Genomic DNA, 60,948 nt, shown 5'->3' with positions numbered 1-60,948 from the left:
CATTCATGTGGATACTTTACTCTCAAGTCAGTGAAATGAATTTTCATTTTCTCAAAATATGTCAATATCAAAAAACTGAATAAAATTTGAAATCCAATTTGTCATCGAAGGTCATTCGAATCTACAGCAGTTGAAGAATTATTTTATTCTTTTCTGGATGAGTGATAAATTGGGAACAAATTCAAAAACCTCAAAGCTGAATTCACACTACGTATCAAAAGTTACGACTGAATTTCAAGAATAATTTTAATTTGAAAGATTATAATTTGAATTTTTCGCTTTAAGATTCAAAACGTTAAAACATTGATTATGATACGGAACTCACAATTTTCAATAAGAAGATTCAGTTCATATTGTTGTAAAATATTTGTTCGAAGAAGTTTAAACTCACACCAAACGTAACCCAATATGCTATGCTGTGATGCTAAGCTAATATGATGTTGATGAAGATGTTTGGTGATTAACATTAGCATAATAAGCGTTAAAAATGCAAATTAAGTTCATTTTCGGGAATCATTCCTAAAAATATCAAACCACGCTTTCACGCTTTCTTTAAGGCTTAACAAATCTAGCCTCTTCAGATGGTGGGACTAGTTTCACCTATCCCTGTAAAAAAACCGTTCGAATTGGCGATCTGGATAAACTGTTCGATGCGCCACTGATTGGCGACGATCAATTAGTGCCGATGATATATGTTCGCTACCAGCAGCCTGATCATCACCAAGCTGTGGTGTCCGAGTGGTTAAGGAGATGGACTTGAAATCCATTGGGTTCTACCCGCACAGGTTCGAATCCTGTCTACAGCGTTACTTTTTTACAACAAAAAATTGATATTGATACCTACGATTTTGAGATGGAATTGTAAATTGAATATACTTTTATGGGTATTTATATACATCGGACGCCTGAAACAAGTCGGGACACAATCTATTTAAAAAAAAATGGAAATCAAATATTGAATTTTGTGATTTGCTTGTTTTGTTGTATCATTTGGGCCTGTTGGGTTTATTCATCCCATCAACGCCAGCAAATCTTGTGAATGAAAATCGATTTTCTTTTTTTTCTGTCGTCATGTTTTACGATCGATGCATCGATCGATTTGAACCAAGTCCAACTCGTTAGGTAACAGTCAAGTGTAGTCCTTCCCGGCTTAGTTCAAAGGAATCAGTTCGCTGGGATAGTGTTGTTTCGTGATTTCAACAATTTTCCTTGAATATGAGCCTTGAGGAGACAGTGTTTAAACCGATTGGAAAATATCATGTTGGAACGGTGATTTTCTTCCATGCAGCAGGTACGCATTGTGATTTTTGGGAAAGAAAATGGTGTCTCCCAAGCGGAAAATGAAAGCGGATAAATAGAAAAACTAATTTCATTTCAATTGAAAATAAGACGAACGCTTCAAGTGTAATAAAAACTTCACCAAACGAGATTTGTCAGCATATTTTGAAGTGTGTAGAGTACGAAAAGTTAATAGAAGATTGTATGGTTTTCTAATATTTTTTTATTCATTCGAGTGTAAAGGAACCTAATGCGCATCGCAATGTGAGTGTCTTGAATTTTGAAATCGAATGCGATTACCTACGTCAATCTAATACTACGTTTAAAATTCAGCAAATCAAAACTGAAGAAACGCAAAATCTTAAAATAGGATTAAATATAAATTTCAAATTTAAACCATCCATAATTTAAAGTAGATAAGAAAGTTTGGAATTCAAAACACCTTGGTCGAAATCTACCAAACACAAACAAAGATAAGTAGTCAAGATTATGATTAGAGTGTCCATTTCCCGACCATTTTCCTGTTCCAGGGAATCGGGAAATCTGGTGACCTGTGTCCCGGGAAATATTCAAAAACATGTAAAATATATGCACTTCGATTCAAATATACCTAATTTAACGAACCTTTCGTGAATACAAGCCCATAATTTGTTCAAAATGTACTCTTCATTATGTTTTTAACTTATTTTTTATTAAATAAATAAAACTGTTTTCAACAATAATAAATTAAAAACAGTCAAACGGACTGTAAAATAACCTGAATATGTCAAATGAAGAATTCATTCATGCAATTAGGGGTAAATTGAATTAAAAAAAATATCTTTTCATTTGTTCGGTTATTCCAACCTTTTTTCGTTTTTCTGAATATTTTACATATTTGCTCTTCATATGAAAAAAAAAAAAATACGATGTATTCTTCATTTTTAAGTTTTGAAATTCATCTGGCTTCAAAGCCAGAGGAAAACAAGTGCATAAATGTTACTTTCTATAAAACACAATCTGCCTACCTGCTGCGCGATTTTTCATATATTTTTCGAAGTGTTGTGGGGTTTCGTTCAATGAAAACGATGTGGAAACACATATTATCTTTTTTAACTTATCTATTTAAAAAATTGCACCAATTGGCTGCAAAATGTCTACTGCCATAGAAATCGGAATATCCTCAATGAATTATGTATGACTACATTTTCAAAAAGAACAATAAGAATGGTTTCGGAGGCTATCAGGCTTTTCCAGAGAAATAATTTCATACATGTCGGGAATTCCCGGGAATGAAACTAACGTTCCCGGGAATCGGGAATTCCCGAATTTTTCAAATTTCTGGAAATTCCCGCCCGGGACGGAAACTCTAATTATAACACTATAAAATATTTCATAGAACAATATTTAGAACGCAAAATGATGGGAATACTGAATGCACCATTGGGATATAGAAACGAGAATGCATTAGGTTGTTATTAAATTGTACTTTGTCTGGGATTCTGGGGGCTCAACCTTTAAATGATAGCTTCGGATGTGGGAAACAAACTTTTTTATAACGGCATCTCAGAAAAATTACGGACGCACTGGTTCGGTTATTGACAAAAGGGAATTTTTTCGACACTTATCCCTAATAAAATTCTAAAATCTTGAAAATGTATCAAACATGTGTCTATTATATTTTTTAAAATTTTCTGAACATAAGTTTTAAACTAAAAATTTGTTGAGACTGTTTTGAACTTCGAATTTGTAGGTATGACTTTTGAAATTTATAAAAAAATATATATTTTCAATCTACAAAAAAATGTACTTTTAATTGAAGTTTCAACAAAAAACGAACCCAAAAGATGCTTAAAATTCAAGTTTTATTGAGTTAAAAAGTCCACCTTAAAAAGGCGACCTCTAAAAATCATTTTTCTGAGACGCCGCCTTAGAAAAGTTTGTTTTTACACCATAAGCTATTATTTGAAGGCTGAGCCTCCAGAATTCTTGACATAGTGCAATTTTGGAGTGGAGTATGCATGCATATTAGGGTGGCACTACATGGCCGTAGGACTAGCGGTGTTTAAGGGGTTAAACCCCCCAATGAGGTTCCAGGAAAAGAAAGTGAGATATCCTACTCTACACTCAAATTTTTTTAATTCTTAATCTTATATTCATGAATGAGTAAGGTTATTCGAGAGTAACAAACTTGATTCAAAACTGATGCCAAAACGGCAAAAACTAATCCCCGGTTCAGAATTCTACTACTGTAAACATTCCATAATTTGTCTTGCACGTATCTAAGCCCCCAATTTTTTTTTGGAAAAACTTGCCAAATCAATCATTTAAATCCAAAAACAAGGCAATATCCTGAGAAAATTCAAGAATTATTCGGAAGAGAGAACGATAAAGGAAAATCACTTCAAAATTTCATGTATATTTTGAAAAAAAAAAAATTATTTTGATAAAAATCGCTTCTGGACTCGAAAATCAAAACTTATCATTACTAAATTTTTTTGTATGAGAAGATCCACTGCGACCAACTTTTTGTGATCTATTGTGGAATAACCCAATTTATTATTTATCATTACTAAATTAGTATTTCTTGCCCAGTTTTTCATAAAAAAAAACCGTAGATCCAGGCCGTGCCTGAATAGTCTCATTTTTCTACTAAATGATCGGACAAGCCATGATAAAACCGAGCATTCTGGAATGCCTATCCTACAATATTTCAAAAATTTCTCATTTGTTGATTGAAAATCAGTTCTGAATAATAAATTTTTAATGAAATTAAATTCATTCCAGAAATTCTGATACTATACTATCGAAATCGAGATAGTATTTCTGTTTTTATATTTCGGATTCTGTATCTTTCAAAGGATTTTTGGTTTTCAATTGGATTCATCATAATTAATTAAAAATAAAGAGCTGTTTTGAAATTCTGGTTCAAAATTAGTTTTGTAGTTAATTCAAAATTTGGTCCATGAATTTCAAAATGCATATGCTAGTTTAAAATTTGATTTGATTTTGGTCCCAAGTAACTTAAAAATGTATAAAACAACGAAATCTGATGTTATCTCGAAAGTTTTTATGTCAAAAATCTACTTTTAAATTTAAAAAATAACCAAAGGGGTAACCAAAGTAAATTCGGACAATTTAATTTTGATGCTAAATAACTGAGGAATGCATGAAACGAAACGTCGAGAACTGATGTAAACTCAAAAACAAACAAAAAAATGATTAAAAGTCGACTTTCCTGGACCTTGTTTTTCGGAAAACCGGCCATTTTTCGGAAAACCTCGGAAGTCCCGAAAGTTTTGGCAAATTTTAAAATCGATTTTTGTCAAAAATTTTTCTATCGAGATAACACCATATTTCGATTTTCCGAATTTTCTTTGGTGTTTTTTTCAATTTTAAAGTCGATTTTTGACATTTTTTTCAGAACTACACCAGATTTCGATGTTTTAAACATTTTTAAATCATTTGGCATCAAAATTTAAATTCCGTTTTTTTTTTCGATTTCTTTTGGTCCCCCCTCTTGTGATTTTTAAAGGTAAAAACCCGAAACTTTGAGCACTTTGAGACACCTCTGTATCAAGTCCGATTGAGCTTAAATTTTGAACGGGTCTGCTTTTGGGGCCAATCTATAAAATGTTTATGGTCGGTTTTCAAAATTCGATCATGAATTTTTTTCCAAACATCCATTGCCACTCTAATGCATATGTTGACACAGATTATTAAAAAGGTTAAAATTAACAACCTGGGAATCCTGTGATTTTATTCTAGCCTTTTAAATTTATGATGCAACATTTAGTATTTTCTAGATATTAGTAGGCAGGTATGGAACTTAGAGTTTTTATTTCAAGAATGAGCATCAGTTATTAAAGAAACAAAGTTCATAATATTGAATTCGTATTTTCGAAACATATGAAACATGAAGTTGAAACAAAAATATGCAGGTAATCGATGCTGCATAAGAAGAAGAAGAAGAAGAAGAAGAAGAAGAAGAAGAAGAAGAAATTATAAATGGAAATCCGAAATACTGTTTGAAAGTAATTTCTACAGAATAAAAGCTATAAGAAATTTTCGAATAAGATAAATTGAGATTAAGGAAATTAGAATCAATTTTCAAGAGTTTTTCAGATTGATTTTTTTTTTGTTTTCGTAAGCAACGTTTCTAAACTCAGAGTTATTAACAGCGAAATCAGAATATGGTTATTTCGGATAAAATCTCTGGAAACTTTATTTTACAGACCCAACATGAAGGATTCCGAATTCACAAAAACAGGTTTTAATTTGCAGTCATAAAAAACAATATTCAGAATTTCACCTTTATAGTCAGTTAAGCTTTGAATGCTCCTTAAAATAAATTTATTTATAAAGCAATTTATTTCAAAGCAAATTTTCTATTTATTATTAAATTTGAACATGAATTTGGAAATTTGAAATTCCGTTATCAGATCAGACCTACGAAAATTTAGCTAACGTAAATAGGTACAAAAGGTAAAAATTAAGAGATCTGCACTGTCTGTACTTTCATGTTCAAATAAAAAAAACGAAAACAAAATGTTTGGAAGTCTTTAATTGGAGAGTCAGCCTTTAAAATTAAGCTCATCCTATAAAGAATAACGAAGAAAAAAAAGAATTGAGATTTTGGGATTTAAAAATCTAGAATTTAGAAAGCAGTGTTTGGAGTTTCAATACAGCGTTTTGAATAATAAATTTATAATTCTACGTTTTTATTTGAGAACACAGAATTTGAAGATCGGTTGTGCACATATCTAATTATGGGAATTTTTGATTCGATCACAACATTAAAATTTCAAAATTGTGAACTCATAACATAAAATTGAGGGACGAAAACTTAAAATTTTGGACTAAAAAATTATAAATTTGTATACAATACCGAAAAAGGAGATTCAAGTTTTCAGTTACCTGATTCAAATGCAAGAAATTTAAATTATCAAGCCAGAAATTCTAATGAGAATTTTTAGATTCACATGTTTATTTTTAGAATCAGATCAAAAAGTTATAATTTGTAATTTGAACAGCAAAGTTAAAAATTCAGGATTCAGATGTAGATTTCATACTTAGCATTTGAAAATTGAAGACAAAGATCCTTTGAATTTTGATATCTTGATAGCGATTTAAGAATTTAATTCAAACCTTAGAATTTAGCGATCTCAATTTGAATTCTGATTAAGAAACAACTGAAACTTAAACTTCAAGAAAAATGCTAGAAATTGTATTGATGAATAAAGGGCGAACACGAAATTATTGCGACATCAAAAATGTCATGCCAATTTTCTTATAATGTTTAGAGTCAAACCAAAATTTTAGGGTAGTTTTATACATATGTTTACTTCAAAAATCAAAAGAAAAGTTAATCGATGGAGCCTTGAGTGTAAAATTGAACGCATTTTCGCTTGATCCATCAAAGTCTTTACAGTGTCATCTGGTACCAGTTTTTCAGTTTTTTTTTCATTTTCTTAACATGTCTTTCTCGTCTTTGACTGTCTTCTTGGTCTTCCGAAGTTCCCGCTTCATTATTGCCCAGTACTGCTCCACAGAGCGCAGCTCCGGACAGTTTGGCTTGTCCTTTGGAACAAAATGGACAGAATTGGCCTAATACCACTCCTGGACACTTTTTGAATAGTGACATGATGCCAAATCTAGTCAAAATAGCGGAGCTTAATCGTGCTGCTGCGAGAATGGCAAAAGGCGCTTCTCGAGGCACTCAGATTAGTAGATCTTGCCATTTACTGTGCCATTTGTCACGAAAGGTGCCCTCCTCAGTGTGTATGAGTAGATGGCTTGCCAAACGAGATATTCGAAGAAGAATTTCGACATTTTTTTCTTCTTAAATTTATCGTCCACATTGAACTTGCTCTTGCCGGTGAAGAATTCCAACCCCGGAATTTGCTTAAAATTGGCTTTTTTAGACGTTTCGTCGTCCATCACACAGCAGTCATATTTTGTCAGCTTCTTCTCGTAGAACTTCCGTGCCCGAGTTTTAGCCATCGATTGTTGCCGCTCATCGCGTTTTGGGAAGTTCTATATCTTGTATGTATGTAGTCCAGCTTTCTTCTTTGCATTCTGGACGTAGCTCTGCGACATGCCGATCTTTTTAGCCAAATGACGGCTTAAGACGTTGGTGTTTGCTTTAATCATCCGCTTCTCCTTTCGCTCCGTCTTTTTTTTTCTCCGGTCCCGGTTTTCTTCCAGCTCCTTTGCCGTGATCCAACGTCAACTGCTTCAACACTCTGGAGACGATTGAATGGTGAATGTTCAACATTTCTCCCAACTGCCGGTGCAACAGGTCAGGAAATTCCAGGTGTTAGGAAAGAATTTGTTCTCTCGACTCACGTTGGTTTACCTCCATTTTATGACGTCGATTTTGAGAGCATGTAAACAATACAAATCAATGAAAAAGTTTGTAAAATTTTGTTGATTTTTACCCAATGGTAAAAAGTTATTCCATGTTGAATGTGTCGCAATAATGTCGTGTTCGCCCTTTAAACCTTAGAGTTAAAAATTCATAAATTAAAAAATTAGAATGCGGCATTCACGAAACCTCATGAAAAAATTGGGGTTTTGAATGAATGAAATTAAGAATCTTTTATTTTATTTGAGAATATTAGCTCATGGATTGACACATTTTCAACAGCGGAGCTGAACAATTCTGAACTACGAATAATGAAGTTAAGAATTTTGGGATTGAAATCTTTTTAACCCTCATCCGCATTAGAGTGTCATTTTGACACTATTGCAAGTTTGAAGGCTTGTAACTTTTTTCAGAAGCTTCAAAAAACAAAAATTTCTTCGGGTACCCTAAATGAATTCAAAAGTTCTTTAATATTGCATCTTTACTTTATTTATGGACGAACCCTGGAAGCTTGGACAAAAAAAAACTCCCTTTTCCGACTTAGAGTGTCATTTTGATACTCCAAAAGTAAAATCTATTTAAGTCGTTTGGATTTTTATGAATTTCATATAAAACTTATGTCAATAGAAACCTTGTAATGTCAGTAAAATATGTTTAGAACATTATATATAGCTAAAGCTTCTAGTTTTCTCGTTATTCAGCATGAAAGAAAAAAATCCGAAAAAACATGCCTCAGGAAAACTGCTGTAGTTCATATATTCATCATTATTTCAGCTCTCGGCTTCGCTCTCTGCCCAAATCACCACCCACCGTACCTACTCGGAGAGCAAACAAACACGTTTTGCTGGATGCGCTGCTTGTGGTTCTAGAAATTCAGGAATAATTTTGCGTTTATAATTTTCATATTTTTGTGAAATCTCACAAAAAAAAATTTAAAACTATTTCTTGGCTTCATAATGTAGACATTAACTTCAGCTTTCATATGCATAAGGCAAATATTTTTTGGACGTGTAATATATGAACTACAGCAGTTTTCCTGAGGCATGTTTTTTCGGATTTTTTTTCTTTCATGCTGAATAACGAGAAAACAAGAAGCTTTAGCTAAATATAATGTTCTAAACCTATTTTACTGACATTACAAGGTTTATTGTGATATAAGTTTCATTGTAATAGGTTAGATATAAAAAGAGTTATGACGATTTTAGCTTGGAGTGTCAAATTGACACTCCTTGTGCTGATTAGGGTAATGAAATTTAATGCGGATGAGGGTTAAGAAATACAGTAATATGTTCAAAATAAGAACCTAAGAATTGTAGAATTCATATCAGTATACAGAAACCAGCTTTTAAAGTCAGATTGCATTATTAAAAAAAAAGTCAGATATTTAAATTAAACCTTAATCCTGCACCTTCACAGTTTTTCACAAGTTCAGATTAAAGAAAATTTACGGAGAGAAGTAAAAAATATATTGTTTTTTTTTCGTACGCAGAAGACAACGGGGAAGACTTTGCCGAATTCATCCGGTTGCTTTTGGGCCGCAGGATGGAATTCCGGCACATCAAGGTAATATTTCCGACCGCACCTCTTCAAACGTATACACCGAAAGGAGGCCGGGATGCTAACGTTTGGTTCAACTGGAAGCGCATTGAACGCGATTGTCCGGAAATGCTCTCATCGCTGGCATCGATCTACGACCAGGTCGAAGCCATCATTGAGCGGGAAATATCGGAAGGCGTTCCGGCCGGTCGAATTATCGTTGGTTTGGAACTATTGAAGTTCGTTTAACACTGATGAAAATACTAACGTGCATTGTTGTTAAAATTTTAGGTGGTTTTGAAATGGGAGGAACCATGGCCTTACACACAGCGTTTCGAGTAAACAGAGATTTGGGAGGAGTTTTTACTCTTTCTTCATTTCTTAACAGTGGGTCCATCGTTTACGACTCGATGGAATTTGTGACAAGGGATGAGCGACTACCGGAATTGTTAATGATCCATGGCGAGTTGTAAGTATTCCTTACCATTTTAAAACTATTCGGATACTGATAATGTCGATGCTTTCGAACAGAGACAACCTCATTCCGGTGGATTGGGGTCGGGCAACCTTCGAGGAGCTAACTAACTTTGGAGTACAAGGCGAGTTCGTGACGCAGTGGAATATGGCCCATGAAATACGCCTCAAACATCTGCAGCAGATTATCCAGTGGATTCTGATGCTAGTGCCACCACCCCGGGATGACATTCCGACACCTCCGCCTCGGCCGGCCAAGGAGGAATCGGAAAACAAGAAGGACGAATCGGAGATTATGATACGGATGTTCATCAAGATATTCGGGAAAGAATTTTGAAGACGTTAGATACACTTTATATTTGATCAATGAATGTAAGCTTATTTAGCTTGGTTATTTTTGAACAGTGTCAAGTAAAAACAAACTAAATTTTAAAAATTTTAACTTGGTATCTTCGGTACATCAAATTTTTGTCAAAACATAAACCTTTCCTTGTGCAAGTTGATGTTCTTTCACGAAAAAAAACACTAATTTGTTAAGAAAAACGACGCAAAATATTGGTGGCTCTAGAGACTAGAAACGAATTTAAAATATTGAATATTGAAAATATCTGCAAAGTCCTTAAAAATGTGTATTAAATATCAGTTAACAATAAAAATAACAATTAAAAATACCAATGTTGAAATTCTCTCCAATTAAATAGAAAAAAATACATAAGTCCTAAGGATTACGACCATTTCGACAAATCTATTCTTTTGAGGACATATCACTCACCATAAGCACAGACTCATGCATCCAAAAGTTTAAAAAATCTTAGGAAAAACAAAAGTTGAATAAAATTCAGGATCTCATTAACAGCTCACAAGCTCACTTTTGTGGAAAATCAGTACTCTAAAAGACATCACAATGTTCTCATATTGATTTGTAATTTTTCATATGGAGATATTTTTATTATCTGACAGGCTGAATAAGCTATAAAAAGTGTTTAAATTTAATGTCTGTGTCAACAAATATTGAGCTTAAAATACTTTTTTGTAGTCCATGTAAATGATCTTGAGCGGAACTAAATGGCTCAATTCGACACAACTCGGAACAGTTGATCAAGCTGTATGGATAGGTGTTATATCCGAATGATTTTTTTAGTTCAGCGGATAGATCTTGGTTTCTGCTTTCTAATGATGGTTTGTAGGATATTTTAGAGTAAATCCTTATAACTCTACAGCTGTTTTACTGAAGGAAGAAATCTGATCTTGAGCGGGACCAAAATATGATCTAGAGCGGAACCATTTTGTACTGTAAACATCTTTAATAGCCCCATTCCTAATCTTTGTGTAACGGTGAAAACTTCAATTTAATTTCATCTTTATAAAGTTCAAACATTAATGTTTAATGTTAGCCTTTCAAAGTTTCAAATATCCGTTCAAATTTATCTCTTATTCCAAAAAATATATACAATTTTTACTTTGATTCAATGTATCTAATTTTGAAAGAATCGATTCTCTAAACTTAAATTTTAGTTTTTTTTTAATCTGAAAATTAATTACGTTAGAATATTTCATTGATTATTTGAATTCAAGATTTATGTACTTTACCTAATATAAGATGCCATTTTCATCCCTGTTTTGAAATGAAAGGGAGTTGAGAAACTGGTTTTCCTAAAGAAACTATAGGCTCGTTAGGTTTTCCCGATGAAAACCATGAACTTCAAGAAAATGTTTGGTTTTTAGGTGCATACTCGGGAAATTCTTAAAAAATATAAAATTTTACATACCAAGATTGACCAAAGATCCGCAAAAAAGCAACTGATCGCCAAAGAATGCAAGAATAGCTAGAAGCAAGGTGTGTGTGTATATATAGGATCATAGAAGGATCATTCAGATACGATTGGGAAAGAAGAAAAGAAAATGACTTACCATAAGCGAAATCCGGCTTCAGGTACATCATCTGAAACGGTGACAAGACACAGGTCTGACTGTATTCGAACTGGAAGAGTCATCATAACCCGAAAGTCATTCTCTGATGTTCATCCACTATTTCCCACGCGATTAGAATCAATTTGTACCGGAAATCATTCCTGAATTCGAATTCCGATGCTTTGTTCATCGAAAGTAATATCACTGACCGGTTTTTCACGTCACTGAGCCGACAAAAGCACAAAAACACTTCGCGAATTACTCATTTCGAGTAGAAACCGCACTTGTAGAAGAAACGTTACGAAAAACTCGGGTACACGCACTTTTTAACGATTTTTTTCGAACCACAGCGAATTACTTCCACTTCCGGTGAAGTTGTTTTCGATTTTGATTTGAACAACCGCAGTCAGTGTTGTTCCCATGACTTTATTTGCTTTGGTAATCTTTTTAAGAAAAACATCGCATAAAATTGAATAATGTTTTATTGTAAATCATTCATTGTTAGTCCCCCCCCAGACTGTACGTACATTAGAATATTTTTTCACCGTTGTAAACTAATCATTTCATTAAGTTTTATTTTGCAATTGTCTGTAGATTCTATTTGACTCTATAATTCTTTTGCGATGTTCTCCGAATTTTGTTGCGTCATTTATGAATTAAACAAATCGAGCACTTGTTGAATCCAAATTCGAGCAGCATGCTTGAATTTTTATCTCTCGTTTGCTTTGATCGCGTGCTTCTAAACAAATTCAATCCAAAATCGTCCGCGAGCAATGTCCGTTTCGTGTTTTTCTTTTTTCAGATTTTCACTGTTTTTCTAATCTTACCGATAAAGTCAAGAAGTTGGCCTTGTTTTTCGGTTTATTTCGCCAGTTTCTTCAGCAGCAATGAGGCTTATTGAAAAAGTATTCAACCCCACCGGTAAATCCCACATTGGAACGTTGATTTTCTTTCACGGATCTGGTAAGTGCGATTTTCATTTGGACGATAATGGTTCTTCTGGTAGAATTGCTTAAACTGCCACGGAACATTGAACGATTATGTAAATTGAGCTTCACCACAGCTAGAATGAGGTCAGGTGTCAACATTTGGACTTCACAACGGACCAAATGCATTAAGCATTTTTAATTTTGATTAATCCAGTGTGAGAACACAATGAACACGAAAATTCAGTTTTAGTAGGTATTTTAAAAATGTTCTTAGAGCTTTGATTTAAGACTTGAATACAAAATTTGATTTAGAAATAAGGATTCATTTTAGCCTAAAATTATAGGATTAAAAATATAGCCATTTTTTTTAAAGCCTGATGAATTAGCATGCCGTTTTCGATTTTCAGATTTCAAAAACTGTTATTAAATTTATATCATTAATTACTGTTGTGTTATGTCCAATCCACTCTGCATAGATCGAATTTCATCTAGGTACATTCTTTTTTTTTGTCTAAACATCGGATTCAGATTTTGATTCTATCTTATGCTTTGACTTCTTTTAGGTGACACCGGAAGGGGGCTAACCGAATGGATCCGTTTTCTGCTGGGTCGGGATCTGGAGTTTCCGCACATAAAGGTCATCATTCCAACGGCACCGGTCCAGCCGTACACTCCGATGGGTGGAGAGAATTCGAACGTTTGGTTCAACCGGAAGCGCATTGAAATGGACTGTCCGGAGATTCGGACATCACTGGCATCGATCTACGATACGGTCAACGAGATACTGAAGCGTGAAATCGCGCAAGGTGTCCCTGCTGAACGGATCATTGTTGGTAGGAAGAAATTTAATCCTTATAGAGTTTGATGGCATAACTGTTTGTCAATTATTTCAGGTGGATTTTCAATGGGAGGTGCCTTGGCACTACATACAGCTTATCACTTAAATCGAGATTTAGCTGGAGTGTTCGCAATTTCTTCCTTCCTCAACACCGGATCCATTGTGTATGATTCGGTGGGATCGATTACCGAAGGTGAAAAGCTTCCTGATCTGTTGATGTTCCATGGTGAAAGGTGAGTTTTGAAAACTTTAATTTATAAAACAAATAATAATCCATAACATGAAATCCTTGCAGAGACACTTTGGTGCCGTTAGAATGGGGCCAAACGACATTCGACGAGCTGGCCAAGCTCGGCGTTCGGGGTCAGTTTGTACCCCATCGAAATGCGTTGCACGAAATCAAGAAGGATCAGTTGTTAAGGATTGTTGATTGGACACAAAAGCTGATTCCCCTACCCGCAGATGAAGTCAGCAAACAATCTAAAGGAAAATTGTAAAGCAGTTGAACAATAACTGTTTATAATTATAGTCAAGCTAAGCTGTCATCCAATTAGGTATGTACTACCGTCGATCGGTTGAATGAAGAGTATTTGAGCAAACCTCTTTTATCACCAGACACTGCGACGTGAAATAGGTAATTGTGCAACATTGTTAACAGGTGTTATCAGTTTTTTTTATTTTGAGCACGGCATCATCCGGTGGAATGAATATTATCTCGGACAACAAAGCCAATTGCTGAGCAAATATAGTACTGATGATTGTGCTATTTTCTAACAATTTGTCTTTTTTTTTCAATATATTGCTAGTAATGTGAAAACTCCCAAAGCTTCATCAATTCTGCTACAGACATAGCAGATCTTTGACGGATAGTTTATTTCATTCTGGAATTTCGTTAATTTTACTATTATTTTTCTGGTGTCTCATCGCTGCTATCGCAAGTGAAACTCAAATAAACAAATCTGAGTATTACCAAGACAATTCCGATATCCGGGATTTCTTGGACTGCTTTATTGATAGGCAAAAGAATTATTTTGACTTTCTATACAGAGTTTGCTGGCGGAGTCTTCTGTGCTATACGGATTCCTAAATAAGAAGGCGAGCTCATCATGAAAAATGTGAAATAAATCAACTACCAGATACTAGAGGTAAGTTCATATCAATAACACCAACAGTTATTAGGCTACTTGATAATTGTTTAAAAAAAAACCCAGGAAATGAAAATGACAAAAAAATCTTAGCTATACAAAATTCCAGCTCAATCGGAGTGCCCTAATATGCTCAAAGTTTCGATTTTTGACGCTCGAAAAACCCTTTTCAATGTTTATAAAGCATTCCACAGATATCGATATAAAACATTTTACAAAAAGGGGAAAATTTTTATAACGAATAACAAAGAGCTTTGAATAAAAAAATAACATAATTGACAAAAATTATAAAAAAGAACAAAAAAGACAAAAGAAAAAAACAGACAAAAAAGACAAAAAAGGCAAAAAAGATAAAAAAGACACAAAAAAGACAAAAAAGACAAAAAAGACAAAAAAGACAAAAAAGACAAAAAAGACAAAAAAGACAAAAAAGACAAAAAAGACAAAAAAGACAAAAAAGACAAAAAAGACAAAAAAGACAAAAAAGACAAAAAAGACAAAAAAGACAAAAAAGACAAAAAAGACAAAAAAGACAAAAAAGACAAAAAAGACAAAAAAGACAAAAAAGACAAAAAAGACAAAAAAGACAAAAAAGACAAAAAAGACAAAAAAGACAAAAAAGACAAAAAAGACAAAAAAGACAAAAAAGACAAAAAAGACAAAAAAGACAAAAAAGACAAAAAAGACAAAAAAGACAAAAAAGACAAAAAAGACAAAAAAGACAAAAAAGACAAAAAAGACAAAAAAGACAAAAAAGACAAAAAAGACAAAAAAGACAAAAAAGACAAAAAAGACAAAAAAGACAAAAAAGACAAAAAAGACAAAAAAGACAAAAAAGACAAAAAAGACAAAAAAGACAAAAAAGACAAAAAAGACAAAAAAGACAAAAAAGACAAAAAAGACAAATAAGATAAAAAAGACAAAAAAGACAAAAAAGACAAAAAAGACAAAAAAGACAAAAAAGACAAAAAAGACAAAAAAGACAAAAAAGACAAAAAAGACAAAAAAGACAAAAAAGACAAAAAAGACAAAAAAGACAAAAAAGACAAAAAAGACAAAAAAGACAAAAAAGACAAAAAAGACAAAAAAGACAAAAAAGACAAAAAAGACAAAAAAGACAAAAAAGACAAAAAAGACAAAAAAGACAAAAAAGACAAAAAAGACAAAAAAGACAAAAAAGACAAAAAAGACAAAAAAGACAAAAAAAGACAAAAAAAGACAAAAAAGACAAAAAAGACAAAAAAGACAAAAAAGACAGAAAAGACAAAAAAGACAAAAAAGACAGAAAAGACAGAAAAGACAGAAAAGACAGAAAAGACAGAAAAGACAGAAAAGACAAAAAAGACAAAAAAGACAAAAAAAGACAAAAAGGAAACAAAAATACACAAAAAAGACACAAGAAAGACACCCAAAAGTCACAAAAAGATCCAAAAAAGAAACAAAAGACACAAAAAAGGCAAAAAAAGACACAAAAAAGACATAAAAAAGACACAAAAAAGACACAAAAAAGACACAAAAAAGACATAAAAAAGACATAACAAAGACATAAAAAATACATAAAAAATAAACAAAAAAGACACAAAAATGACACAAAAAAGACACATAAAAGAAACAAAAAAGAAACAAAAAAGACACAAAGAGACACAAAAAAGACACCAAAAAGACACAAAAAAGAAACAAAAAAGACATCAAAAAGACACAAAAAAGTTTCAAAAAAGACACAAAAAAGAAACAAAAAACACACAAAAAAGACACAAAAATTACACAAAACGGAACAAAAAAGGCACAAAATAAACACAAAATGGACACAAAAAAGACACAAAAAGACACAAAAAAGACACCAAAAAGACACCAAAAAAAGACACAAAAAGACACAAAAAAGACACCAAAAAGACACAAAAAAGACACAAAATGACCAAAAAGACAAAAAAAAACAGAATAGGCATAAAAGACAAAAAAATACAAGGAAAACTCAAAAATTAAGTTTTTTAATGTCTGAATAGTCTCTGAAATAATCTCTTTTTGGCGGTGCAGGACATGATATCCTTTTTTAATTCCTTGCAAAAAGACTGAGTCGATTTTGGATGATTTTTAAATTTCTCTATCTTAAAGCTTCGTTTTGGTTCAAAACTCATCTATCGTTTTTAAGGAAAATTGAATATCATCTTCTGAAATATCAACATCATTTTTTGTTTTTTCGAGCCTGTTAATTAGTTTTATGTCAATTCATAAATTGATTAGAGAAAATTTTCCGAACTTTGTCAATGATCGTGACTTCGTATTTTACTAGGCAAAAAAGTTATTAGTTCTTCAAGAGGGGTATGTCTTTTGCCATTGAAAAATAAACAATTCAACTGACACAGCTGATGCCTGGTGAAGTATTGCTTGTAAAGCAGACGTAATGCATAGGTCGATAGGCACCAGCAGTGATGTCAGATGAATCGATAGGTTTTCAATGCCAAAAGACATACCTATATTCAACAGCTTATACCTTTTCTGCCTAATAAGATACGTCTTCGACAGAGTTGTTCAGCGGAAAATGTCCTCTAATTGGTTTATAAATTGCAAAAAAACCCATTAGCAGCTTCTCCTCTTCAACGCTCGCACCGGACCACATTCATAGCATTCATTGCACGCCGCTCTAGCCTCTATTGCAGCTCGACGACCGTTCTTCTGGCTCCCGGCTCGACGATCTACAGTTGCTGCAGCCCGTCGATCTTCCATGATTCCTGGCTTGACGACCTCCAGGTACGACGACCTTCCAATTGACTCCTAGTCCGATGACCTCTATCTGGCTCCGATCCGACGACCTTCCAGCTGACTTTTGGTCTCGACTACCCTTACTTACTCCCAGCCCTCCTAGCCCGACGACCTCCATTTAGTTTTCCGGTCTGACGACCTTCCATAGCACCGCCTTGAAGACCTTCCGTGGTACCCTGTTCGCAAGTCCACCAGTGACTCCTGCTTCGAAGACCACCACCTCGTTCCTGACTTATACCGGCCCGCATGACATGATACCGGCCCGCCGACCTTCCATGGCTTTCGATACGACGACCTACCAGTGGCTCTGGCCCGACGATCGCATATGTGATCCAAGCCCGACGACCTTCCATGGCACCGGCCCAACGACCTCCTAGTGGCTCCCAGTCCGACGATCTTTTTTTAATCCGGCTCCACGCTCTTCATCAGGCCCGATGCCTCACCAATGCAATGGCACGACGATCTTCCTCTGGCTCTCGGCTCGCCTACCTACCTATGGCTTCCGGTCCGCTTCCAATGTATCCGACCCAACAACCTTCGTGGCAACTGTCCGATGACCTGGCCAGTCCGTTGACCCTCAAGTTGGCTCCTGGTCCGAAAACCTTCCGAGGTTCTCGGCTCGTTGACCTTGCTTGGCTCCGGCTTGCTGTTCTTCCATCGGCTTCCTGGCTGGGTGACTGTCCATTTTTTTCCACTTCTTCTACTTTCCACTAGTGCTGGGACCATAACCTGTTGGTGGGAGCATTTGGGCAGTGGAACGGAGAGACCTGATCCCCTCTTGACAGAAAAACTTGAAATATGTACTTAATTTCAGATTTCCAACTTGCTTTTAAAGGGTGATACGGTAAAAATTTGGTAAATATCAACTTGACGCATTTCTTTCAATTTTGCATTTAAAAAACCTGAACACCCCTCATTTTGAAGGTGTGTGTGTAGAATGTTGCTCCTATTAAAATTTTGGAATTCACTCTTCAGTTGTCAAAATGCCGTCCAAGGAAGAAGCGTATCAAAATTTTGTTCGCGCATCGCGAAAATCCGAGCTACTCGCACGCAAAGCTGACAAAATCGCTAAAAGTTGCCAAATCAACCGTTACAAATGTAATTAAAGTGTTAGGGGAACGTTTGTCGACAGCCAGGAAGTCTGGATCGGGGGGAAATCGAAAACCGGAAGCCGCTGAGACGACAAAGAGAGTTGCCGGTAGTTTCTAGCGAAACCCTTACCCTTTCTCTCCGAGATGCCGCAAATAAGCTGGGTGTATCGTCTACAACCGTGCATTGAGCCAAAAAACGAGCCGGGCTATCGACTTACAAGAAGGTAGTGACTCCAAATCGCGATGATAAACAAAATACGACGGCCAAAGCTCGATCCCGGAAGCTGTACACGACGATGCTGACGAAGTTTGACTGCGTGATAATGGACGACGAAACCTACGTCAAAGCCGACTACAAGCAGCTTCCGGGACAGGAGTTTTATAAGGCAAAAGGAAGGGGAAAGGTAGCAGATATTTTCAAGCACATGAAACTGTCAAATTCCGGGAAGAAATATCTGGTTTGGCAAGCCATCTGTACCTGTGGCTTGAAAAGCAGCATTTTCATAGCTTCCGGGACTGTCAACCAAGAAATTTACGTGAAAGAGTGTTTGAATAAACGTGTGCTGCCTTTCCTGAAGAAACACGGTTGTTCCGTACTGTTTTGGCCGGATTTGGCATCTTGCCATTACGGTAAAAAGGCCATGGAGTGGTACGCCGCCAACAACGTGCAGGGTGTTCCCAAGGACAAGAACCCTCCCTATACGCCAGAGTTCCGCCCAATTGAGAAATACTGGGCTATTGTCAAGCGGAACCTAAAGAAGACCAAAAAAACTGATAAGGACGAGCAGCTGTTCAAGGCAAACTGGCTTTCTGTCGCGAAGAAGGTGGACAAGGTGGCTGTACAAAATCTGATGAAAGGGGTTAAGCGTAAGGCCCGGCAATTCGGATTTGGAAAAGCGGAAGCCTAACTGAATATTTTTCCTGAATTTTACATTAATTAAACTTGAAAAAGAAATTTAATTTGATTTTTCAAATAAACGATTTCACCGATTTACACGCGTTTTCCCTAAACAATCACCATATTTACATTTACTAGTTGTTTACACATGATAAAAAACATAATGCGTGTGTTGCTATTCATCACATCGATAAAATTGTATACAAGCCAAGACGGATTAGGGATGAATCATCCAATAGGATGAAAATCCAGAAAAAAAAATCATCACATCTGTGCAGGTTCCGAGTTCGGCATCCAGGAATCGCCCAATGGTCTCCAGCTGGCTGTACGTATACTCACCTGATGCGTGTTCTCCATTACGGTCCAATCTACAAAATGGCGCGCAATGCATTTGATTCCTTGCGACTTGCTACAGCCGTATGTGAGATAGTGTGTGTAGGAGTTAGTATAGTGACTGTGTATTCATAATTATACCAGATATTGATCAAGACCAAGTTGTATCTAAATCCTATATCGCACATCCCCCTTGTTCTCCGGAGAAAAAGAAAAGAACGAAAATAATACAAAACTGTAATCCACGTAGGGAAAAAAATGTCAATTAGAAAAAAAGTAAAAAAAAATATATCAAATTCATCCACTGGTAACATTTTTCCCGAAAATTATCCTCAAACCTCTTTCAATTTCGTAAGGAAACATAAACAACATTTTAGACTTTCGCTTTTCTGTAATCTTTCTTAAACATCTTTTAATCACTAGTTCTAATAATGAGTGCATTCGAAGTATGTGGAATCGCAAAATCATAGTTTCAACGGATCTACTCAATTTGTTGAAATACATTCAACAAAGTTCCATGGTTCTTCATTAAGGAATTCGGCTTGCTCAATATGTTACATCAATTATCATAACAAAAATCCTCCCAAACATTTTTCCCATGTGTCTGGATCTGAATAAAAGAGAATTAATTTAAGATCAAAATATTCGTATTATTTCTACTATTCTGGCTGAATTAGTGTTATCTTTAAACGAATACAACTCTTTCCAAAGGAAGTTTTTTTCCCAAAAAGTAAAAAGAACAATACATTGAATTTCTTGTTTGATAACTTTAAATTTTGGGAGGAAATTTTTCTAGTGCCGATTTTATACCACTTTGGGTTAGCTGGAGCTAACGACTACTCACGTTGAACCTGCTAAAAGGAAAAAATGCTTGCTTTTCAGTCCTATTAAATTGAAAGCAATTAGAGTGCAAGACGGAGAAGAGCTATTGGTATCTCATTTTCACACATGAAAAAAAACGTATACTATGAATAGGCGATGGAAGCGAAAAGTTATTCTTTCTCTCCTTAAGAAAAACGCCTTTAGAACTGTCAAAAGTTGGGTGAAATTATAGCTGCATCCCACTTGCACTAATGCAAAACCATCACCCAAATTCGTCAGCGCTTCCATCGCCTATGGGAGAAGTCTATCGCCATAATAGTAGCTTCGTTCAGTCGTAGGTAGAAAATGGTTTCTACTGTTTTCTGTCAACTGGTAGTTGTTCAATGAGTCAATGTTTTGGTCGAAACTAATTAGGCCATTGTTCAATGAAGCAAATCTAAATCGATAGAACCTAGCCCAAACCGTTCCAGCTCAGACTAGACCAGACTTTTCAAAAGCACAGGCCTAAGCGATCTGGGCGTTTTTCGGAAGATCGCAAGATTCGCTCGGTTTTCTGAGTCGTATTTAGAATTAACGACACCACAATTATATTTCCTGATTTGGAATGTCTCCACCACCTCTTCTTTAATTGAGAGTTGGCCAGAACACTGTAAGGTTGTCTTCTTTTATCACGGTTATTATTTACGTGCTATGAGTTAGACGCTCAGTATCGCTGCCACGGATGGTTTCAAAATCAATAAAAATATACTCGAGTAGATCAGTTCAAACGCAATAAGTTAAATCGTTCTGAATAGTTGTTGGGTACAAGATTGCTAGCATTTCTCTTTTTTTCGTTGTAATTCTTATAGAAAAAAAAAATTCCAAAGATGTGTTGTTATCCTCGCCCACCCTAGGGCACTTGATGACATTGCAAGCCGACATCAATGTTGCTGACGATAGATTCTGTTTTACAACTACCTATGTTGTCACTGACAATTCTGTTTGATTTATCTTCTTGTCATTTTGATTATTGCTTGATTATTAACTATCTGCTCTTTCGGCTTTCTCTAAGAAAACTAGGGGGATCATAGGGTAGATTTACAATATCATGAATATTACGTTCCCAATCCATTCCATTCCAGATTTTCGAAGCCTTTAAGAAAAGACACTCTTCGAGAAACTATATCTTAGGTGACTTTAATTCGAGGTTTCTAAACCAATAGGCAGAAGTCATATCTACCGCTATCCGTGTTGATTGTTGTATCTTTGTTGAATGTTTTCATTGATCTTATTTTATCTATTCTCGTATAAGCTTAATAAAGTTATCTTCCCTTTCACTAGTCATCTTCGAAATTTGAGATGTCATTTCAGCAACCAATTCATTGGATTCGACTATGATCAAACACTTATCGTACAAGTACTTAGTGTTCGAATCCAAATACAGCACTGAACCACACCTTCCAGCTTCGGATCTGTCCTTCCAGGTGCCTTCAAACCGAATACAATTCGTCATATTTTTTCTCATTTTTTCCCATGTCAATCAGTTACAAAATCAGTCAAGTCTGCTGCTCATATCTTAACGTTAAATATTATCAATTAGATAATAAAGAAAAAGCTCATTTCAACTACCAACAGTGCTGCACTTGCATTGCAATGCGTTGTGCTATGTCAATTCCAACAACCAGCCATTTTCACCAAGCAGGAAGAGTGCTCATTAATCCATTTATTAAATTCGTCTACATCAATAAATGTTCAAAGATGCTAAAATGTTCTATAGTAAGTATGGCTAGACGCGTTATGTCTCCAACCAGCAATCATCTAAGCCTGGTATCAATATATGTTTCGTTTTATTGCTAACTGTGCTAAGCCGCAGAAAAGAAAACAAAAAAAAACGGCGTTTTCCATTTGCATCTGATCCTAGCCCCGAAAGTTTCAAAACAGTTGCAATCGCATTCTTGCTAGCTGTGCTGAGCCGCAATAGGAAAAACAATCTTCATCTCGGTCTTGCTAGCTGTGCGAAGCCGCAATAGGGAATCATCATGCTTCTTATCGTTCTTGCAAGCTGTGCGAAGCCGCAATGGAAACACATCATTTCTTCTGTCATTCTTGCAAGCTGTGCAAAGCCGCAATAAGGCATCATCAGTTGCCAACGCATTCTTACGAGCTGTGCTAAGCCGTTGGTGAACACTATTTATCATCTCGTTCTAGCAAGCTGTGCTAAGCCGCATTGGAGTAAACGTCATAGGCCATCTCATTTCTGCGAGCTGTGCTAAGCCGCATTGGTCTAGGTGTCATAGGCCATCTCGTATCTGCGAGCTGTGCTAAGCCGCATGACGTAGCAGCAATTTGCTATCTCGTTCCCGCAAGCATCCTCGCATCATTAGACAACAATTCTCTAAAATACTCAAACATTCAATTTTTTTTAGGCAGACACTTTCCCTCTAAAATCACTTTTCCGCTGAAATGAAAATCAGCGTTGGAAATGCATTGGATGAGCTCGAAAAATATAAAAGTTTAAGCAAACCGCGTTTCTGCGGAAAACCTTCGAAATCTGGAAAACGCCATTTTCACTATTTGCACTCACACAGTTTTCTCACCAAAACCACCGGGCGATTCCAAAATTTCTGGCCATAATGGCCAGAACCTAGCAGGATCGCCACTGTGCAGGTTCCGAGTTCGGCATCCAGGAATCGCCCAATGGTCTCCAGCTGGCTGTACGTATACTCACCTGATGCGTGTTCTCCATTACGGTCCAATCTACAAAATGGCGCGCAATGCATTTGATTCCTTGCGACTTGCTACAGCCGTATGTGAGATAGTGTGTGTAGAAGTTAGTATAGTGACTGTGTATTCATAATTATACCAGATATTGATCAAGACCAAGTTGTATCTAAATCCTATATCGCACAACATCGATTGCTTTGATGAGACGAATCTCATCAATTTTCCCACACTAACATAATAGTTCAAATTATCTCATGTAAACGATTACTTAAGAATTCTACAAAAAATCATGGATTAGTTTCGAACCAAAACGAAGCTTTCAAGACCCCAGGGTCAACCCCAGAAATTCAAAAATGTCACATGCTCATTAGAGCACAATGGGGTTTATGAGGGTATGTGGGTTGCACTACTTATTTCCTTTTAACAGCTCTTATAAAACCCATAAGGCTTACGCGAAGATTTTGTTGTTCTTAGTTGTCTTTCATTTCGACAGTTTGTGTTTTTCAAGACATTTGTTAACTACCGAGAGTAAAAAGCGTTGCTTGTGTATGTCGATTATGAGGCCGTCCACCTTTAATGTCAGCTGAGTGAGGCTAGTCTTCTTCTACATTAAAACTGCTGCTGACACTTATCACAAGTAAACAAGCTGAACCACTCGTCGAAATAGTGAACACAACACAACAAAACCAGACCGGCTTAGTGGTAGCGAGAACGTTGTTTGTTATTTATGGCTGTATGATGATTACAGCAATGTCCGCGTGCGCTCAAGTCTCGTTTAGTTGTCAGCTGTTCGTTCGACCAGCTAGTAGCGGGTAGCTAGTACGAGGACCTCAAGAGATACTCGGTAACGATCGGTACGCGTACAAAATTTGTAATGTTCTAGTTCTACGCAGAAGAACAAGTGACCTTCACGCGTGGTTTTTGATCGGTCAAGAAACGGTCGATCTGGTGCGTTCACTTTTGCTTTCGATCGCGAGGTCGTTTTGGTATCGCCCACAGAATTCAGATGTTTCATTCATAAACCGTGTTGAGAAAGAAAGAACCAGGGAACAGAACACAGAAGAGAGAAAAAATGCAGTTCTGCAAATCCAGCTTTGTGAATGTGACACTGATATGAGGGGAAGATTTTGGGATTCTGCGCACAATGCGCAACGTATCATATGATGGATGTGGTAGATTCTTGATATCTAGTCAATAGAATCCAAAAACGAGTTTGTTGTGACCGTCGTTAGTTAGCTGAAGGCTGTGTTTTGTGAATTCATTACAATATTTTGTGGTTGAAAATAAGTTGACATTGGTCGGCAGTAGAACAGCTTTTCAAACGAGTCGGGTGAGATTGATAAGGTGATAAAACCTCAAAACAGAAAAAAATTGTATCTACAAGCAAAAACCATATGAAGTAAGTATACGTTGATGATAAGGAAGGATTTATAACTATCATATAGATGCTAAAAGTTTATTGAAAAACAAATTAAAGCCAGCTCAGAATTTCTAAACAGGATTCAATTAACGAAATCGAAAGTTAATAGAATCAGTCAGTGAATTAAGGAACCAAAAAAGAGGGTGTCATGGGTTTATTGACCTACTTGTGCAACGAATTTTTTTTTTTCATTAGTCCACAGCAAAACGCAGCACGCCTTGAGTGTATGTTCTAAGATGGATGATGGGTTCTAGTATTGGTGTTTTGTTTTGAGTCATATTCGGTCGGCGACCACACCGAATCATTGGTTATCGAAGAGCTGGATGAAAGAGCTGAGAACCGCCACAATAAGTGTATCGTATTGTACACAGTTAAAAAATATTTGAAATCTAACCTGAAAAACCTAGCTTTTGTATCAGATTTATTACTTCATAGTGTATCTAATACAAATGGCATCTTTAAATAAAATTTGCACATTTTACGCTTCAACCCATCTTGAATCTTGACCTGAAGTGCTAAAATCTTGAAGCTGCGTTATTTAATTGCCGTCGGTATTATTATTTAATAAAAAAAATAACCAAAAGATAAGAGTTACTTATTCTTAACTTGAAGGATTCCGTAGAAATATTAAAATCATACAGGTCGTAGAATCATTTATAGACCAAGAACAGAGCTCGCATGCGTTCTTGTTGGTCATAATTGGTTTGCTGGAAGTTGATCTGCAAGAATTCAGAGTTTCGGACGATACAAGTCACTCTTACACTTCTTCTTGCCTTGTTTAGATTTGACTTGAAAGTGAAAGCAACTTGAGCGCAATGATTTTTGAAATCTGGTCGTTATTTTTGATAGTTCATTAATTGACATTTGATGTAATTTCCTTCGAAATGTATTTATTTTAGTGAGCATGCTCAGAATACTTGTTAAATTATTCCTAAGATGCAATCAAAAACTGTCTATCTACCGTGAAAGCACCTATGGTCGCGCACTTTCAACTTCAACCTTTATTTTCTCCGAAATTCAACAACGAAATCATGGGCTTTTTGAAGGCTTAAATGTCAAAATATCTTTATGATGTGTTCTACAATTTTTCACCATTTTAAAATGCGCATATTTTAGTATAAAGTTTTTCTGGTCAATTCATCTATAAGTGAGAAAATTTTTCTATTTTTTGTATTTATCATTTTATAACTATGACGTTTTCCAAAAAGTTGTAGATCATCACAATTTAAAAAACTTTGTTGAAGAAGTCAAAGCTTTACCTTTGGAAACAACATTTTTTAAAGACATTTTTTCAAAAACTATTCTCAAAAACGAAAATTTTGTTTAAATTTTTTCGAAGCGAGTTTTGAGACCAACTTTGTATGAGAGAGAATTGTGACAGTTGTAAAACCACACAATTTCATTGTCTCAAGTCACTACCCAAGTAACCAAAAGTTCCATAAAACAGTCTCTTAAAAGCTTACTCAGCCCTTCTCGAAGGCTGTATAGTATTCTATGCAGCTGAAAATTTAAGTTCTTATCCACACTTTCAATTTCTAAAATCAAAGCTGAGTAGAAGGCTATTCAGCCTTTGCATAAAACTTTCAATAAAGAGAAAAAAGGAAAAAAAAACATAGCGTTCACTTTTTACGTACTTTGAAATCTATCAACTTTCAAATCTGTTGTAGGATAATTTTAACTGTTTTCTAAATTCATTTCATACTTACTCAAAATTATTGGCATGTTTGAAGATTTGAACCTGGACCTACGTAGTGAGAGCTGAACACGCTACCGCTGTACCATGGCCAATGCTTAAATTGATGTTATTAAAAACATTAATTTATAGTTTTCACTTTTTCTAAGCAGGCTAAATTTAAAAATGTAAACATTTGTTTTCATCAAATTATGCATAACATATTTTCAAACAAGACCTGCACGATTCGAAATCAAACTAAGTTTATTTAAGTTTTATTTTTCTTTTAATGATTAGTGTGCCTTACTTTTTCTTTGAAAGAAGGAATAGTCCTTGCGGTTAGTCGGCAAGGTTTTTTTTATATAATCCGACGATAAAGTGCTGCGGAATCCGTTTCGAAAAAAAATAAATGGAATGCCAAATGGAGCTCGTGAAGAAGTACGGTATTTCAAATGAGTATTTTGTTTTGTTTTTTTTACCACTAACGATTATTTTGCAAATTTTAGATTCTTGATTGGAGACTAAAATCGCTGTTTTTCAAAATAGATCTGAAAAAACGCAAAAGATGCATATATTTGATTATTCTCAGCAGTAACAAACCAAGTAAACGGTTGGTATTAATATTCCCAAGTAACCAAAAGTTTCATAGAACGGTCTCTTAGAAGCCTACTCAGCCCTGTTTAAGGGCTGTATAGCCTTCTACTCAGCTTAAAATTTAAGTTCTTATCGATACTTCAAAGTTCCATAATCAAAGCTGAGTAGAAGGCTATTCAGCCATTGCATGAGACTTTGAAAAAAAAGGATTTTTTTTAAAAAGTATTGTAGGTATTTACTTTACCCACTCTCTCATTGAAATTCTGTTCATTTCATTTTTATTATACCTACTATTCCGGTTACTCTTAATGAATTTTATACTTACTTGAACAATTTTCATGAAGATTTGAACCTGGACCTTTTTGGTGAAAACTGAATATGCTACCTCTGTACCATAGCCAATACTTAGATTGATGTTATCTAAACTATTCAAAGTTAACTCAGGTTTATCATCTTTTCCGAGTAGGCTTAGTATTTAAAATGTAAACATTTGCATCCATCAAATAATGCATCATTTATTTTCAAAGCGGATTCGCATAGTATGTGATTATACGTAAGTTTTAAAATGTATGATTTTGCTTTTTGTGAAATGTGTGCCTTACTTTTTTGTTTCAAGTTCTAGTTTAAAAAAGGAGAACCAATAATGAAGTGCTGCGAGATCTCTTACAAGTTAAAATTTTCTGCAACAGCAAATGGAAAGCCATATTAAGCTCGTGAATAAGTATGGTTTTTAGAAATGAGTTTTATTTGTTCTGTGCCACTAACGATAATTTTTTAATTTTAGATTCTTGTTGGATGAAATAAAAAAAAACAAAGTTCTTCAAAATGCGCCTGAAAAAAAAATCTGAAGTCGCATAGTTTTCAGTTTTTCTCATTTGAGTGCTTCTCCCGGTACCAACCAGTGGAGACCTTGCTTTAGACCGCTCTGCTTCTTCTGTTAAAGCTGCTCCTCCATGAAGAAAATTAAGGAAAATGAGGAAGCATAGCAATGTAAATTAGAAAATATGATTCGGTGTGAATATATACTATCATTGAAAACAATTTGAAAACAAAATTTTAATAAAAATTTGATTTTTTTTGTTTGTTTGGCTCAAAAACTAAACTATGGAAACTGTGGAAAGCTGGTGCAGAAACTTATTTTGGATTTAGTTAAGTATTCCCTTAGTATCATTTACTAATTAACCTGGACTTTTCCAATCCAATGTTCTTTTCCTAACATCATTTTTGTTCCAATCGCCGACGGAGACAGTAAAACAAACCATTCTTTTATATTTTGGAAATTATTTATACGTTTGCATTGAAGTTCTTAAGAAGTTCCTCATGGAACCAAAACGTTCGTAACAAGTTCTGCATGGGACAGAAAAGTTCTTGAGAAGTTTTTCATGGAACAAAAAAAATCGTTAGAAGTTCGTAACGAAGACCGATAGTCGAAATTGAATCCTGGATTTTTGAAGGTGCTTGCAACGCACAAAAATGATCTATGCTACTTTTTTAGACTTTTAATGTTCGTTCAGAAGTCCGATTCAAGCACTTATATTCAATTTTCCCGAGGACCTTTTACTCAGCCAAATGTGAACTTTTAATGCACAGGATTAAGTATCTATGAGACTTTTGGTTACTTGGGTTATATGTGCTTCCGGTCGCATTAAACCATCCGTGTCAGCCAGTGACGACCTTGCTGTAGGTGCGGAGGTTGTTTTGATCTCTAATGCTTTTTGGGTTATTTCTTATAAAAATTGCATGTTTTCATTGTTAAATATCTCTGAAAGTTGCAAACATACCATTACAAAAATATATACATTAGAAAGGGTAATCTTTAAACTTTTATGGCATTTTAGGTTAATTTATATACATGAGGTTTGACTACTAAAATAACTTAAATGAACCAAAATTCCATAAACTAGGCTCTTATATGCTTATTCAGCTTTGTTTAACGAATGAATAGCATTTTAATCAGCCTTAAATTTATGTTCTTATCGATACTTTCAAAGTCCATAGTTGAAGCTGAGTAAAAGGCTATTCAGCCTCCACACGAGACCTCGAACAAAAAAAGATAAATGAAAAAAAATCATACTTTTCCTTGCTTTGTATTGTTATACCGATTTATTCTGATTCAATGTTGCTTTAATTGTGAATGAGTTTTATACTCATTTATGCACGCTTGAAGATTTGAACCTGAACCAACGAGATGAGAACAGAACACGCCACCTCTGTACCATGGCCAATACTTAGATTGCTGTTATTTTAAACATCAATATAAAAGAAACTAAGTATTATCGCTTTTTCAAAGCAGGCGATATTTAAAATTGTAAACATTCGTATCAAAGGATGTATCAATTTTATCCAAAACAAACTAGGGGGAATTAAAACTAAACGTGAGTTTTTCAAGTTGTTTTTTATGATTAATTTTCTTACAAGTTATATAAGATTTATGCTATCTATCCATTTTGATTACAACAGTTGATTTATTTGAGGGTTTAATTCGTTGTTCGTATACTCGTCGTAGTTCTGATATTTTGTTATTCACTCTTGTGCAAAATCTTAACGCTCACGTTTGCATTGAAGTTCTATAGAAGTTCCTCATGGAAACAAAAAGTTCGTAACAAGTTTTGCATGGAACTAAAAAGTTCGTAAGAAGTTCTGTATGGAACCAAAAAATTCGTTTAAAGTTCGTAGCGAAGCATGATAAGCCTAAATGAATCCTGAATTTTTTAAGGTACTTGGAACGCACAAAAATGTTCTATGCCACTTGTTTAGACTTTTCATGTTGGTTCAGAAGCAGCCCAAAACAAGCACTTATTTTCATTTCTCTCGAGTACCTTTTATCCAGCCAAATGTGAACTTCTGATGCACAAAATTAAGTATCTATGCGACTTTTGGTTACTTGGGTATTCTTTCTTATTTTTTGTCAATAATCCATTTTTTGTTCACAAATTGAGAATGTCTTCGAAAAAGTTTCTAAGAGAATGTAAACAAACCATTTGAAAATTTTTGACACGATTCAATTCGCAATGAAGTTCCTTAGAAGTTCAGCATGGAACAAAAAAGTTCGTTAGAAGATCTCCTTAGAAGAAGTCCTTAGAATGCACAATTCTGTTCTATGATACTTGTTTAGACTTTTTATGTTCGTTCAGAAGTCCGAATCAAGCACTTTATGAAAAAGGTTTTCATTTCTCTCGAGTACCTTTTATTCAGACAAATGTGAACTTTGAATGCACAAGATAATGAAAATTGCTACAAAGTGTTGGAAATTTGAGGTAAGATAGCAATTCGGATCTGTTTAGTTTTAGTTAGTCAATTTTCTCGTAGATTTTCAGACAGCTCGCCGAATGTGTAATGATTTATCCAAGTCGGGCCCGAAAAAAATGTTTCAAAATATCTTCTAGTAAAATAATGCTTTGTAAAAATGGCGTTTCATACTAGTTTAGCACCAGACTAGTTTCACAAACAATGAAAACAAATCGGTGGTTGATGTGTGAATGTGTAAAAATCCTGTTGTGTCCTGATAAAGAAGTGCGCGGCCATTGGTTCACTTGTGAGAGGGGATTGGAACAAGTAACATATGCGTGCGCGGCCATTGGTACACTGACACTTTTTAAAATTCGCAATTTTTGTGGCGTTGCAATGAAAAATTTCTCGGTTTTGAATTTTTCCCTTAAAGAACGAAATTTTTTCTACGTTACTACTACAGTACGTAAGTTTTTTTTTAGCTTGATTAGAGACACTTTAACATTTTCATTTCGTTCGTGTCTTACAGTACGTAAGTGCTTTTCTTTTCAGAATCGCACAAAAATGATTTTTTACGGCACAGAGAACATCCATCATAGCTTAAATGCGCGTCAATTGGTGCCTTCACGGCACATTCTGAATTTAATAATATGTATTAACATTGTTATTTTTTCCATGACCACTAAACTGTTATGTCTCTGACCCATTTTACCAAACCTTGTTTTATTTCCAAACAGTAAACGTAAAACTTTCACAAGCCCTTATCTCGGTCTGCTGATTACTATCGCTTATCAGTTTGAACAAAAAGATCAACAAACACAAACCGCATCAAGCCTTAAACCGGACTAACATTTGTCTCTGCAGACAAACTAGCTAGTGGAAATCTTGCTATTAATTCCTCAATCTCTTAAAACGTCTCTTACTACAGATTCTTCAGGACACAAACAACTGATGGTAGATAGTACTGCTATTTTCCTGTTGCGGTGATGAAGTTCTAATCCCTCAGTTGATCCGAAAATGGCTCCCACCGAAAATGAAACCCGTTACAACTCGGACAACCTTTCCCTGGAGCCGAAGCCATCTTCAAAGGAGACCGACGATCTTGATCTCGAAGGACAACCGCTGGCAGCAGAAATCGAGGATACCGGTCAACCTGTATCTATACCCAAGGACATCTCCTGGCGCGATGGATTACCTCAAGTAAGTGGAGCTCTTCTATGGTTCCAAGAGAGAATGCTCATCATTCGATATGTTTCCAGGTTCTCGCAGCTGTTTTGGTGAATCTTCTGGTCATACAGGCCGGTATTAATATGACCTATTCGGCTATCCTGTTGCCGCAGCTCTCAACTCCGGAGAGTCCTATCCAGATCGATCGGAACGAAGCATCCTGGATAGCCAGTGTCGTAACTATAGCTCTACCCTTGGGATCCCTAGTCGTAGGACAGTTGATGGATCAATATGGGCGAAAAAAGGTCGCACTGGTCACATGCGTACCGTTTGCGTTGGGTTGGGTCCTCATTGCTATGGCTCAGAACGTTAACATGATTTATGTGGCCCGGATAATTCTTGGCAGTTCCGGGGGTCTGACGACCGTGGCCCTAGTGTACGTGAGTGAAATCTCGCATGTTTCCATGAGGGCGATGCTTCTCTGCTTGAATAGCGTATTCGTTTCGCTTGGGATTTTGTTGACCTGTGTGCTAGGTTGGTGACGCTCCCTGTGATCGAGCAAAATGCTTTAACATTACAAGTAATAAAAATTTAATTTTCATTTCAGCACTGATTTTCGACTGGCGACAAATCGCGATCATCTATACCGTATTTTCGGTGGCTACCTTCTTTTTAGTCCTGTTGATTCCAGAATCTCCCCATTGGATGCTCACGTTTACCAAAAAAGATACCTCCGAAGTGCGGACTGTTATGAGCTGGGTTTACCGGAATAAAACCGTGAGTAGTGGACTACATTTTGATGAAGATTTATGTCTTATGACTTACAGTAATACTATAGAGGTTCTAATTTTTGACGACTTTTGGGGATGTTTTTGTAGGTGTATTAGCTCCAACCTGCATCTGTCAGTAGACGTAAACAATGCAGAAGTACAGTATAAGCTATAAGACAAGATGTTCACAATGGAGATAGGGTAAATTTTGCTTCTCGCCCAAAAATCTTCTAAGTAAAGCATGTCGGCTGTAGCATGCCGTCTAGCGACTGTTTACCGCGTGAAACATTTAATCCTTGATGGGCAGTGGAAGTTAATCCATGTCCACGGAAGCTGGGTAATGGAAGGTCACAGTCTGCCCGCACTGGAAAAGTGTTTGAACTGGTCAAGACGAAAGTGAAGCGGAATCCAGTAAGATCAATCCAGAGGCTGACTAAGGAAGTGAATATCTATAATTCTTCTATACAACGATTAGATGACTTAAATACAAGGGCTAAGGCAGTGCATCATTTAATAACAGAACGAATTAAAGCATTGCGACTTGAGCGCTCGAAGAGATTTCTGTTTAAGTTAAGGGGGGGGGGGGGGGGGGGGTATGGTCTAACACTTTTAAAAAATTTTCTTATTTTATTATTTTCTTATTGTAAAACATTTCAAGAATATGTTGTGTCAAATTTTGAAGTCAATTGAAGCAAAACTGTAGAAATTATAGGCCTTTATCTCCTCCTATCTAATACTGCAAGAAAGCAAGAGCAGAAACTTCAAACGCGTTTTTCTCGAAAGTACATTTTTAAAGTCCGTGGACATCGTTATTTGAAAACTACGATTCTTTTCAAATTTGGAGCATATTTTCTACATATAAAATACCAGACCCCAACGTTTTTCTTTTTATGTTTTTTTACTTTGGGGAGATTTTACAAATAAAAAATGGCGGATTTTTTCGTGAAAAATCGTAGTTTTTACTTCAAACAGCAACAAAAATTTCATAAAAATTTTTTTAAGTTAAATAAAAACGTTGCGATCCAGAAAAACATCTATTAAAAATATTTTGCTCTGATTTTTTGACTTCAGATGATTCTGTGCTGAGATACAGTGTCCACCGCAAATCCTGTTTTCTAAAAGGCATCAGTGCTCCGTCACCGGCTCATTTTTCAATATTTTTCTACGAAAAAAAATACTAAATGTTCTTTTAACAATGCTTTGTATAATGTAACAAATTTGAATACATTTGTTTGAACGATAGCTCTAGAAAAAAATCGTGAAAATGGTTTTTTTTTTTACCCGTTAGACCCTACCCCCCCCCCCCCCCCCCTTAAAGAAAAAGCAACTGATTGTCGTGTTCGCAGACGAAACTTTTTTTCGATTGATCCGGTGTCCAATTCGCGTAAGGATCGGTATATTTAACCCCTGAACGTGCCTGTGGCTGAAAACCTCTCAAATAAAGACAAAAAAACCCCTGAACGCTAAAGATGTTCCAGGAATGTAAAATTCAAGTTTACAACCAGGCATCCAGACGGAGTCATGGTATTTAGAGCGGTTGCTTCGAATGGATTAAAGATGCCTCCTGTGTTCATGCTGAAGTACAAGTTAATACTGAAGTCAAGGTGGACATTTTGAAGAATCTGGTGCTTCCGTGGAGTCTGACAAACTTCGGTGAACCCGAGAATGTTGTTTTCCAACAAGATCTTTGACCTCCAAGCAATCCACATTTGAGCCTCCTCAACTATTTGATATGGGCATATGCTCGAGCGAAGGCCTCCTCTCATCCAAGTGTCGATTCTCTGAAGGCTTCCATCTCTGAGGCGTGGGCTTCAATGTCAGAGGCTTATATAGCGAGGCTCCCGATTCAGATCTCGCCTGGAGAGAGTAGTTGAGAACGAAAGTGGACACATCGATTGATTATTTCTTAATATGTCCATCTACATTAGTGCTGCTGGCTGAAATTGGTCGTAGGCCTAGTACAAGATCTCATGCCAAGTTTGGGCCAGATCGGATCTCGGGGTCGCTAAACGAGCCTGAAGTTTGTATGGGATTTTGAGACATTTTGTTTGGGAGGAACACGAAAATCCAGTTTTTCATCAATAACTTGGTCCCCTTCGGTCGATTTCATTTGAATACGGGTTTTCCTCAAGCCTAAATTATGACAAATATTTCATTGGAAGACTGAATTCCGATTCTAGTTAAGATAAAAAAAGTTAATGCTGCGTCAAGATGTTTGACGCAGGGTCAAGTTAATAGTGATGAAGTTAGCCCATTTTGAAGCCTAATAAAAAATTAAGGCTTAAAAAATTTAGGCTTAAAAAACCCGTATTCAAATGAAATCGGCCAAGATTACCAAAGTTATTGATGTAAAACTGGATTTTCATGTTCCTCCCGAACAAAATGTCGTATAATCCCGTACAAACTTCAGGCTCGCAAAATTGGCATGAGATCTTGTACTAGGCCTATGTCCGATTTCAGCCTGCAGCGCATCACTTTTTCAAAAGTCGGGTCATTTGGGGCACTCCAATCTACATGTCTGATCACACAAAAAAAAAGCATAGTAAAATTACTAAATCCGTGGTTTAAATGAACAACACGCAACCATATTTTTGAGTCAATAATGTTTTCTTCTTGATATTACCATGCGCATAGTAGTTTTACTTTGTGTTTATTTTGGCTGCGCATAGTAATTTCGACTACGTTCATAGTAAAATTGTCAATGAAATCATGGGTTTGTTTTTCATTGTGCATAGTAAAATTGACATGTTTCATGATAAAACTATGATATGTTATGATATAAATGAGTACATGTTGCTTGATTTGATACCAAAATTACCATGCATCATGGTATAACTATATTGAAGTACGATAGAATAAACACTCTTTGTGATTTTTTCGAGATCTAGAATAAATTTATTTTGAAACTAATTACATTTTTACACAATACAATGGTCTGCTTAGAACTACGATAATTCATCGTTATGCCCTGAAAAAAATAGTAAACAAAAAATTAATTAATGAGCAAACCATAGTTCAGTAAATGTTCTACTTACGCTGGAATTGATTTGGATGTACTGGCAGTCATCTTGAGGCCAACGATCCAGGAAGGGGGCAAGGTTATTCTCCTGAAAACTGCGATTCTCTCGTCAATCTTAAGTGGCTGGTCAGAAGAGAGGTCCCCACGGCCGGGGAATCGGCGATGCCTCAGATGAAACAGCTTAAAATAAATCAAAAGAAATATCTAAAAAAAACGGATCGGAGTATGTTTATTGAATAGTAACGAAAAAAACACAATATTACTCACCTGGGAGACTGCGTAGCCCGACCTGACAAAAGTGCTGATTCTATTTCACACACCTAGTGCGCCGGTCACCTGGTTGATTGGAACAGCAATTATCCCATTTACGTACCCACGACATTTTTTTTTCCGCGTTCCGAAAATCGTGACCGGCTGAAACAAACACTCAAACGTTGCACATAGGTAAAATTACTATGAATTTCTGATGAGCATAGTATTTTTGACAACACAAATGACGATGTTTCAACATTACCATGAGCATAGTTATTTCAAGAACACGAATTGTGTAATATCAAAATATCATGCGCATGGTAATTTCGACACGAGGAAATTACTATGAGCTGTCAAAGTTCGCATAGTAAAAATACTATGTCGTAGTATTATCGCCCAGAATTTTGGTAGAAAATACTAAATCATGGTCGAAGATACTAAATGATGGATATAGTAAAATTATCATGACTCTGTATTTGGAAAACCCATGCAATTTTTTTCCGTGATTGGATTAAAAGGTTTTTGAATCATGTTAACTTCAAGAAAAGATTTTTTGAAACTTAATGACAGCTTTCGCATTTTTATGTTGTAAAAAAAGATAGAATAAAAGACAGATTTATGCTTAAATGGGAAGAAGACACAAAATTTTTGGAAAATAAAGGATTTTGCGAGAGTCTTCAAATGGTCACTCTAAAACGGAATTCTATTTCAACGTATTTCAACTATGCACGCCTCGAAGATAATTCTTGTAAAAAAAGATCTATCTGATCTTGGAGTTCAGCAGTTTTCACTGATGATATGCACAGTTCACTATAAAAGTGATCCTAATCCTGAGCCAGATTAAGATGAGGATACAAAAACCGGATCGGGATTGGTATCCAAGATCAGGAATAAGGCTTTGGAATCCGGCTAATGTTGGAATGATGATTTGGATCCGGATTCGGGTTCGGGTTAACGATTTTTACGACATTTTACTTGCGTCCGTTGGAATTACGATTCGCAGTAACGTTTTAAATGTTATCATTTTTAATGCGATTTTATGTTTGCTGGGTAATCAGAATTCGGAATCAGCATTAGTATTCGGAACAGGATCAGAACTCGGATCAAGATCCAGATTTAGGGGCGGTGATCAGGTCAGTATCAGAATAAGAAATCTGGATCTGAAATCGAAACCAGGATTCAAGATAGAATTCAAGATTTAGCATCGGAATCAGGATTTATGATCGAAATCTTAGGCTCAGATAAAGATCTAGGATCAAGGTCCAGGGTAAAGATCAGGAACGGAATTCGTGATCAGAATCAAAATCCGGAACAAAAAAAAAACCATGAACAATATATTTTTTCTATATTCATGAACAGTAGCTGATGTTTACCATTGATCCTCGATCGAAATCAGGACCACGTCTAGGTTTGTAGTTGTGGATTTTTTTTTAAATATTCTCTTGATTAATTTAACGTTTTTATGCTAGATTCTATAAAATATTTGATCAAAATCAGAATCCAGGATCGGGGTCTAGGATAAAGATCAAGATCAGAGCTCAGAATTAGGATCAGAATCAAATCTATTTTCAACCATCAGATTTCTTCAGCGCGACAAATCCTGACAATTTCATATAAAAACCTGGCAAAATCCGGGCATTTTATTTCAAAATTGACGACCAAAAGTCCGAGCAATATCCGGGCAAATTTTGTCAACACCCAGAAATCAATCAACAAAAGTTAAGAGGAAAATAAATTTAATTTTTTTTTCATCGACACTCATCGACAGATTTCATATCGTATTTTAAGGCTTTCAAAAAACCTTACATGATTATTTTTTCAAAACAAAAAAAAAAATAGTTTTGGAGGCATAAATAAAAAAAATTCACAAACAATTTGTTTTTGAAAGTGAATAAATGCGGGGAATATCCGGGTTTTTGGAAACGAAATCTGGGCGACCGAGCCAGACTGGACTGTTTCGAAATTTTGTATTAAATCCTGGCAAATCGGATAAACAGAGCAATATCCTACCTTTATCTAGGATCAGCACTCGAAATAAGACATCGAGTTCAGAAGGATTTGAAATCCAAAATCAAGGCTCTAGTACTGGTTCAAAGATCCAAAATCTGCATCAGCATCCAGGATAGGCATTAGGATCCTGAGGTTTAGGATCTGATATCAGGTTCTGAATCTGGGAATCAACCATCAACTATCAGCTATCGGAATTGGGGGCCAAAATATGCATCATGGTCTATGATCTAGATTCTGGGTCAGGACCCAGGATCAGCAACAGAATCCGGGATCAGAAATCGGAATTAGCATCCAAGAAACTTGATAAGTATCCTGAATCAGATTCTAGGATCAGGTACTGCAATCAGAGTGCGAGACCAGGATTTAGGATCCAAATTCAGGACCCAGCATCACGATAAGAATGAGAATCAAGGATGCCAAAATCTGGAATCACGATTATAAATTCGGAATCTGGGATAACGATCCCGAATCAAGAATCAGGATCAGTATTAGAATTAGGAACAGGGTCCAGAACTAGCATGTAAGATCAGAATACGGATCAGTATAGAGGATCTGGACTTAGGAACTAGAGTCCGGGATTGAGATCCAAGTCCAGGATTGCTATCAGGGTCAGAATCTGAGATCGTCATCCAGGACCAAGATGCAGAATCCGACATGATAATCCAGGTCCGGGATCAAGATCATGATTAGGATTAGAATCTGGGATCACGATCAAAGATTTAGAATCTGATATCAGGGTCCAAAATCAGAATTCGGGATCATGATCAGTATCAGAATCAGAATTCGGGGTTACAATTCACGAGCATAGTTGGGGCCCATCATATACAGTACCGTTCATAATTGTATAGAAATTGAAAGCACGCGCACTGTCACTTCGATTTTTAACTTTCATAACTTTTTACTATGATGATATTTTTTGATCTAATTTTCTGCGTTAGATACATCAATTATCACACTATTATATCACGAACTTTGAGCTTTCTGGAGTTTGTGTGGCCTGAGATACATTAATTCTACGAAAATCGGACTTTTTCGACTTTTCTCATTCAAACTGCAATATCTCAGAAACTACGCTACATTTTTTGTTGAAATTTTGCAGAGTGATTGTTAAAATGTGAAGCTATCATTTCTGAAGTTTTTGGAAAATTTTATCGATGGGATCAAAAGTTACGCGAGGTACAATATTTCAGGCATGAACCTAGAAATGCGATTTCTATAGAATTTTGGACGAATGTTTTCATAGGAAAATCATTTTTTATGTTTTACAACCAGTAAGTTTTTTTTTTTTCTTTATTTGAGAGGTTTTCAGCCACAGGCTGGTTCGCCTCTAGAAGATTTAAAATTCGTACAAAAGGATTACAATTCGTCGTAAATACACGATTCTTTTAAAAAACTTAATAATTTTTCTTCGTTTGCTGGGTCATTTGATAGTGCGTTGCGGATAGATTTATCGATGTCATGTGATTCTCTGATACCATGGAGACCGGGACATTCTACGATGATGTGTTCCACATTCAATCTACAGTTACAGTGCTCACAATTTGGGACGGCTCCTCCTTCAATGGTATGACGATGAGTTAGCCTTGTGTGTCCTACTCTTAGCCTTGACAAAACGATTTGCTCTTGTCTAATTTCTCGGTCGTTCCAGATGAAAGGTTCTCCTTTGATTTTGACCAATGCTAGGTTTCTGTTCGTTCGCCAGGTGTTCAGCCATGTTTCCCAAATTTTTTTTTTGACCCACAGATGTATGTCCGAAGCAGGAATATTGATAGGATCTGATTCTTCATCACGGCCGAGTGCAGCTAACTTGTCCGCTTCTTCATTGCCACGAATACCAGAGTGACCTGGTATCCAGCAGAAAGATACATTTGTTGGATGGAGTTTTTGAATTCTTTGAATCCAAGGGTGTCGATTTTTTGGATTCTGCAAAGCACTTAACGCGCTGGCAGAGTCGGTAAAAATAACAGCGTTTCCAGAAGATGTGATATGACGCAAAGCTAGTAGTAAAGCGGCTACTTCAGCAGAAAAAAACAGTGACTTGTCCGGGTAGGTTTTTTGCGATTGCCACAGAAGGACCTAAAAATCTGACTCCGACTTTTTCTGACAATTTAGAACCATCAGTGAAGTATTTTTCAAAAAAGAAGTAGTTCCTCTCGATTAAGGAGTTGTAGTGTGCTATTACCTTCCTCTTAGGGTCTCCGGCGCGTATCTTCTTCTTGATTTCCAGCTCTACCTTTAAGTTACCTGCGTTCCATCGTTGATCGCCAATTCGCTCTAGACGTTCTGTACTTGGCAGTTCCAACCTCGTATATTTACGAAAAATTTCTGTAGCTTTGTTGTACAAAGTATGTTCGCTTTGGTTCACAAGTGACTTTTCAGCTATACTGATCGCCTTCTTGATTGTATGAAGGGCCACTATCATATGAAAAGGTAGAACACCAGCTTCTGCACAAGCAGTAAGTGCTGGGGAGCTGGGTAATAAACCACTGGCATTTCTAATCATAGTGTTGTAGACTGGACTCAAAATATCAATGAGTTTATCAAAAGCACCACTTGTGATCTCCAGCCCATAGAGTAGCCTGCTTGTAACTACACAGTTACCGATCCTTATCAGCGTTCGACGATTGTTCAAATTATGGCGCTTGCTGATCGTCTTTATCAGCCTTGAGCGGCTTGCAATTTCATGTTTTACTCGTTTGCAGTGCGGTTCAAAACAAAATCTGCGATCAAGCGTTATTCCGAGTATTTTCGGTTCTTTTCGGTATGGGATTTCTTTGTTTTCGAGCTCTATTTTGTACTTCCATGGATGGTGATTTTCCAAGCAAATGTGGCTTCTTATACATTTCTCGGCTGACATGGAAAATCCCACAGATTTTGACCACCCTGATATGCGATTGACTGCCAGTTGTATTTTACGACGATTTATTTTTAAGCTTTTTCCCGTGACGATAATTATAATATCGTCGGCGTATAGAAAAACATGAATTCCTTTATTCAAAACTGCAAAAAGTGAGTTCATTGCAATCAAAAAGAGAGTAACTGCCAACACGGATCCTTGTGGTACCCCGTTCTCTTCGTGTTTGATTGATGACTTGGTATCTCCGACGATTACTTGAAAAGTTCGATCAGACATGAAATTACAGATGAATTTTCCAAGGCGGCCATCTATTCCCCAAGATTTCAGTTGCATAAGGATACCCATTTTCCAAGTTCGGTTATAAGCTTTGGATATGTCGAGTGAAACTAAATCAACGTGAAAACCATTCTGAATTGCTTTGTTAATAACGTCACCAACAGCTGCTAAGTACGTTCCTGTTCCGCGACCTCTACGGAAGGCATGTTGTCGATCGTCTAACAATTTGTTTTCCTCTAACAGGGTTGTTAAGCGACGATTTACCATCCTCTCAAAGACTTTCGAAGGGCAGCTCGTGAGACTTATCGGACGAAAGTGGCTAGGCTCACGACATTGTGTGCCATTTTTTGGGATCGGAACAACATAACTGTTGCTCCAGCTTGTTGGGAAAGTTCCATCACACCAAAGATTGTTGTAACATTTTAAAAGTGCCGATTTTACTGGTAGAGGAAGACGTTTGAGCATGGGATACCCAATCATACAAGGTCCCGTAGACTGTCCGCTTGAACTGTCTAGAGCAAAAAGAAGTTCATTCATGCTGAAAGTCTGATTGTAGTCACATTCTAAGTTGATCATTTGATTGAAAGTGATATCTTCTGCTTCTATTTTAGATTTTAATGCTAGAAAATCATGATCGTAGTTGATCGATGCAGAGAGATCCTCAAAATAATTTCCAAGGCCTTCTACTATCTCAGATGGTTCCTCAGTAAAATTTCCATTCACTTTTATAAAGAAACCCTGTGATCTACGTTTTCCACTCAAAGAATTTACCCTTCGCCATAGTTCGGAACTCGAGGATTGGGAACTTATTCCATCTAAGAAATCTTCCCAACAGCGTTGTTTGCTATCAGCTATGATTTTCCGACAAGAATTCCTTGCCGTACAATAATTGTGATGATATTCAATATATCGCGGGTCTCCTAAAGGTAGTTTTTTGAGGGCACGTAAATGCTTGCGTCTATTTTTAACGGCAGCCTTGACTTCATCATTCCACCAGTGAGTCGCTTTTTTACATATTCGGCCTCCTGAACGGGGAATACTTTCTTGACTAACTTCGAAGATGATGCTGGTGAGATCGTTCACTGAGTAATGGGTGTGAGAGTCTACCCTCTCTAGTAACAGATTTTCGAAGTTTTCCCAATCTGCTTTATCATAGCACCATCTTTTTTTACGTTGTAGCATGGGAATAGTTGTTCTCTTGGTTATTTCAATTGGAAAATGATCGCTTCCTCTGGTGTCATGATGAACTCTCCAATCAACTGAACTGACGAAACCTGGTGAGCATATGGACAGATCTATGGCTGATCTGGTTTGGCCTCTCATGAAAGTATCGGAGCCATTGTTGAGAATCGTGAGGTCAAGTTTTTCTGTTATTTTGGATATGATATCACCGCGAGAATCCGACTTCGAGGATCCCCAAGATCGGTGATGAGCATTAAAATCTCCGAGTATTATAAACGGCCGGTCGAGTTGAGAGAGTAGCTCAGTCAAATGTTTTTCCAAATCAGAGATTTTTCCAGGTGGCAAATAAATTGACACATACGAAGTCGGTGTAAGAGATTCGGTTTTAATACCGATCGCGAGGAGAGGACTACTCAAATTGATAACAGTATGTGGAATAGGATTTCGAACAACAATCGCTACGTTTTGGTATCTGGTCTCTCCGTTTTTTGTGTACCATTTATACCTACCGCCAAGCCAGGAGTTAAGATGGGGAGAGTTTATTCTATGCAATTCTTGGAGAGCGAGAACATCTGGAGGGTTGCGAGTGACGAGGAGAGCAAGATCGTTTAAAATGTTCATCAAACCATTGATGTTCCACTGAAGGGCCAGACGGCTGGTGATTCTGCTATTTTGCGGTTGCTGTCGAGATTCACAAGAATCATTTGATTCCGAACGTGGTGGAAATTCTTTTTCGGGGTCCGAATTTGGTGAAGAGCCTAGAAGTGGCGAAGCAGTAGTAACTGTTTCATTCATATCGGAGAGGGTACTGACCTTGGTACCTCCCGGTTGCCGATCACTGCCAACCACCGCAGTCCCTTGGATCTGCGGTGGGGCCTGTGAAAGGCCGTGCGGGGGGAATTGTGCTGTTTCGGTGTGAAAAATCTGGTTAAAGCTGATGATGTCTTCTGTAGGTTCAGATGCCTTAAACTGTGGAAAATTGGAAGCGATAGCTGATGTTCGGCTTATGAAAGAGGATGAACGAACCTTTAGACCTCCCGTTTGCCGATCACTAGCGACCGCCGAAGTCCCTTGGATCAACGGCGGGGCCTGTGAAAGGCTGTGCGGGGGAGGTAATGGCGAGAGACTCAGATGATTGTTGTTGTTTTCACTCGTCTCCAGCTCAGAGATATTTTCGTTTGGTAGATGGATTGAGACGCCGGGGGTAGGAGTTGAGCAAAAGAGAGTTGACCTTGTGTTGCTCTCTACATGCGAGGTCCTCGGGAGTGTTGAGCGGGGAGGTGTTCCACTGGCGAGCTTGACAGCGGGCGGGATTACTATTCCTCAGTTGAGCTCGAGATTCGCAGCAGTCACTTGCTATCGAAGGTGTCCGGGTTTCGGCTTGTTTGTTGGAAATGTGTTTTACGTTGAGAAGATGCGATGCTGGGATTGAGGAAGTATTTTTCGGAGCGAAACGAGAGCTGGTTCCCTCGCCTGGGTCCCAGTCTGCCGCAAATCCTGGAATTGGTGGACGAGTAGGAACAGTTTCGTTCATAGCGGATTGGATACTGACCTTAGTACCCCCCGGTTGCCAAACACTAGCAACCACCGAAGTCCCTTGGATCGACGGTGGGGCCTGTGAAAGGCTATGCGGGGGAAGTGATGATTGCGGAGCTTCTGTGGCAAGATTGTCTACGTTGTTTCATGGAAGCGACGGTACGATGGTGTTGATTCGTCTTGTGATGTCCTGTGTGATTAGATCTGAAGATTCCGGTTGGCAGCCGTCAGCGACAGCTGAGACGGTAGTGTTTTGTGGAAGAACAGTGGTTGTTTGTTTTTTGGATATATTGTTGATAAGTTGCTGATCAGTTATTTTTGTGTAGTTGACCATTTAGAAACAATAAATATTAGGTGATTATTTATGAAGCAAAAGTTGTTTTATTCGTGGTCGCTAGAGAGCATCTCGGTGTCATCAGTGGATATGATCACCTCTTGACTAGGTTCCGGGCAGGTTGAAAATCTCTTTAGATCGGAATCTGTTGATGTGGGAGATATATCCAAATTTCTTTTTCTGCTCATGCTTCTAGTGGCGATTCGATTTATAGAATTTTGGGAGTAGCTTTTCGAGATTCGTTGAGGTTTTGGTTGGTTATTTGTTTTCGATTGTTTCGGTCCCGAGTCTTTCCGAGAGATGTGCGTTTTTTCGAGTTGTTGAGTTTTATCGTTCGAAGTATTAGTCTGGTGTGTTTCTTTTGGTTCAGATGTTTTATTTTGATAAATGGTTGATGGTGCAGAAAGATTGATGTTTTGCTTAAGGGCTTCGAGCTCCGATTTTAGTGCTTCATTTGCTCGCGTATTTTTTCAAGCTCGTCACGAAGAATTTTAATCTCTCGGTCTTTATCGGAGCTATCGTTCAAACGGCCTTGCACTTTACTGGCGTAGCTAGGAGCCTTCGACGACTCTTCTATTTCTTTTCGCGCCTCGATGAAAGAAATTCCCCGATCAGTTTTAAGACGTATCACTGCTTCTTCTTTCCGAAAAACAGGACAGACTTTGCTCACCGGAGAATGACCACCTTCACAATGACAGCAGTAAGGAGGATTGGGGCAAGGTTGGTTTTCCAGAGTTTGATGGCTTTGGGAGCAAGTAAGGCACACCGTTTCACTTGTGCAATTCTTAGGGGAATGTCCGTAAGCTGCACAGTTACGGCATATTTGTACATTGTCGTAATATGTTCGTACATTGATGCGGATGAAACCAAAGAATATATGATCGGGACGAATTGTTCCTCGGAACGTAAGTATTATCAGCGGTGTATTTTTAACAACTTTGTTCTCTGTTTTTGTTATCCGTCTGACGGCTGTGACTCCTTGGTTCTTCAGTTCATTTAGAAGATCTTGATCTGGGACTTTGATGGTATCCACGTCGTATACTATCCCTTTTGTAAAATTGTACCTGGGATGATCAACCACTTCCACTGGAGTTTTATCTTCATCAAGTAGATGCGACATTTCCAAAAGAGCCTTGTACACTTGGGGAGACTGAGTACGGAGAACATATCGTGTACCCCGTGCTTCTTTTGCGGCGGTTACCAACGATCGATTTTCATACCCGATAACAGCTTCGATAGAACGGGCAATTAAGAATGGGTTTGATGGCAATCTATCTTGCTCCACTTGCTGACTAATTTGAGAGTTTGGAGTTTGATGGACATCATTTTCATTCGATTCTCTAACTACTTTAGCACGGAGCAATAGCACACGAAGTATTCCATCGTTACGGCGTGTTGCCATGTAGGCTGGTAAGGTTCCCTCAATCGGATAGGGAGGATCCCCTGGGGATGTTCCCGCCATGGCGGGAAAGAAGTCTACTTCCGCAGAAGTTCACTTTTTAACTTGACGACGATCAAAAAACGAGTTGCGCTTTTTCAAACGTTTTTGAGGTTAGTTATCACCTTCTGCTCGGGTCACTGAGTGTCAACAATAGTATCAATCCGACAAACAGAATATTCGATATTTCAAGACTTTCAGTAGTTTGAAATAAATTTTAACACTCGCTTGTCCTTATATGAATGCTGAGACATATTTTAAAGTGATAATTATCACTTTTAAGAAACGTTTTATCGATGGTTTTTCCGAAAATAATACGATGTGAAAACACGCGTATTCATAGATTCGTGTACCCGATAAGACTGATGAACCAGTAAGTTTATTTCAACCAAAAAATCAAAAAAATATTGCAAGATTCTGATTTCAAAACACAAAAAGATCTTTAATTCCATTTTTTCATTTCTTCATTGATTTTGCCAGACATTTTTTGACTGATTGTTGGATGGAAACGATTTTTGTTCTCACGAATCGTCCAAAATTCTATAGAAATCGCATTTCAAGGTTCATGCCTGAAATATTGCACCTCACGTAACTTTTGATTTCATCGATAGAATTTTTCGAAAACTTCAGACAAGTTAGCTTCATATTTCAACAATCACTCTGTAAAATTTCAATGAAAAATGTAGCGTAGTTTCTGAGATATTGCAGTTTGAATGAGAAAAGTCCAAAAAGTCCGATTTTCGTAGAATTACACAAACTCCAGAAAGCTCAAATTTTGTGGTATAATAGTGTGATAGTTGATCTATCTAACGCAAAAAAATTGATCGAAAAATATCATCAGAGTAAAAAGTTATGGAAGTTCAAAGTCGAAGTGACAGTGCGCTTGCTTCCAATTTCTATACAATTATGAACGGTACTGTAGATTTTTAATCCAAAATCTAATATTAGAACCCAGTATAAAGTTACAGGTCTGGGTTCCGGATTCCGGAATCTAAATTAGAGCTAAGGTCCAGAGTCAATTCCAGAATTAGATTTAAAGTATCTCCAATCAAACAATCGAGCAATCAATCCAGAATTAGAATCAGAAGTCGAATCAGTATAAAGGATTGGGGTCTAGAAACCAAAATCCGGAATCAAAATTCAAGGTCCAGGATCATTATCATGATCAAAAACAGGAATCGCGATCCAAGACCAAGGCCAGGGCGCGGATTAATGATCCAGAATCTGGATCTGAGAAGAAATGGATCCGGAATCATGATCCAGTATCCGACATCAAGGATTCAAGATAATAATCGAGATCATGATCCAGGATCAAGATCAAAATAAGGTTTCTTCATAATCCATGTGCAGGAACCATGCTATTAACTCTTTCAATTTCAGTAGCATACAAATTTCAAACTAATAATCCGGGATCATGTTCTTGACGACTGTGTCTCGGATTAGAATCGTTAGATTCAGTATCAGGATTGGAATCTGATTTAGGATCAGGTTTCGGAATAAGATCAATATCTGGTTCCTAATCAGGATTAGGACCTAGAAGCTTATTCTGACCTTTTTTTTGTATTTTGTATATTTTTATGTTGCGAAGTAAGTTCAAGTGATAAATTTGATGAAGTTTTGTGGTGAGATTAAGTTAAATTTTTATTAATACTGATATTTAACTCAACTGCAAAATTGTTCAATCCTTATCGAGTTCACTTATTTATAACAAGAAACTAATTACCAAAAGGAAAGAGGTTATCGTAATTCTATGTTAACCTTCTGGTCATATGGGCTACATATGTACAACAATCTCTTCAACTTGTTTATTTCAAAATCAATCATAGGCGATGACCATGATCCTAAAACCCATTTTTCGTTTCAGCTCGCCGATCAACAGTACCGCCAGTTGATCGCAACCGAACGTAGTCCACATCGAAGTCCGGTTGAAAAGGGTTCAACCGCCGGATCGACCTCGGTTGCCGTAACCGCAAAACAGGCCAGCTTCTCGCTAAAAACGTACCTTCATCCCAGGGTTTATCGACCACTTTCGGTGCTTCTGCTGCTGTTTCTGTTCCAACAACTTTCGGGAGCTTACGTGCTCATCTTCTATGCCTTGAACGTGTTCATGGAAATCGGAGGCTCACGAGCGCAGAGCTTCAACGAGTACAACGCACTGGTGTTCTTAGGGTTGATACGGTTCGTCATGTCGATCCTGACGTCTGGGTTTGTAGTCCATTTGTTAAAAATATACTTTAAACTTATTTTTGACCTTTTTTCAGATTTTCCCGGAAGTACGGCCGTCGACCGTTGCTTTTGATCTCAGCCTGCCTAATGGGTTCATTTTCCGTGGTAGCAGCATTGTACCTGGACTTCGTTCGGAAGGCAGGTCGTGAAAGTTACCCCACCTACGGTAGTTACTTTCTTCTTGCCTGTGTGCTAGGCTACGTTTGCTTCAGCGCCTTGGGATACCTCGTGCTCCCGTGGACCATGATCGGGGAGGTTCTTCCCACCGACGTTAAGGGTAAACTGGGAGGTTTCGTCGTATCCGTAGCCTACGTGCTGATGTTTGCGGTGGTCAAAGTTTTTCCCTACCTTCTGGAGCTGGTATCCATCGAGGGTATTTTCTACGTGTACGGCATCACTAGCTTTGCCGGAATGATCTACATCTACGGCTGGGTTCCGGAGACCTTCGGCAAAAGTTTCCAGGAAATAGAGCAGCATTTTGCCAAAGATGATTGACAAGGGGCTTAGACTATCATTATGAACTAGGAATCTTTGAAGACTACACTGGATCAAGTGTTGCCACTATTACAATGGTTAATTGTAATAAACTAACAAATAAGAGTATTAGAGTAAGGTACTTAACTGTTTCCCTTTGGGGAATATCCCTTTTCAATAAGACAAAAGATACGATTGTCCATTGATTCGACCTAAAGTTACCATAAGCTTAGTGAAAGTAATGTTCAAATACGTGATGTCTTCCAAATCGCAAACATATACAATAAATCGAAGCATTAGTATGTAATTAACCATACCAAATCATGAAAACGTAAGATTACCTTTAGGATAATTGATTACTTTTACTTATAAACTTTGTGAGGGAGGCTTATCATCATATCACATTTTTGTTGTTAGCCTCACCAATTTTTAGCAGCTGGCAACTTCAGAGGGTGCGTTTATGGATATCAGATGGAACAATTTTTCCAGGTTTCGTCTTCGAATGACGAAGATGTGTGGATCCCACGTTTGTACGAGGCTTTGGTTTTATACATGATATAGTGAAAATATACAGTTATTAAATGATCATCATACTTGAAGTTTTTTTTTGTCAATTTTATATCACCGTCTGTTCTCTTTTCTTCGAGAAATGTATCAAATGCTTGAAAAACATCTTAAAACTCCCTTTGTTATTCCCTACCTTTCAGCTATACTCTTTAAGAACGCATAACGTTCTTCCAATATCTGAACTCTGTGATTTGCAAACTGTTATATATATCTATGATAATCTACACTCAACTGAAAATATTCAAAACCTCCATTTTACTACGGGGTTGCGAACTCATAACACTCGCCAGTCAGATTTCTTGCAACGAAGCCGATCCACAACATCATTAGGGCAAAAAAGAATTTCGTTTATTGGACCTACTAAATACAACACCTTACCAACTGATATTAAAAACATAACCAATCGTTCCATGTTCAAAACCAAAGTGATACAGCTTTTGAAAGAAAAATTGAACCATTAAAACAGTCGATCATCAACCAGTCTTTGTTTTGCTTACCTTTTGCATATTTGTAGCGTTAATTTCTAATATTATTATTCTTTAAAAAATTGTAGTTTGTATTTTTATCTTATTAAATTATTGAACATAACTTGATAAAATTAGTAAATATAATTAGTGTAATAGTAAATATAGTATAATGAATCTCTTCAAAGGAAATTATTTTCCATTGAGATTCATATTGTTGTCAATTTAGTTAAATAATACATTTCCTCGCACGACATTAAACAATTTTGTGTTCTCAGCATGATTAAAATTTGCTCGCGTTAACTTTTATTATTCATTGCTGCCAGACATGCTGAGAACAGTAGCGTCCATTACCAGGGGGCTCAATTGAGCCTTTTGGTGTGGGGGAGTGTGGTGGGCCGCTACAAAAAAAAAAAAAAAAATGATTAGCTAATTCTTGTTCTCATCGGCTTTGCTAACACTAGTATCAGTTTATTGATTCATCTGTGTTTGCGAATTTATAATTTTGTTCTGTCATCAACAACAAGTTCATTATTTCTCTTAATTTATTCCATTGACGGAATAATGTATGTTGAAACAAGAAAGTTTGTTGATTTTAGTTTATTCGTATTCAAACTTAATGAATGCCGAAAAACACATGTCATCAATATTTGTAATTACGACATTTCCCTGATTCACTTTTTGTGCGTCACACTCTGGCAAATAAGATTTAATAACCTACACGGAAAATAAAAAAAGGTAAAATTTACCTTTTTGCGAGGTGATTTTTTTCCACCCCTCTTTCGAGGTAAATTTTACCTTTTTTCATTCACCTAGCAAAAAGGTAAATTTTACCTTTTTCCAATTCACCTAGAAAAATGGTAAATTTTACCTTTTTCGCATTCACCTATAGCAAAATAGTAGATAATATCGTTTTCCCATTCAATGATTTGAAAGGTAAATGCTAGTTGGTTTGGTTGGTTTCTTCAATAAAAATGAAAACAAAATTCTTTTAAAAATTTTTATTTATTTTAAAAATAAATAGGGACAATTCATTATATCATTATTTAAATATATCACCTTGTTTAAAAAAAATATTGAGGAAAGTCCTTTTTTCGCCAGGCTCGTGGCAATTCGGCTTCGCGTTCTTCCGCGCCATAATGGCGACTTATCCAGGCTTTTCAGGTCCGGCTTTTCCGGAATGATATCTGGAGGATGACGTGGAATACACCTCGAAGCTGGGCTGATCTGAAATAAAAGCAAATTATTATGATGAGAACCAGCACAACTAAATAATAGCTAAGAAAACACTTACCATTCTGTTTCGATTTTTCCATATTGGCACGAAACAAAACTTCCCTTCTGAGTTACAAAACAGCTTAACCTCAGTAAATGGATTCGGCAGTTAGTTCTTTTGTTCGAGATGATTGTATCGCTTTGTTTAGCTCAATCCTGGTCAATTCCACCTCGCTACGAGGTAAGTTTTATCTTATTTGGATTTACCTTTTTTTCTAGGTGAATTATACTTTTTTATTGAGCTCAATTCAGGTAAACATCACCTCGCTACGAGGTTAGATTCACCTTTTTTATCGGTGAATTGTACCTTTTTTCCAACATCGATTAAGGTCAATTTTACCTCGCTGTGAGGTGAGTTTCACCTCGAAGAGGTAGAACTTACCTTTTTGGCTTTCACGAGCGTTCACCTTGCTATCTCGGTAAATTTTACTTTTTTTTTTATTTTCCGTGTAGAAACAATCCAAAGAGTTCTTGAAGCAATGGGATTTTGGAAAATTTATTTGGGGTGAAAATTAACGGAGAGAAAAACCTTATCTAAACTTAGCCAATAATACTAAAATACAACATAAGGTACACCGGGGCAAGTGCAAACGGATTTCACCAGAGTTTGCCCTAGAAAAATATGTATATCTTTAAAAATTATCAGTTATCGCATCATTGAAATAGTGCCTAACAAATTCCAGTTGAAAGTGGAAAAGTTAAAAAAATTCGGTAAAAAGCAACGATACGTTTGTGATAAAATTAAACGCAATGCTTTTTCCAAACTAACTCACAGATGCGTTAGTGTATCGGTCCTAAAATGAATTTAATTCATGTTCCGGTATGTTTTATCCACTTTTATTGATATACTAGCTGTCCCGGTAAACTTCGTTTTACCATTAAATAAATAAATCGTTATTAAAGTTTTATTTCATCCTAACGTTCTTAACTTCATCGTACGTGATGATTACAAAGGAAAAGCTTCCATTTTTATATATAAGATGTGCTGAAAAAAAGATAATTTTGTATGGGGACCCCCCTTTCATAAAAAGTGAGATTCTTGAAACTATTATACAAACCATCTCTGACCCAAAAAACTCTCAGACACCAAATTTCACTACATTCCGACCGACCATTCATACGTGATGTTGTTACAAAGAAAACGCCTCCATTTTTATATATAAGATGTAAAGAGATAATTTTGTATGGGGACCCCCCTTTCATAAAAAGTGAGATCCTTGAAATTATTATACAAACCATCTCTGACCCAAAAAACCTTTAGACATCAAATTTCACTTCATTCCGACCGACCATTCATACGTGATGTTATTACAGAGAAAACGCCTTCATTTTTATATATAAGATTTGCTGTTTTCCTGCAAAATTAATTACATTTTGGGACTCCATTTTTGCTGACTGTTAAAACAAAAGATCTTCATTTGCCAAGGCACTAAGGAATTTTGAATATTCGCTTCAGATAGAAAACTTTGGATAAAGGGTGATACGGTCAAAATTTGGTAAATATCAACTTGACGCATTTCTTTAAATTTTGCTTTTAAAAAACCTGAACACCCCTCATTTTGAAGATGTGTGTGTAGAATGTTGCTCCTATTTTGATTTTGGAATTCACTCTTTAGTTGTCAAAATGCCGTCCAAGGAAGAAGAGCAGCGTATCAAAATTTTGCTCGCGCATCGCGAAAATCGGAGCTACTCGCACGCAAAGCTGGCAAAATCGCTAAAAGTTGCCAAATCAACCGTTACAAATGTAATTAAAGTGTTTGGGAAACGTTTGTCGACAGCCAGGAAGTCTGGATCGGGGGGAATCGAAAACCGGAAGCCACTGAGACGACTGAGAGAGTTGCCGGTAGTTTCAAGCGAAACCCTAACCTCTCTCTCCGAGATGCCGCAAATAAGCTTGGTGTATCGTCTACAACCGTGCATCGAGCCAAAAAACGAGCCGGACTATCGACTTACAAGAAGGTAATGACTCGAAATCGCGATGATAAACAAAATACGACGGCCAAAGCGCGATCCCGGAGGCTGTACACGACGATGCTGACGAAGTTTGACTGCGTTGTAATGGACGACGAAACCTACGTCAAAGCCGACTACAAGCAGCTTCAAGGACAGGAGTTTTATACGGCAAAAGGAAGGGGAAAGGTAGCAGATATTTGCAAGCACATGAAACTGTCAAAGTTCGCGAAGAAATATTTGGTTTGGCAAGCCATCTGTACCTGTGGCTTGAAAAGCAGCATGGAACCTGGAAGCAAACCTGGAATATGATTTTAAACTGCTATCTACATTTTTAAATAGCAATCTGCTCTCTTTAAACTACGAAAAAACTAAATACATGTTATTCATCCAGGAAAGTAATATCACAACACAGAGATCCACATATGAATCAGTTTGCCATACAATAGATGAAACCCTTCAAATACTTAGGTATTCATTTAGACAGTACCTACTCTTTCCTGGAGTTGTTATACACAACATTTGGAAAAAATAATTTCTCCCCTCTGTGGAGATTGAAGAACTTTGTGCCACAACATGTTCTTTAAAAATTCTATTTTGCATTCATTCACTCTTTATTTCACTATCTTATAACAGTCTGGGGACGAGCATCTCTTTCGCACTTACATATACTTCAAACTTTGCCAAATAGATGCTTGAAAAATATTTACAATCTTCCTTTGTTGCATCAAACTAGGTTTATTTATTCATCTAAAGTCCATAATATCTTACCCTTATCAGATCTTTGTGATATCCAAACTATATTGTATGTTTTTGATAACCTGCATTCGTCAACTTCTATTCAAAACCTACATTTCACAACGGGAATACGAACACATAATACTCGTCACTTAAATCATCTTCAAGGCTTGTAACTTTTTTCAGAAGCTTCAAAATACAAAAATTTCTTCGGGGACCCTAAATGAATTCAAAAGTTCTTCAATATTGCATCTTTACTTTTTTTTATGGACGAACCCTGGAAGCCTGGACAAAAAAACTCCCTTTTCCGACTTTTGGTGTCATTTTGACACCACAAAAGTAAAATCTATTTAAGTCGTTTGAATTATTATGAACTTCATATAAAACTTATATCAATAGAAACCTTGTAATGTCAGTAAAATATGTTTAGAACATTATATACAGCTAAAGTTACAAGTTTTCTCGTTATTCAGCATGAAAGAAAAAAAATCCGAAAAAACACCTTATGCATATGAAAGCTGAAGTTAATGCCTACATCATGAAGACAAGAAATATTTTTTAAAATTTTTTTTAATGACATGGTCACAAAAAGTTCGAAAAAGTGGTCTAAAAAACCTACTTTTCATTCGATTGCTAATAAATACTGTTTGAGCGATGGTAGAGTTTTAGAAAAAATATCACAACAAACTTTATTAAAATTCTAATATTTTGCTGTCTTTAGATTTTTGATGCAACAAAAATTGAAATTACTGGAATTTTTCAAAGTTCACTACTTTGCGCAATTTTTTTACAAATTGAAATTTCATCTGTTTTTGTGGTCCACCGTAAGGTTGTACCCGGATTTTCAGTGCTTTTACTTTGTTTGGACCAATCAAGTTGTTTGCTCTCCGAGTAGGTACGGTGGGTGGTGATTCGGGCAGAGAGCCAAGCCGAGAGACGAAATAACGATGCGTGTCGTGCATTTCTTGGTCTGTCGGCTTCGCTCTCTGACCAAATCACCACCCACCGTACCTACTCGGAGAGCAAACAAACACGTTTTGCTGGACGCGGTGCTTGTAGTTCTAGAAATTCAGGAATGATTTTACGTTTATAATTTTCATATTTTTGTGAAATCTCACAGCGTGATTTGTTGCACCTCACTAGAATGTTGATTAAATTAGCTTTTCAATTAATATACTTTTGATTGGTCCAAACAAAGTAAAAGCACTGAAAATCCGGGTACAACCTTACGGTGGACCACAAAAACAGATGAAATTTCAATTTTTGTTGCATCAAAAATCTAAAGACCGCAAAATGTTAGAATTTTAATAAAGTTTGTTGTGATATTTTTTCTAAAACTCTACCATCGCTCAAACAGTATTTACTAGCAATCGAATGAAAAGTAGGTTTTTTAGACCACTTTTTTGAACTTTTTGTGACCATTTCATTAAAAAAAATTTAAAAAAAATATTTCTTGTCTTCATGATGTAGACATTAACTTCAGCTTTCATATGCATAAGGCAAATATTTTTTTGGACGTGTAATATATGAACTACAGCAGTTTTTGTGAGGCATGTGTTTTCAGATTTTTTTTCTCTCATGCTGAATAACGAGAAAACTTGTAACTTTAGCTGTATATAATGTTCTAAACATATCGGTATCGAATTTTGAAAACGGCGAATGCGCCAAGACTTTTGTTTTGAGAAAAACGCATTCCAAGTTTCAGAAAATAAAATCAATTTCCTTTTTAGCTGCGTACAATCATTTTCCTAAATAAGTCGCTAAAATGCTTTCAAATTGATTTAATTTCATCACCCGATCGATCAATATAGCTTTTCCGTACTAATTACTTCAAAAAATTAATAAATATAACTGTGGGCCCTTTTACCACAGACTGATGCTCTCATTTTGTTCATTCGCCAAATTGGATCGCCCTTTTGAGTTGCAGAATGACTGTTCGCCTTTTGGATCACTCATTAAAGAAGCAATATTCCAGCAAATTTCGGCTTGAAAGCGGGTCCAAATGATCACATTAACACATTAGCACATTCAACGATCTTATAAATGCTGATTTGTGCTTCTCCTCGTCCTGGGAAAACAAATTTCAAAAACTTCAGTGCCCTTTTTCCATCTCGAAATAACTATTGGCCCTTTTGTTCGCGACGAAATTTTGAGGGGAAATGGGCGAATGAACTGTGGGATTACACACTCATAAAAAAAGCTATTCGCCTTATTTAAAAAATTAAATTTAACTTTACTAAAATAAGAAAAATTAAAAGGAGATCATATTTTCGGATGTAAAATAAAGAGTTTAACGCATTTATGTGATAATCTGGATTTGTTTACAGTTGGCGCATTCGCCGTATTCAAAATTCGATACCGATATTTTACTGACATTACAAGGTTTCTTTTGATGTAAGTTTTGTTTGAATCGGTCTAACACGCCAAAAGTTATAACGATTTGAGCTTGTGGTGTCAAATTGACACCACAAGTGCTGATTAGGGTAATGAAATCTAATGCGGATGAGGGTTAAATTATAGTTAAAACTTAATCTTTTAATTTTAATCTATTAATTTTAGTATTACTTTTTACATAAATATTTAAAATTTTCTTAAAAATGAATCTCTTAAAAGGAAATCTCTTTCCATTGAGATTTAAAATATAAATTAGTTTAACTTACTTCGCCACATATCCTCGCATTAAATTATAAACTTTGAGTTCTCAGCACGAGAAGTGTTTTACTCGCGTCGCGTATTAGATTTTTTGTTGTTGTTTCTGCTGCCAGACCTGCTGAGAACAGTAGCGTCCATTTCCAGGGGGCTAAATGAAGCCTTTTGGTATGGGGGAGTGTGGTGGGCCGCTACAAATATTAAAAAAAGGCTCTCAAAGTTTCGTTTTTTTTACCCTCAAAAATCATTAAAGGAGAGGGGGGTTGAGGGGGGGAAAGGAAATCGGAAATATCAATTTTAATTTTGATACCAAATGACTTAAAAATGAATAAAAAGCCGAAACCTGGCATTTTCTCGAAAGAAAAAAAATCGACTTTCTGGTACATAAATAGTCGTTTTTCCGAAAAACGGCCGGTTTTTTAAAAACCGTAAGTTAAAAAATTTTATTTTTGACCAATTTTGTTTTCGAGATAACACCAGATCTCTACGTTGCATGCATTTCTAAGTCATTTGGAATCAAAATTAAAATATAGATTTTCTCGGTTTCCGAAACTTTGAGCACTTTTAGGCATCTCTAAATCAAGTCCGATTGAGCTGAAATATTTCACAGGTCAGTATTTTGAGCTAATTTACAAAATGTCGGTAGACATATCATTTGCAAAATTCGACATAACCCTTTTTTCCAGGAATTTACCACACTGTGGCATTCTTACCTTTCGACATAACCCGTTTGGCTGCCACCCTAATATAGGGAACTCAGTGTGATATGTTTCTTTGAAGAGATCTAATTTACTTAAAACTAAGGCGTACTATTTCCAAGAATATGATGGCATCTTACAAATGCTAAAACCACCAGCTCACAGAAAGAGTATCATAACTAAATTTCAGGATTTGAATAAATACCATGACCACAGTGAGTAAAAAGAAAGCTTCGTAAATGAAGATAAATATTTTAAATTTTTTACTCAGAATTAGCTTTATCAATAAATTTTCAATTCTTGCAAATTGCGAAACCAAGTTGTAAATTGTCAAGATGTTCCAGGAGCAGAAGAGGAATCTGCCACAATCATTACCTACAGCCGCACTGGATTGACATTTCATGTTCCGAGCAGCCAGCCAGAGCCAGATATCAGCACACCATCATCGTTGGGTTGCGTTGCGTATAAAATGCAAATCATGTTGCAAATATAAACTCCACCAATCCGCCCCAGCTTAAATAAAGAATAAAGCACCCCAGACAGCATCCATGTTCGTTTTGAAATTCCTCCCCCGTCAACAAACGAACGACGACGACGACGACGCACACGGCACTGGAATGGAAATCGAGTAGAGGGCTCAAATAAAACCAAGAGAACAAATTGAATTCTCCAAACATGACATCATTGTTTTGATAGCGTTCGCACCCAGTCAGTGGATCGTGAATTTCACTACCGCAGCATCCCTCATCTTCCCAGCAGCAGCACATCATTGATATCCGGATTGTCTTTTTGTGGCGTGGGCTGGTGCGGAATTGAAGACAACGATTCTGTCCTTGGCCAAGCCAGCCACGGAGGAACCTGAAGAGAGGTTGGCTCGTTGTCAGCCTCTTTTCGATGTGATACCGCAAAAATTCAAACCCATAATTCATGGGAACGTGAGCTTAAACGCAACCTCCAGGCGCTACGAGTTGTCACCAGGGGCTTCCGTGAAGAATTTTTCCTCGAAAAATGGTTTTTTTCTTGCAAGTTCATGGTGGTAAGGTTAATACCAGTTTAACTACATCAGCAATCAAAAATTTAAATTTTTACTGCTTCAATGTTGATTGGGAAAACAGACTAGCGAAAAAAAAAATCAATAAAAATAAGAATAAACTTCAGTGATTTCCCAAAAATATTTTTTTTAAGAAATCTACTAGAATCGATAACTTATTTAATTATTTTTCTAGAATAAATTTAGAAGAAATGAATCTTCTGAAGCTCAACGTTTTTTTTAACCTAAGATTCAGTAAAATTTCCCAACGAATACTGAATTTCCCAAAAGGGCCCGTCACGTTATCTCAGACAACGAGGAAGAAGCAAAAATGTATCTCCCACAACATAAATCTTCATCTCGTGTCGGCTTCATCATCAGATAAGTGCGAGAGTTCATGTGTGTGTCGCGTTAACCGTCGAACGTGAAATCGTCAACAACCAACCCCATACTGTTAAGTAGATGGCGCTCCTGACAGGTTTCTTTTCTTTTCTGCCGGAATATTCTTTAAATCGTCCTGCCCCCCAGTCGCATAAAGAAAACGTGGGAAAAATTGCTATCCGACCTACACCCAGTCATGTGTCATGCGAAGTCTTCTCGCACAGGAGAAAAGGCATATAGGGTGAGTGCTCCTACTTTGGACCTAGAGCCTACTTTAGTCCTAAAATGCCGAAAATTGGAAATAATTCATTTTGCTGGCATAAAATAAATATTTTGCTATGCACACAAAGAACTCTTATTTTTCCTGAACCCTACCATACCGTTTTTTGCCATTTAAAGTCTTTCTGATAAAATTTTCAACGTTTTTAAGAATGTACCTCTTCATCAGAGGTAAATCAGACAGCTCATTTAGTGGGGCGCGTTTTGAGAAATTAGAGTGTTTAAGGAAAAATCACATTTTTTTACTTTCCAAGCCAAAGTTTAAAGGGAAATTACTTTCACTATGAAGAATATGAACCATACTACCCATTTTTCCAAAAATTCATGAAAATCAATGGAAAACTCGGGAAATTTGCAAAGGGTCCAAATATAGGAAACTTTTGACTTTGATGTTCCATGTTTAGACCTGCCATCACCAAATCTTTGTATCAAAACCAACAAATGAACAATGTTGCGAATTTTTAGTTGTGGCATAATTCAGAACCAATATTAATATTTCTTACATTTTTGCCAGATTTACGCAAATAGACTATATGTTAGTAAGTAAACACAATCAAGTTTCAGCTATCGTTTTACTGATAGAGCTGACGGGGAATAAAAGTGTTTGTGATATTCTTAACAGAAATAATAGTTTTTGAAATATTAAAAAGCTGTAATACTATTTTATGATAGTAATTGATTTAAGTTTACATTTACAATAAGTTTGTTTATTTATTTTCGAAAAATCAAACTTTTTGTAGGAATTTTAGTTCTAAGTCCAATGAAAGGAACCGGTCCAGTACCAAAATAGGAACAGTAGGTTCAAAGTTGGAAATTTAAATCATCCATATCTTTGACAATCTCTCAATAATGGCGAAACGTATGTTGAAAATTTTCATTGAAACTTGCAGATAAGATCATGACTTATAAATGAACTTCCTGAAGGATATAAATTTCCCGTCCATTCGTGAGAAAACCTTGATTATTTAAAAACCACCGCTTAATGGGTCCAAAGTAGGGCATCTAACCCTACATACAACAATATCAGCTGTCAACACCGCCGTTCTCCAGTTGAGGAGTATCATTTTCAGTCTTCAGACAACAATAACGTTAATGGGGAATTAATAATTTCTTGAACAACGCGCTCTCCAGGGGGGATCAGACCGTTAGTTGTGTTTACTTGTTTTTCAAATTAAATTTTTCAAATATTTGAGCATAAATAATTGTACAACTGAAACTAAAATTTCATTATTCAGATGAAAAATAAAAAGTAAAAATTCGATTGCGTTTAGATGTTTTTATATGTATGATCCAAACTGTTAGTTTTACAAATGGTTTCATGCAAAAGTTAGACAGTTTTATCCAAATCCTTATGACGTTTTTAAACTCAAGACACTAATGTAAATACCTTGAAGTCTCTATTGTAAAGCTCAATAACTAACTAAAAGTAACAAACGAGACCTCTTAAAAATATAAGCTTTGATCTATTCAGTAAATTCTACTGAATTATCGTAAAATCCTGAAGTTTTCGATAAGTCTGAATTAGGACTTTTCAATACAGTGCCCTTAGAGCCAAAGGGTAATTTTGTTATCGAATGTATCCGGATGACAAGCCTATCGTTGAAATATAAGTTTTATGTCGTAGAGAAAGTACAATTGAGGGGATCTCCAGGGTTCCATGGCTCCTAATGAATTACTTCGCATTCGCATTCCCATCAAGGTTGCCGAAATCACAGAAAAATCTGTAATTTCACAGAATCTTGAGCAAATTTTCATCACAGAATCTGTGTCTCAGAACACAGAATTCTGAAATTTTCACAGTTTTCACAGATTTTTTAAAATTTGAATAGATTTCTGAAAGTATTATTTTTTTTTATTAAAAAAAAATTTAGATTTCTTACTTTGAATTAGAAAAGCATGATAAGATTGGTAATGGTAATTGATTTTTCCCAACAAAAATGTGAAAAGACCCAATTTATCATGAATTTTATATGAAATTCAAGGAAATAACATCACAGAAATCCATCACAGAATTTTTGGGTAAAATCACAGAAAGTGATAATTATTTTTCTCAAAAACACAGATTTTTTTTCGGCAACCTTGATTCCCATTCGCATGAACAGTCGCCTAAAACTTCGGTTGGCGCTACTCATCAACTCTCCGTTTCATGAAATTACAGTCGTTCGAAATTGCAACAACTTCTCTTTTGAGATTATGGAACGCTTCCTGACTTATAATTCCAAAATAGGCTAAGTCTCCATTTCGTTGCCTCAGATTATCAAATCTCTTAAAAAGGAAGACCAGCCCCCACAGAATGTTGGAGGTGCCCTGGCCGAACCCTGTGAACTGTGTGGGGAAAAGGGGAAGGTATGTTATTCAACGTTTACTTTACCGATAGATGCAGAGATCAAATCTTCTACATCAGGCATGTCAAACTCGTTTAGGTGTGCGGGCCGCATTAAAAATTTTCTATGACGTAGAGGGCCGCAGCCAAAACCAGTTAAATCGGTACATTCAGCTTTAGTTTTTTTGCAGTAATATTTTACATAAAAATCAGTGGTGTTTTTTTTGTGACAATTTTAAACGGGGCTACGCGGGCCGCATGCGGCCCGCGAACCCCCAGTTTGACATGCCTGTGTTAGACAATGACAATTCTTAGAGTTTATCTAATATCTTAAAGCCTTTGCATACTTTAAGACGCGACTTTCAAGATTTTGTTTCAGTCTTTTTCAACAGATAATTTCTTGATAAACATTAGTTTTTGGACGAATATTAGTTATTTGGTGATAATCAATGATCACGATCATTTCAGAAGAAGAATATACCTTTTTGGACTCGATCAATTAAACCCATAACATACATTTTGGGGATAAAAAAATTGACATTTAGATGTTCATATTATTATCTTACGATTGACTTGTTGAAATAACTTTTTTTTATCATATTTTTTTCATTTTTTCATTTTCTAGAACATTTGATATTTGAGACATTCCAGTGTCAAGATATAGCGAAGGAATCGAGTATCCTCAGGGATCAAGTATCCTCTTTCTCCCCTACACAAAATTCTAGTGCTTATCTTTTTATTTTTAATATAACTTTGCGACTTTGGCAAAAATCAACAATAAGAAAGCTGTAAGTAAGTTCGTTGAGAAAAAAAATTCGGCAACGAAAATAACTTTATTGACCTTTATCTAAGCCAGGCATGTCAAACTCGTTTAAGTGTGCGGGCCGCATTAAATTTGTACGTCTCGGTGGTCGAGTGGTTAGCGTGGTAAGACGGTAATCGCTGGTCCATTGATGGCATGAGTTCGATTCCCATCTCGGTACTGGGTGTTAAATGTTAATTTAAGTTGTCCACGTCATTTATTCAGTCTGTAAAGCCTAAATCGGCTAAGACGGTGTATGTCTTTTCAAAAAAA

General features: G+C 36.4%; 3 protein-coding genes and 1 non-coding gene across 6 annotated transcripts; all 4 read left to right on the top strand.

Annotated features, from left to right (window-relative positions):
- The first annotated feature begins 724 nt into the window (after positions 1 to 724).
- Positions 725 to 806, top strand: Trnas-uga (transfer RNA serine (anticodon UGA)). Its single transcript has one exon. It is a non-coding gene; the product is annotated as a tRNA-Ser (tRNA).
- A 351-nt stretch (positions 807 to 1,157) lies between these two features.
- Positions 1,158 to 10,318, top strand: LOC129758175 (lysophospholipase-like protein 1). The gene is made up of 4 exons (XM_055755636.1): positions 1,158 to 1,291; positions 9,114 to 9,383; positions 9,452 to 9,629; positions 9,692 to 10,318. Exons 1-4 carry the CDS (start codon positions 1,216 to 1,218, stop codon positions 9,969 to 9,971), a joined length of 804 nt encoding a protein of 267 aa, XP_055611611.1. The 5' UTR covers positions 1,158 to 1,215; the 3' UTR covers positions 9,972 to 10,318.
- A 1,963-nt stretch (positions 10,319 to 12,281) lies between these two features.
- Positions 12,282 to 14,089, top strand: LOC129754474 (lysophospholipase-like protein 1). Of its 2 annotated transcripts, XR_008739032.1 has the most exons (5): positions 12,282 to 12,508; positions 13,038 to 13,307; positions 13,368 to 13,545; positions 13,608 to 13,866; positions 13,928 to 14,089. XR_008739032.1 is itself a non-coding variant. In XM_055750574.1 (4 exons), exons 1-4 carry the CDS (start codon positions 12,433 to 12,435, stop codon positions 13,807 to 13,809), a joined length of 726 nt encoding a protein of 241 aa, XP_055606549.1. In that variant the 5' UTR covers positions 12,282 to 12,432; the 3' UTR covers positions 13,810 to 14,089. The 2 variants fall into 2 exon arrangements, 1 of the variants encoding a protein (XP_055606549.1); XM_055750574.1 differs by having other exon boundaries at positions 13,608 to 14,089.
- A 129-nt stretch (positions 14,090 to 14,218) lies between these two features.
- On the top strand, positions 14,219 to 48,105 carry LOC129754473 (facilitated trehalose transporter Tret1-like). Of its 2 annotated transcripts, none has more exons than XM_055750572.1 (6): positions 14,219 to 14,457; positions 30,907 to 31,178; positions 31,238 to 31,679; positions 31,753 to 31,922; positions 46,684 to 47,024; positions 47,081 to 48,105. In XM_055750572.1, exons 2-6 carry the CDS (start codon positions 30,996 to 30,998, stop codon positions 47,538 to 47,540), a joined length of 1,596 nt encoding a protein of 531 aa, XP_055606547.1. In that variant the 5' UTR covers positions 14,219 to 14,457; positions 30,907 to 30,995; the 3' UTR covers positions 47,541 to 48,105. The 2 variants fall into 2 exon arrangements, with proteins under 2 accessions (XP_055606547.1, XP_055606546.1); XM_055750571.1 differs by lacking the exon at positions 14,219 to 14,457 and adding an exon at positions 23,836 to 24,463.
- Positions 48,106 to 60,948: the final 12,843 nt, after the last annotated feature.

The sequence above is a fragment of the Uranotaenia lowii genome, chromosome 3, assembly GCF_029784155.1.
Source record: "Uranotaenia lowii strain MFRU-FL chromosome 3, ASM2978415v1, whole genome shotgun sequence".
NCBI classification, from domain to species: domain Eukaryota; kingdom Metazoa; phylum Arthropoda; class Insecta; order Diptera; family Culicidae; genus Uranotaenia; species Uranotaenia lowii.
Note: the sequence above shows the minus strand (reverse complement) of the source record. Positions and strands in the feature narration are given on the sequence as shown.

What these genes read in the sequence shown, in the direction of transcription:
- LOC129758175 (XM_055755636.1), top strand. Translation starts at nt 1,216, where the DNA reads ATGAGCCTTGAGGAGACAGTGTTTAAACCGATTGGAAAATATCATGTT. An exon ending in GGCCGGTCGAATTATCGTTG is followed by an intron (nt 9,384 to 9,451) that starts GTTTGGAACTAT and finishes TTAAAATTTTAG; the next exon opens with GTGGTTTTGAAATGGGAGGA. An exon ending in TTAATGATCCATGGCGAGTT is followed by an intron (nt 9,630 to 9,691) that starts GTAAGTATTCCT and finishes GCTTTCGAACAG; the next exon opens with AGACAACCTCATTCCGGTGG.
- LOC129754474 (XM_055750574.1), top strand. Translation starts at nt 12,433, where the DNA reads ATGAGGCTTATTGAAAAAGTATTCAACCCCACCGGTAAATCCCACATT. An exon ending in TGCTGAACGGATCATTGTTG is followed by an intron (nt 13,308 to 13,367) that starts GTAGGAAGAAAT and finishes CAATTATTTCAG; the next exon opens with GTGGATTTTCAATGGGAGGT. An exon ending in TTGATGTTCCATGGTGAAAG is followed by an intron (nt 13,546 to 13,607) that starts GTGAGTTTTGAA and finishes AAATCCTTGCAG; the next exon opens with AGACACTTTGGTGCCGTTAG.
- LOC129754473 (XM_055750572.1), top strand. Translation starts at nt 30,996, where the DNA reads ATGGCTCCCACCGAAAATGAAACCCGTTACAACTCGGACAACCTTTCC. An exon ending in GGCGCGATGGATTACCTCAA is followed by an intron (nt 31,179 to 31,237) that starts GTAAGTGGAGCT and finishes ATATGTTTCCAG; the next exon opens with GTTCTCGCAGCTGTTTTGGT. An exon ending in GGGTTTACCGGAATAAAACC is followed by an intron (nt 31,923 to 46,683) that starts GTGAGTAGTGGA and finishes TTTTCGTTTCAG; the next exon opens with CTCGCCGATCAACAGTACCG.